The sequence below is a fragment of the Hippoglossus hippoglossus genome, chromosome 4 (genome assembly GCF_009819705.1).
Source record: "Hippoglossus hippoglossus isolate fHipHip1 chromosome 4, fHipHip1.pri, whole genome shotgun sequence".
Classification (NCBI taxonomy): domain Eukaryota; kingdom Metazoa; phylum Chordata; class Actinopteri; order Pleuronectiformes; family Pleuronectidae; genus Hippoglossus; species Hippoglossus hippoglossus.
The window spans coordinates 7,239,613-7,294,156 of NC_047154.1; the positions used below are offsets into that span (position 1 = coordinate 7,239,613).

Sequence of the window (54,544 nt, forward strand, 5' to 3'; positions counted from 1 at the left end):
CTTACTACATATTCAAATAAACAGAACTAAAAATATTTTTTACCCCACACAAAGCCTGAACACATAGACACACTTCCGCATTTATACAGCAATTAGCAGCATTCATGGGAAATGAGACAAAAACATTGCGAAGTGCCAAGTCTGGAGATAGGCATGAATCAAGGGGGCAAAACTACAATACTTTTATTGTGAAGAAGCTGCAGGCATGGGATTTACATGGAAATGTTGAGTTAGCCCGAGGTCTCACAGCTTGTCAAAAGTTGGTTTAAATCAAGATATTTTTATCTTGAGTATCACTTTGCAACATTGCAGGAGAAACATCAGCCTTTTCAGAAACATAGCAAACATGTGCATCTGCTTTCTCTTAACAGGAAATAGAGTTTGTTTTTACCATTGCGATGCAAAACAGCCAACTTCCAGTCACCGCCTGTTGAGAACTCCAATTCTTTGTTTAAATTTGAAGTATTGCAAAGTAAAAGTGCAGTCTCATCCTTTTGATTTGTAACTTTTCTATCGTTAGAAAACAGAAAAACACCAGAGAAATGGTTTTCACACTTTTAGAATGATGCAACTGTGTAAAAAAAGCAATAGAAAGAAATGTAAATTATACACTTGTGTCCACTCCCCTGTCAACACCTCAGTTGAGCTGTACACGGTACTAAAACACAGTAATTAAAGACCGCTAGGTGAGGAAAGAAAATCAGCTTGTTTCCAGCGCTGGCTGTGGGGGAAAGACACATAGCTGCTAGAATGTAATTCATCAGCCACGATTGTGAAGGAGTTTTATGGAAAATAGTTGTGAGACTGAAAATAAATTAAATCCTAATCCATTTTGGATTAGGATTTGGTCATCACACTAACAGTACCTTACTCCTCCTGATTATATATGGTGCCTCTATAATCCCACATACTTTATTTCTAAAACAAACCTGCATTCCAAAAAACATGTCTTCATACACAGCAAGTTGTGAAAACTGAGACCAAATATGGCCCACTGAAACAAGGATGTGTTTGGCCAAACGCATTTTAACAAAGTCGATGATTTGATATGTAATCTTGACATCGGTGGAGAATTTCTTTTCTTTTAAGGTGACACGAGCCCACGAACATGAAACAAAGAGCAGTTGTTCTAGTATCAGCCCCGCTGGTACCGAGTGGAAGGTTCCCAAGGGGCTGTTGATAAAATCACATGTACAAGTTTTAACAAGCCTAGGATCCCAAACAAAGGCCTTTCTCCCTGCATCATCCCTCCATCTACAGTATATATCGCCACAAGTCGCTTGGTTTTAGGCTATCTGCATCCTTCTTTCAGACTAGTGGAAGAAAGAACAACTAAAGTCCACATTTAGATGTTTATTTCATCATATATTGTTTATTTGCTCCTGCAGATTTCCTTTACAATACATATCATTAAAGTGCCCATATCTTGGTCATGTTTATATTTTTATTTTCGGGTTCTACTAGAAAAGTTGGACACACTGTAATAATCAAAACATTATGTGGCTCACACCGTACATTGCTGCAGCACTTTTCACCCTCTGAAATTCTATGTTTTATTAGGCCGCCTCCCCAAAAACCCAGCCTGCCCAGATTCGTCAGCCAACTTTTGTGATTGATCAGTCATTTAGGGAACATCACGCCCCCTATCCAGATCACCTGGAATAACCGCCGTGCACGGTAACAATGGCACTGGTTCTACTTTGAGCCAAACTCTGTTATAACAGGTGTGTTACATGTTACCTTGACCAGACCAGACTGCAAATGCAGCAACTTATGTTCTTCTGTGGGAGAGAAGGACTTTGGACTTTTTTACATAGCAGATCTTTATTTGCACAAAAAGGATATATGACTCACTGAGGAGAAGGGAAAATCCTAAAAAGTATATTGTGGCTTCAGTAACACGTGCATTCACTAAACCAGTCTTCCACCAATGGGTATTTTCATAGCAAACAATTTGCTCTTAAAATGTGTGATGAATAGAGATATCTAAAATCCCCCCTGTAAAAACCTTTGACTCCAATGTGTTGGCAAAATGAAACACGACACTGGTTTTATCCAATGTTGACATTTCTGTTCAGGACATTTCTACAAGTTGGCAAACATTTTCATTATGCAATGTCTCATTTTCATAATTAAACATAAGATTTCAGAGAACTTGCCAAACCAAAATTAACTGTCTGCATGGGAGTTATCAACTTTTATCGAGTTCATCAAGTTTGATATTGAGCTCCATTGGTTTTATGTTTTACCCTTTCTGTCCGAAGTATCTTGCCTGAAGCACGAATGTGGTTGGTTGGCAAACAGCTCTATCATAAAAAGACAGCGTCTGTGGACTTGGAGTCTGTTGCTCATGAATACACAGGGGCAGACACACCTTGCACACTCTCTCACACACACATACACACACTCATATACACACACTCATATACATAAACTCACATACACACACACACACACACACACACACACACACACACACACACACACACACACACACACACACAGTCAGTGTGTCAGTTACAGTAAAAACATTGTTTTGGTCGTTTGTAGAAGCAGAGTGATGCTTCCTCTTCCTCTGAGCATAGAACAAGCAAAACACTTTACAATCGTGTATTTGACAGTAGAAAAGATGATATGCTACTAATTATAGCAGTATATCGGGAGAATGTGCACCACTTAATAATTATGATATATCTTTTGTCTGTCTATTCAGAGACTAACATTGCATTGTCATCACTACTCTCAGTGCCAACGAAAACAACTGGTGAGTTATTAGATTGATGTTTTCCCATTGGAGCTTGCACAAACACTTTTCTCAACAAGTCCTGTTGAAAAAGACAACAATAATAAATACTGAAAGAACCTGCGACATAATGTGCTCAGTGGATGAGACAAAACGCTGTTGTGTTGATCAGACAAAAATCATTTTCTGCTATCCAGAAAGGCATTCGTGTAAATGGAAAAATCAATGTGTGATAATTGATGGGTCTTTTACAGGAGTTAATGCTTCGAGGAAGTTAAATTAGAGATTTGGTTTCAGTGCGTGAGCCACTTGAGCCTTTAAGAGTGGTCTGCCGTGCTCATGTTGTGAAAAATGATTCTGGAGGATTGTAAATGACAGAATGTAAGAATCTCTTCGGGCCTGAGTTTATGGTTCCTACCTGCTACTACACAGGTGTTACTACATATTTTTACAATGGCAGTTTTTCACAAATGTGCTGCTTGCAGAAGAAAAAGTGTGCGATTCTGGACACAGTGCTGCACACAGGATCCTCCATTGATTTCTCCCCATCAGTTGAGAGTATGTGCCACTGGACAGTGTTCACAGGTTGGGCCATTTTATTTGCTCATTATTTCAAACTCTCCTCAGAGAAACCATATCAGATGGTAGAAAAAAGTATATTAATACAGCAGTGATTGTGTGGTTTAGTCACTTTTATGAAACTCAAGACTAAACACACACTTGTACAAACAAAATAAGCAGGTTTACATTCATGGCCTCAGGTTCAAAAGTGCCGCGGCAAAGCTGTTTGTTGATATTTGTTCAAAAAGTTGGCCACATTAGTTTCACATTGGTGTTTGGATTAGGTGTTTTGTTTTGGCGGTTGGTTTAGGCCACAGCCACAGTCATTTTGCATGCAGTGGACATAAAGGAGACATGTGAAAGATGTATGTGTGTTAAGGGCACCACCGTTCAAAAGTTAACCTCAAATTAAATTGAAGACAGTGAGTGCAGAAATGAATGGAGATAATTGTAGCCCTTTTATGTGAATTATATGATAATAAAAAAGACACAAAAAAATGTAAAAAATAATATTATGTTAACCCTTCCAGGCTTCTTTTATATGTGTGTAACTGGTTTTAAGGTGAACGCAAACAATTTTACTCATAAAGGCCAGTTTACTTGTCATGGACACGTCAACTTAGCCTGTGAAAAAAGTTGTATATTTTCTTTTTCCTCTGGATTAGGCTTTTTGAAGTCTGAAAAAAATCAGGGGCTATGACACCATCATGGATAACTCCTCGAATATCTGACAGAAAATGTGGGGGAACAAACTAGTGATAAACTTGGGGCATACATGGCATCCACAGGTAGGCAGGGTTTGCATACATGCAGTCTGAAGACAAACTAGCCTCTGGGGTCAACGGCCAATATTTTAGGGTGTAAACCTTGGATATCCTGGACACTGTTTACAGTACGACTAGTTTCTTTTATCACAGGAGCCGAATGTTTCTCCACAAAACAAACAAACAGAGATACTTGTTAGTGTTTCAGGTCCACATGATATTTCAGATAATCTCTATTACCACCTATCTGCATATGAATGCAGATTATTCAAAGGCTGATAGTCGATGCCTTCAGCTTCTTTCTCTCTCCACATGGACTGTTTACCTGCAGGCAACCAACGCATGCTCGAATGTGATTGGTCAAGCTAAAAACAGAAACCCGAAGGCTTCAACTACCAAAATCTTTATTTCCTCGCCTAGAGATTCTGCATATTCACATGCAGAATTTGTTCATAGAGATTGGCACACATGTGATAGCCTACTTTTGAGGTGCATCATGGGAAATGTGATCTCCTGGCTTCAAGTTTTGGCCAGTTTTTTCTCTCTCATAAGCCACCCATCTTTACAGAGGTGCAAAACTACATTTCTGCAGTGGCCTTTTAAATGTGTTTAATGGCTCTTGGGCTTTTGAGGTATCAGAGGTATTTTTGTTACGTCATTGCTGAAAGATTAAGGCTAATGTTTGATGCAAGAATTAAACCACATAAATGCTATAACAGTCTGAATAGAAACAGGACAGTAAAAAGCAGATTGTATTTCTCCAGGTTTGCCCTGACGGTGTCTGTGCTGTGCTCTCCCTCGCTGCTGTGAATGGCAAAGTGAATTATAAAGAACAGATGTCGCCAATAAAAAAAGAAATGACATCAGAGTGGCAACATTGAACACCGTCAGAAAGCAGTCACTGCACCGTGCGTGTGCGATAGCAGGTGTAAAAAAAAAAAAAATACACTAGGCCGCCTCTGGGAATGTGTGAGTGCACGCCCATGTGCAAAAACTGTCACGCGCACGCTCAGGAGGGAGACACAGACAAGGGGTCGTTTTGTGGTCTTCTCCTCTTACTTTTTAAAATCAGATAGGCGAATAAATGTATTATACAATAGCATTTAAAAAGCCCTGATGAAACTTTGCGTTTCAGTTTTGGTTGAATTGGGGGATATTGTAGTGGACACATGTGATAAGACATCGACTCCTACAATATAGTGTTTGGGTTATGCGTAATTGTGTTTGCGTCATGCGTAATTTTAGATAAAAATATAATTTATTGTGGCATACATGTAAACATTTATTAGGGCTCTTTTGATGCCAACAGTTCTAAAGTTATCTGCAGCAGAAATTGTCTTTGTTGTTTGCTTTATATCGTGTTATTGTGATAATAATAAAGTAGTAGAAAAACTGGACTGGTCATATCTTTGTCTTGATCAGTCTGTGCTTCTTTTTTTTTTTTTGGGAGAAGCCGACAGCAGGTCCCAAACACCTCCCTCTCTGTGTGTAGCGTGTGAGTAATAGGCTCCACCACACCACTGGCTCCTATAAACATGTTGTTGACACCACAGTCGCGCACAATCAGATACCTGGTCGACCCACATCGTCCCCTCTGGCGTGCTCCGGGAGAACAACAGCATGTTTGCATACAGGCGACGGACACTGCTGCTGTTGCGAGCTGCATTCACTGAGCATCTGTGCCTTTAGAGACTTTGTAATTGCGCCTGTTCCACAGCCGCGGTCCAACTTGCCACAACTCCGACGTACGCGCTCGGCGAGCACCACCTTAACCCAGAGAGGCACTGGCTCGCCCTTCACAGCTAGACCCATGGAATAATAACTATGGAATACCACTGGATACTGCTGGCTGTCTTTTTACACTCAACTTTCCGTCCAGGTAAGACTCAGCGTTTGCACTTGATGCGCCACTTTGCGCACATTACTTGTTGCTGCTCACTTTAAAAACAAGGAAAGGCTTCATTTTATTTCACCACGACAGGTTTTCAACTCCCTTCGGCACAATCAGACAAAGATAATCCACATGATACACTGACGGGAACTGCTCCACTTGCTCCGCATCGCCTTCATGCATTTCTTCACACTTTTCTTTGTTCTGGGAAGTGGTGCGTGGCTGCTGATAAAAGAAGTCACTGAAACCTAATGAGGAAAGGGGATACTTTGGCTGATGATGTGGAAACCAAGTGCGCCACTTTAATAATGCATGTTATACTAAGAGAACAGTGCGCCATTAACAGAAAAAAGTAATCAAACAGAGGGAATTAAAGTGGGATGCTGAATAATACACCTAAAGACTTTCATATTGGGCTTGGAGGTGACAGGTTCCTGCGGGGTTTCCTCTTCTTTTGAACCAGTCGTAACCGTCATTATGGAAATCTAACTGCAGCTCCTCATTCCTAGGAAGCATGCATGCAAACGAGCAGCTGGCACACACAGAACTGTTTAGTGATTCTATGCAATTTATGTTAGGATTAATATTGTCACATCTGCGACTCTAACGCGCAACGCTTTAATATAATCACAGTCTGGGTGGGTTTGATCTGCTTTTTGTTCTGGGGATGAATTTTGAAAACACATCTCAAATACAAATGGTTTGGCTTCATCTTCCGAGTCTGGCTGCAAAGGTCAAGGTCCTTGAACACCTTGTTGTTTCTTTATTGTCTTTTTACGCGCGTCCTTCATCGTAATTATAGAGTTTATTATTTATTTTTGATAGTTTAGCCTGTTTCTGTTTTCATCTTGTCAGGAGACAAGCCAATCTCTGGAGAGACAAGCGGCGAACCGCAAAATGTTGCCGTTTCACTTTGCGCCCTTTGGCTCGTGCGCGGAGCCTTGCGCCACTCAGGTCGGCTCTATTTTCTGCCCGTATGCCGACAGCCTGATAACATGATGTGGTCGTGGGATGCCTTGATATCGTGCAGGGAATTTGAATGGCTGCCACAGATCCAGGCTTAGCCTATACTTGCCATGTGATGCAATAAGACGCACTATGAAGTTTGCCATAAGCCTTTACGCACGCTGCAGACGTAATTATTTACCATGTTTTCTTGTGCTCTGGTGATGAGTAAATAAATATACTAAAACATCCCCATCACAATGATCAATACATCACATAGAGACCGTTTTTCTCCATGACCATGTTGATAAACATTAACATTAAATTCTACAGATGTTAGTCACATATTTACGCATATAAGGGTCTGCAAACACAGAATCCATTTACATCAACAGCCTCCAAACAGACCCTTCTCTGTGTCATGATACACTGTTGTTTGCTGTTCAATGATTCTATAGAAAGGCATGACATTTCTTATCCTAAATGGCGAAGATTCATATATTTTGGTGTTGAAGATAAGGCTGTCATGCCTCCACATCCTTCTCCCTTCTATTTTAATTCCTGAGTGAAGTCAAGGCTCTGTGGTTTCGAACAATTGGCTCCACAGATGAAATGTATTTGTCGTATCAAAGGTGGGATAGACGGAGCATCTATGTCAGCAGCACACTGTTTCAACCTGCCACAGTCCTGTCATGTTTATAACAACTGGCTTCAATAGAGAACGTGGGAGTTGAGTGCAACCCCACCATGGTGATGTTTTCAAAAATTATTACTCACGTACGTTTCCACACCTGTTTTCAGTTGGGGCAGCAGATTAGATCTATGGGCTTTTTTCTGGACCTTCTGCATCCATAGTCCATATCTTGTCCGGCATATGCTGCACACGTTTGTTCCATGTTATACCATGACTGGTGTAAGGCACAAGATGACATGTTTACAAGAACGCAATATCGTTATGGTTCAGACATCTGCTCAGGTGTCAGGAGGTTGAGGGTTCAACCATCTTTAAAATCCTTTAAATTAAACAGAATGAAAATGAACTCTGACCCTGTAACTCCTGCTGATGTTTCACTCATGGACTTTGCTGTGTTTAAAGTGGTTGCAAGCCATGAATCTTCAAATCCAGTGTTTTGAGGTTTGGTGGCAGAGCGATCCTGCTGTTTCCATGTGGATCGGGGATTATACCTGTAAACTGTAATGCACTGTGAATGGGTGAGCCCGCAGGTGTTGACACATCCTGACTTTGCAGTTGTGGGTGAATCTTAGAAAAAACATTTTCTTAAATCCAGCATTGCTCAGTTTTAAGTGTTTTTAAATTCTTTAAATAAAAGTATAATTAAACGACCTTTGAAAGACCTCAATCCGCCGAGACTTTTATTCTCACTTCGGTGTTTGAAAGGACTCAGCCCCTGATTAATGTTTCATGATAATATAAGTATAAATGTATGATCTTTTCCACCAGATTGTGGTAAAATGGGACTTTTTAACATGTAAGTGACAATACTTGGCTTATCATAACTATCACATGTTTGCTGTGCAGTTGAACTTTCTCTATATCCCATTATAGGCAACACCAAGCCAATCATTACCCCCAATGACAAAGATCACCTTGTCATCGATCTCAACCAACCCTTCGAGCTGATTTGCCAGGGTGAGAAGGAGATCCAATGGCAGCGGGAGGACCGGCCGAATGTGAGGCTGCGGGCCGAGAAGAGGATCAATGGCAAGTCCACGCTGCAAATCACCAGGGCTCAGCCCAATCTCATGGGCCGCTACATCTGCCTGGAGAAGAGCTCTGGGGAGCAATCGTCCATCTACATCTATGTTCGAGGTAGCTGCATGTTACTGAATATTACACTGTATTTTGTGTGTGTGGTACTGTACAGGGAGACACAAGTAAGAGGATTGAAATCAAGAGCAGGTAGAAACAGACTGCCGCGTAGAGCAGAGGAAATCTTTTTGGCATTTTTCTCTGCGATGATAGGGAGCAGTGTGTGTGGGTGTGTTTGCAGAAGAAGGTGTTTGTAACTTTGCCCTGGACAGGTACAGTAGATAGTGTTGCTATTTATTGAGTGCAACACAGTTCTACTCTATTTCCTCTGTGTGATTCCACATTTCCTTGGCCCACAGCCATCACTGCAGGCTTTTATCATGATCATTCATTCCACAATTCACACATCTACCTTAGATATAACTGCTTTTCAGATTAGAGGCTCCAGATAATAGCCATAATAAAGAGAAAAATCATAGTCCACTGAGTAACTTGTGCAGGAGGTAAAAGTTTAGTTTGGTTGTATTTGTAGTTAATTCACAATTCAAACAGGGTATTGCTTCTGTAGAGTCATTATCCATTGTATCCAAACAATCTAAAATTATGTTATACCAGGAACGGCGAGTCTCTGATTATAATAATAATACAGTAGACCAAATAAAAAAGCAAAATAAAATAGTAAAACTGTAGACTATCATGTCCTTCAGGATGGTCCCTGCCAGGCTATATGCCTCTCAGGTCACGGTCAGGGTCAATGCAATAAACACGGCTACGTACTCGCAGTGATTAAGGCCGATCTTAAGCGGACTGACAGCTGGAAACATGGAACTAAACTGACTGAGTTGCAAGGAAAAATTTGCTCGGATAAAATTAAAGCTCAACAAGCAGCTTTCTCAAGACCACATTCTGACAGAGACAAGTTTTGTGGTGAGCGAGTTAATAGCTAAATTGCTGAAGCCAAACTCAGAAGCAGAATTTATAAAGGAGCCTTGTTGCTGCTGCAGAGATGCTAGAACTGGAAAAAGTCGAATTGTTCCAAATTGTGAGTCTGTCTTGAAGAAGTGCCACAGCGTGCATTACTGATATGGCACAAGAAACTGAAAAAACGCAAGGCAAATTTCCAGTGTTTATCTCAAGAGCAACGGACATAACAAGAACTCCCCCAACTCACTGTTTTTGTTTGTAGGATGATTGCTGAGTTTGATATGAGAGAGGAATTACTTACTTCTTTAAATGCCGTACATGCTGTGGCAAGTGCATCTGGAAAGGGGTAATACTGCATTTTGCTAATTTGCATGAATAAAAGCCTGCTATGACATCCAAACAGCCAACAAGCCTAAAGCTACAGTAGGAACCTGCCTCTGCGTTCTATAAACTGTTCAAAACTGACTCATACAAAAACTAAGTTTGCTCACTGACCCAAAACTGAAAAAGCAGCTGCAAGTAACACCATCATCATCACTACCATCGGACATCAGATGGTTAATCAGAGAGAAACCATTCTAGCCATTGCATTGCAGAGGTTAGTGTTGTGTTCAATGATTTAGTTTGGCCCTCGGAGGATCAAACTTGAAAAGGCCCCTCATAGGAAAAAGGTTCCCCACCCCTGTTTGTGATTCACTGTCAAAACGTACCAAACATGACCGTTGTCTGGTATCAGTGATGTTATTTTAATGGGTGATCGTGGTCAGTGTTAAACAAGGTGACAAATACTTTGTGTTTCCCGTGACTTTGTCAGTCCTAGTTGAAGGCTACAACTGTGTTCATACACACTGGATAAGGTAAAAAAGTGTATCAAGTGCAATGAGAACACACTGAGTGAGTGAATCGTGACGTACAGTACATAGAGGTTGTAACCTCCAGATAAGTGGAAGGATTTCCAGAAATCGTATCGAAAGTTTTAACTTTAAGAGGCAATAATCAGTAGCAGTTTCCATTTAAAGATAATCACATAATCCAAATCCAAATTATATGAAAGAAAAAGAAGGTCACAGTCTTCTCATAGGTTCACAAAAATCACATGTCTTCATCTGCCCCAGATTTTCATATCCCCTGGAGTGGAAGAGTCACATGCTTCGTATACATCGGGATATATCCTCTAACTTTGATTCCACTACACTTTGTTGCATTTTGCTTTTATACACCAACTTTTCTCAACACACTTAAAACGTTTTGTGACATTTAGACTTTTTTATGGTCAGAAGTTTTCTATGTATCGACAGCAGAATGGATCCAACATTCTTCATTATCCATTGCTCCATCCGCAAGTATGGAGCAGGCGAGGCATCCAGACACACTCCAATGCAATCATTTGGCAGCAAGTTAAAATAACACTTCCCTGAACAAATATGGTTAGAACATGTTCAGTGCAGAATTGTTATATAATAGGTGTCACAAACTTAACCTTTAACAACAGCCATCCTGCTTACACTTCTGGCATCACCTCTGATGTGCGATTGCATTTGTTTTGGCAGATCGTGAAAATCCCTTCAGAAAATCAATGGTGTTCAACATTCTCACTCGTGTGGGAGACATTGCAACCATCCCCTGCCTGGCAACTGATCCAAGTTTGGAAAACCTGCGCCTGGAAACATGCTCCAGCGGAGCACCGGCCTCTGGGCTCCAGTATTCTGCGAGCCTGGAACAAGGCATCATCATCCACAACACACAAAAGGCCTACGAAGGTTGCTATGTGTGCACGGGAAAACTCAGGGAAAGGTACATCAGATCACATGACTACTACCTGACAGTGAGACCAGGTAAAGTGATGAAAATGCATTAATGTATTGTTGCGTTTTTCTCAAACTGACACACTTGCCAAGTCAGTCTTTTTGTTTATTCATTTTCAGTCCCCGTCGCTCCTCCTGTGATTGAGATGCAGGCCCCCAAAAGACTGATTCTCAGACAGGGCGAGAGTCTCTCACTCACCTGCAACACCACCAACGTCAATGGAGAGATCAAGATGCAGTGGGTGACCCCACCTGGCTCGGTGAGACCCTTTTTTTTACTGTGTGCTGTGTTGTTAATGGAAGATTCAACTGGATTTTCGTTGGTGTAGTATTTAGGTGTATGAAAACACTGTGATTTGTGTGTGAAATGTTGTGTTGTCTTGATCAACTCCAGTGTTACTTTATAGAGATATTTGAGTGAAGAATCATTCATTATTAGCTGCTCTGGGAGGTTGCAGGGTTAGCCTGCACATTTTCTTTTTAAATGCAGACAGGAAATTAAATGTGACACCGAACATTAACTCCCTGCCAACTACACTAACAATTATTATTATAACTATTATTATACATACATGCCACTTAAGCTGTCACAAGTGATATAAGTCACCAACATTTCTTTTGAGGACATTTTTTAATCATTCACATTTCACAATATTTACATATTTTTTACTGAGTTTTTTCTCCTGTGTACTTGGTTTCAAGTTCCAATGTACGAGAGCAACAGGGGTCAACATTGAAGCTGTTTTAGCTTCAGTATCTTGATGTTTATGCAAATTGTAGTTTACCGTTTGCATAGGAATGTGTGAGCGTGTGTGTGTGTGTGTGTGTGTGTGTGTGTGTGTGTGTGTGTGTGTGTGTGTGTGTGTGTGTGTGTGTGTGTGTGTGTGTGTGTGTATGTGTGTGTGCTCGTCTACAGGCTGATGTGTGTCTGTGTCAGTATTTGTGTGCTTGGCAAGGATAGACATGCAGACGGGGTTAATCTCTAGAGATCTCTGGGCGTTGACAGGGTGCCGTCTGGTATCCACAGCAACCAGCAAAGGTTGACGGTGCGTCTCGTATCCTGACGGAGCCCTTCATTCATGTGCGTAGCTCCACATTGCACATCGCGGCGGTCAGACAACAAGATGCTGGGAGGTACCGATGTGAAGCTGAGAATGAAAAGGGGATCAGCACGCAGTCAGTGTGGCTCGATGTTTATGGTGAGTAAATGAAGCGCATTGCCTTTAGTTACAGCTGCAGACTGTAACTTAAATTGGTTTTGAAGATGTTAAAAAAATGCATGAAATGTGATCAAATTCAACCGTCCAATGTGGTCTGTCAATCATTCATGGTTGGCAATGAAAGCATATCATCGAATTAAATATCTTGATATTTCCACAGATTAAATTTCCCCAATTTCTACAAAATCTGAATGTCAAGAGATTAGTGTGACATTTTAAGAAATATACATCTTTGCTTTCCTTTTTAGATTTAGATGAGAAGATTGATACCACTCACATATCTGAACAGCAAATGCTAAGTGACTTCGTTATCTTAGCTTAGCATAAAGACTGTGTGTCTGAAGATTCTAGTTCATGGTATTTCTTAGTTGAGGTTCACCGAGATCCCTCCACAGGCAGAATAACAGCCACTCACTCCCTGACTCATGTGATCTTAAGGACTCACATGATGGCCGGGTGGGTCAAAGGCTCACATGTGACCTAAATAACTCTCTCGGTGTTAATGACCCCACAAGAGGTTAAATGTTTGGGACTCTCCACTGGTCCGTTAGAACTGAAGAGGCCTTTGAGATCAGACGTTAAAAGTCTTCAAGAACCTCAAGCAAGTCCCGCTGCTTATAGCACTTAGACATAAAGACTGGAGTCGGAGAGAGCTGCTTTCTGTAAAATATATTCAGTAAACCTTTTCATTTTAGTAATTATTTTGTTGTACAGCAGTATTTACAAAGTGGGAGTTGGGCCGCCCTAAGAAAAACCCATTTGCATTGATATCAAAGGAGATTTCATAGAATAGCCTAAGTGTGTGTGACTTTGTTTGAAGGTTTTCATGAGAAAATAACAACTCTTGTTAAGTGTCAGAATTTTGATATAATAATCTTGTTAAAGAAAAAAAGAGCAGATTATGTTTTTACAATATGCTTCCATTATATTTAGCTATCTCTGCTTATATTAATACCAGATGTTAATACTAGTGACGTACGGGTGGGACCACCTACCCATCCAATGTCCTCTGACCCGCTTTAGTTTTATAATCGAACCAAGTGTTCTCACACTTATCAGTTACCATACATTGCTTTATTTGTGGCCGCCACATTCTAAGGCCAGGTGGGAACAGACAAACTTAGAGATGTCCAATAGTGATCATATCTCTCAAGATGGATTTCTATACCAGGCCTGAACAGGTTCTAAGGGTGAGTGAGGAGGTGCCTTTCTCCAAGTTTTGTCTAAGGGGCGGCCCATAGTGTAAGACTAAGAACACCCTTGTTGTACTTATTATTTGTTATATCTATACAACCTCAACAGTTTGCTGTTTTGTTGGATTTCATGTGCCTGACTATTTTCTGGCCGACCACAAAATTGCTACTGGTTTATGACCCTTAACCATGTAAAACAAAAGAAATATTTGTTTTAAACTTCAGGCTTTCTATGTGATATAACTGGTCCGAACAAGGCTAGCTGTTTCACCCCGTTCACAGTCTTTATGCTAAGCTAACAGACTGCTGGCGGCACAGAATGAGTCTTTAAAGAGCCAGATATATGAGCAGTGTTGATCTTTTTATGTTAGACTTTGCCAGAATCTGATGAGATTTCCTTTTTTCCAAAAAGTTTTGCTTTCAAGGTTCAGTGTGTAGAATTTAGGAACATCTAGTGGTGAAGTTGCATGTTGCAGCTTTATACCCCTCACCTCAATATAAAGTACTTACCCTAGAAAGGGCAAAATAAACAACAATTGGTACAATTTAGAAGAAACACACTAATGAAAACCTCACTAGGATTATTTTAACTTCTCTTATTTTACACACTGGACCTTTAAATCTACATACATGTGTGTGGGGTGAGTTTCTTTTTTCTTTTTCTTTCTCTCATGTGCGGTTACTCTGTGATTTGAAGTCTGTAAACCAATAAATGTGAGTTTAATTTTAATTTGCAACATCTGATTCCTCTCTTCTTCAGACAGAGGATTCATTAACTTAACACCCACGAGCAACAGAACCATCCGTGTCCGCTCAGGTGAGAGTTTGTCCCTAAACGTTGACATGGAGGCGTATCCGAAACCACACACCTTCTCATGGAGCTTCATGGGCTACGAGCTGAAGAACACCACCGACCATGTCATCACCACACTCAGCCATGAATATAGGTGAGACAACACACCCGCACACGCACACACACACACACACACACACACACACACACACACACACACACTTGCTTTCAGTGCCTATACTTGACCCCAGTTTTACCACATATGTGAAAATGTTCAATAACCTCATTCAGTGGAATTTAACACCTTTGGTTTGGAGCGAGGTGACATTGATGTAACAGCTGCTTTTTTCTCAGCTCTTCTCAAACACGGCTGAAATTAGTCTGCACGTGAAAAGAAACCATGAAAAGTCTGTGTTGCAGATATGAGAATTTTATTTATTCATTCAAAAGCGGCATGTTCAGCAAAATGCATTTTAGCTCACGCATCACCAAGAAAAACATGACTTTTAATTAACCTTAAGCAAATTGGGGAAAAACGATAACTGAAACCTTTTTTTTACAATACGAAAAATCAATAAATCAATATAAATAACAGTAAAAAAAATATAATTCTATAACAGTTATTTATTTTATGGTTTTTTTTCCTATGAATGCTTTGTTTGAACAGATGTCCATGTTCTTTCTCTGGCAGCTCTGACATGAAAAGCCTGAAATCGGCTGTTTTCTCTTTATGTGCAATAAAATTAATAGAATGTGTTTGTGCAAATCAATAAACACAGCCATGCTTGAAGATGTAACGTCTTCGCTGTGCGCTCAGGTACGGCAGTGAGCTGAGGCTGGTGCGACTGAAAATGTCAGAAGGGGGAGTTTACACATTCCGAGCCTCCAACAGTGACGCAACAGTAAATCAGACCTTCACCATCTTTGTAATCAGTAAGTTGTGACATAGATTTTGTGAAATGTCGTTTGTTCCCTGAAGCTAAACAGGGAATTGCATTACACCACATTACATTAATCTTCAGTAGCTGACATGTGGGAATAGGCTCTGATTACCCTTTCTTTGTTGGGAATGAGGTGTTGCTCTCTGCATTACCCTGCAGCATCCATACATGGCAAAGGTTCAACACAGTGGGATACATTTAAAAATAAATCTCTCCTGCTTGTCATTTATACTTCTTTGACGTTAACTTTGTTTGTTAGGTAAACCCGAGATTGTATCTCATGATGGCCCAGTGGATGGACAAGTGCGCTGTGTGGCGGAGGGGTTTCCTGCCCCCCAGATCACCTGGTACTACTGTGAGCAGCCGTACATCAGGTGAGGTCATTGAACTTCTGACTTTCCGCACATGAAATTACCTTTTCTGGCAAAGTTACAAACATTTGACCTCTACTGAGACACTTTTGCATTTTAGATATCATACCTCACAGTCTATTGGTGACAGTTATGAAGTTATTTACTTAACCTTCAGAGGAGGGGGTGACAGTGATTCACACTCTGTCTCCGTGGGCTTTTTTACTTTTGTCAAAATGGGTGACGTTCTACCCCATGGTCTTCTTCAAGATTAGTAAGACACAGGGGCCGTTTTAGAGGCCACTCCCTATGAACATCTGATGACAATCATGTTATTCCAACTAGAGCCAATCAAATCAATTAAATAAAAGAAGTACTATTATGTTGCATGGAAACATTTTACAGTAAAATAAGTTCAAAATATTAAGTAGAAGGTCACTCAGTAGAGCACATACCTCCACCAAGGCCCAACAGTCCCCTTATGAGACCACATTCAATTTTGCTGTCAAGATTTTTATTGGGATCTGCACACACTCATAATTATGAGTCCCATAAACCTGCTTTTTTCATCAACTTCCAAAAATGTCATGAGAAAAAACAAACAGCTTTTGCTTTTCTTTATAAACAAGATTATGTAAGAATTTGGAGAAAAGTTCTCATGAGAAAAACAATCAGCTCTTTATTTGACATGATAATCTTGTTAAAGAAAAACAGATCTGATTGTTTTTTTCTCAAGTGAATCCAATACGCTTCCATAATATGTTGTTATTTTGCTAATGTTAATGCCAGATGTTTCATGCGTTCAAAATATCAGCTTCGAAGGTCACTCTGTAGAGCACATACCTCCACCAAGGCCCAACAGTCCCATTATAAAACCAGAGTTAAATTCACTAGATCTAATATTTTTATTGGGATTTAATAATAATAATATATCAATAAACAAAGGTGTCGACCTGCACCAAAACTTAATGGGTTCTGACCCACATCCTTCTACCAAGTTTCTTGATAATCTGTGAAGTAGTTTTTGTGTAATCCTAGCTAACTAACAGACACAAAAACAAAAGCAGAACACAACCTAGCCTCCTTAGCAGCAGTAAAAATAAATTTGAAATAGGTTTCTAATTGATGTAGAGAAAGTTTAATCTCAGGTTTAAATGAATATCATTGTCAATTTAATCATAAAATCCAATAAATAGAGGTAAACTAGGGAAAAACACTTGAAGTCATAATCTATATTCAGTTCATGAGGTGACTCCTGTAAAGTATAAACATCCATGTTGCCTCCTCTTCAGGGGAATGACACCCCACCAATTTATGTCAGAGAGAAAAAAAGATGATCCAATTTAATGTTAAAATCTGATGTGCTATTCATATCTTCTTATGTTCAGCAATACAAAGTATTCATTATTCAACTGCCAACATTTAAGTTATCACAAATGAAAATGATAATTATTATTATATTCATGGATATTATATTAATGGCTCTTTAGAAATGTAATTACTTCTAAATAGATCTGTTAAAGAAACTACCACAAGAAATATTTTACTCTGGGCGGATTCATATAATCTTTTTTTGTCAGTCTCCTTTATAGTCAGTTTTGAATTAAACATCTTATAGAAATTAATGATTTTTATAGACTATGACTTGAACAGTCTTCCTTAACATTTTTTTATTTAAAATGTTTTTTGTATCTTTGAAGTGATTTGACTGGATCTATTTCCTGTTTTGATTTGTTGAAAGCCTCTTGAATGGTTTTCTTACACGCATGACCTGATCTCCAACAGATATATTAATAGGGAGTGGCCTATTTAACAGTACCTGTCTGTTAATCTCGTTTAACCTGAAGATGGCCTGAGGGCTGAAACAACATCAATATAAAAGTAAAATGCACATGGGGCCAGAGCGAGACACTTTTTTACTGCTCTACATTCAGACCCAGGTCTTGGCACCTCACTACCACTCTTAGTTGTACTTTCCATCATATAATTATTTGCTTATCCTTCTAGGGCAGGTTCAGTCAAATGTGATCAAACAAAACCCTAACAAGTTTTGAATGTTACAGTTTTAATTTAAAAACTTGATTGTTCTGAATTTAATAAGGTGTTGGTTTTTAGAAGTGACCATTTAGGCTGTGGAAACTATAGTAATATAAGGAGCTTTTTTCCAATTCTGCAAACTTCTAGATGCTATTTGCTCATAGCCACACCCCTTTAGTTGATGCCCCGCCCCCAGAGTTCACATTTTACAATCAGACCTTCATAAAACTCACATGAGTGCATCTCAAAGGTCCTATAGGTCACAGCCGAGACACACTGGACAGAGGAATGATGATTACGGTGGAACGTGGGATTATTGGATTTGACGCGGCTGACTTGTGATTGGTTGACAAGTCATGTGACAGGGGGTTGGAAGGAATTGATTTGTGATTGGTAGGGGCTTGACATATCTGCCCAGATACACCTGGTGTGTGGGAGGCAGAGCATCTGGTTACTGTAGCAACACCAATCCCAAGCAGCACAGGCAATGAATCATAAGTGATAATCCAAACTTTATCCAGTCGTTTTTTTAATCATAATCAAATCCACTTAATAGCATTACATAAAGGCATGCTATCGCAAGTAGATAAACAGGGAGCAATGTGACCTGTGTTAGCTGATAACAGCTACTCTTCATGGTGTGGTGCCATGAAAACATTATTATATACAATATAATTTTACATATTTCAAATTTTTCCCCTGAGTACATGAGGCATACCTCACTATTATAATGACTAAAGGTGAAGTAACTCCTGCAAAAAAACAAAACAAAACAAACATGAGGAGGCCCTTCTGCGGTTTTACTTGTTGCATGCAGTGTTGGTATGACTTAGGGGAAGAATGTGTGTCTTTCAGGAACTTTCAAGCGAGACATTCCTGAGTGTCCTGCAAAGAGGCAATTGATTGAAACCTTGGTGGTCCCGTCAGCTCTTTGTCAATAATTGTAATCTTCTGATTTCAGATGCTCCCAACAGGGCAATGCCACCCAGGAGGAGCAAAATGTCCTCACCGTCACACTGTCCAGCCCAATATTTGGGAAGACAGAGGTGGAGAGCCGGGTCAATGTCAGCAGGGGACGATTCAATACTCTGGAATGTGTGGCAACGGTGGACGGGGAGCAGGCCTACACACTCTTCTCTATCAGTGGTGAGTGAGAAATCACACTCACGGAGAGTAGGATGCAGTATTTTATAAAATTCTGTCACCTGCCTGTGACTCCTCGCTCTGTTGACAAAAAAAACGAAGTTATCTCAGCTCTGCCCCTCAGTAAACCCGGTGAGATTTACTCAAAATATTTACTAAAAGCATGACTTTGAGGATAAACCCATGTGTTCAACCAATGTGGTCTTACAACTAGAGGTTGGGCCACCTTAATCTGTTGGTAAACAGAGATACCTCAGACATGATTTGCCGTGATAAGAGGTTGTCACTTACACAAAGGAATTAGTCCATTGTTTACTTTATGACTCCAAATCCGCTCTGTTATAACGGCTTCCCCCATCTGCCGCACAATGTCGCAGAGCTGGCGTGATAGCAGTAACTGTAAAGTTTGTATGCAGGACGCTGGGGGCAAACTGTGGTTGTGGTGTATACGTGGGCGAGCATTATGAGGGAGGAGAGTGTCTGCAGCCAGGCAGGACAGGCCGTTGGGAGCGTGTGCCCAGGATTTTTGTGCTTCACAGAGTAGCAGCAGACCAGGCGGAGGCGCTCAGAGTGTGGAGCGCAGTAGGAGTCCTGGCGTGGCTGGGTGTTCCGAGGCTGTAGGAGGCTTGGAGGTGTCAGGGAGCTGCAGCAGAGAATACACAGGGCTTTAGATACCACTGACAGGTTTACAGGGGATTAGTTCCTGCAGACTCTGCATTCTCAGATTTGAAGTGAAGAGAAAGCTGCTTATCTCTAAAGAGCTTATTACACCCCACTGTACAGAGGAGCAAAACAATAAGGCATCACAAACAGCCACGATGGAACGCACGGTGATTATATATAATGACTCACAGCACAGCTGTTAAAGCAACAGCAATACAGTTAAATACGCTATAATCAAAGGGATTTAACGTAGATAAACTGAAGAAATGCAGAAAACAAAGATAATGCAGAGAACCCCACATTATGTATACATATATCATTGGATTAGTTTGGTGTGATGTTAGCAAAGTGCGCTTCACTGTGACTTAGCCCGCTCTGGCTTACTTTAAAGCCCCTTGCAATGTAATTTACATCGTAAACAGGGCAAACCAATGACATAGTTGCTGGTTGATTGTCTCCGCTCTTGAATGTAACATGATCATTTCTATCTCCTTTCAGAGAGAACTGTTCCCCATGATCTCTTCACCCCGCTGCTAATTGGCTCCGTATCAGCGGCAGGCATCCTCTGTCTGGTCCTCATCATGCTGTTCTACAAGTACATGCAGGTAGACAAGTACATGCAAGGTTGAGCCCGTTGGCAGGTCATGAGTTCACTTGTAACATTTATTTATGTTCCATTATCTTCTATTGGCTAGAAACCCAAATACCAGATTCAGTGGAAAGTTATCGAGGGCATCCATGGAAACAACTATGTGTACATTGACCCCACCCAACTACCATACGATCATCAGTGGGAGTTCCCTCGGAACAACTTGCGTTTTGGTGAGTATCTTCTTCATCTTTCCTTATCAAAATCATCTGCAGCACAATCGAGGCCTCTTTGACTCCATTAATCCACCGTGTCTGACACAATAGACATCCTGGTTGTCATGTCGAAGGTGTAAATCACAGCTGCAGCAGAGTGATGTGAAGATAAGTGAGGGTTTGTCTCAGTAACAGCCTCGGTAATAAAGCCTAACAGTGCAGTTGGTATGACGTTATCACTGCCAGTGTCTGGTGACTCCTTGCTGATTGACAGGCCCTGTTTTCTGACTATATGGGCACAGCATTGAGGCTTTAGTCATGTCGGTGGTCAATTACCAACAAACCAGCTCCATGGCTCATTAATGATGTAACCCCACTCCCTCACCGCAAACATAATACTGTTGACACACTCTGGGTGTTGTTTTTAACAAACCTCCTCAAACAGGATCCTGCGTGTCCTGGTGCCTATGTACACAGCCTGGGGGCTAAAACTGGTGTTGTCCTAGGAACGCTGGCAGGGGGCCAGTTTGTGGGAGTGAAGCAGGATGGGGAATAGCAGTTTTGTGTTTGTCTTCATGTCTTCAGGGAAAACGCTGGGATCTGGTGCATTCGGGAAAGTGGTGGAAGCCACCGCATATGGACTCTCCAAAGCAGATTCGGTCATGACAGTCGCAGTGAAAATGCTCAAATGTAAGTGCCGTCAACACGCATGACAACACGTGACAAACACAGCGGAGCTATGTCGACCATGTGACAGATTAACTCTGTAGCTGTGATCTTTCACGAAGCCGTAAAAGATCATTTTCCTGCAGGTGTTCAGAAACCGGCGGCATCAGCAATTTGTGGATATTTTTATTCAGCGGCTTTTCACACGGCACCTTTTATTTCAATTTGCTTCCAGCGACTAGTTATTTTTTATCCTGCATGTAACAGCTCATGACATGAAAGTTCAAATTTTCCTGAGCGATGATTGTGTTTCCTTCTTTTCTCCACAGCAAGCGCTCATGCCACAGAGAAGGAGGCACTGATGTCGGAGCTGAAAGTCCTCAGTTACTTGGGAAACCACATGAATATTGTCAACCTGCTGGGAGCCTGCACTGTCGGAGGTGCGACAGCCATGTTGTACCGCGTTAATTGTTCAAACTTCAGAGACCGGCTGCAGACTTTGACTTTTCGGGGGGAAAGATCGGCCTCATGATGCAACTTTCTTTGTCCACAGGCCCTACACTTGTGATAACAGAGTACTGCTGCTTTGGAGACCTTCTCAACTTTCTACGACGAAAGAGAGAATCCTTCATCTGCTACAAGATGGAGGAAGACTGCCACTATCGCAACATCGCGCCGCAGAGAGACACTGCAGGGTCAGGTTCTTTTTTGTGTGTTAAGAGTGGTTTATTGAATGTATGAACGAGAAAAGAGACAATAGTGTTTACTATCCAGAACGTGCGTAGGAGGAGTAGGGTATTTGGACAGCAGCGTGCCTATGTGTGGCTGTGCTCAGCTGAGACCAGACTGCTCCTTTCCTCTTCACAGAGACAGCTTGAACAGCTACATGACCATGAAGCCTTCTGTTGCTGGCAGCCATCCTTTCAGCTCGTCCCCTGAGAAGAGACGCTCGCTACGCAAAGGCAAGCAAGCCGGCCATTCACCAAATTCTTCAGTCTTAGTTGCAATATACAGAAGTGAGGCTCATACAATTTCAGAAATAGTCATCTTGATCATGCTTGTCCTCTCAGGTGACTCCTACGTTGAAGCAGACGCAGAGAATGAGATGTTTGACGAGGATGGTATGTCTCTGGACACCGAAGACCTTCTCAGCTTCTCTTATCAAGTGGCCAAAGGCATGGAGTTCTTAGCCTCCAAAAATGTGAGCATCACCTTGATTGTGCAGATTTTAGAAGAATACATATCATACTTGATTTCTACATAAAACTCTAATGTGAATTTCCACAAATCATATTTGTCTTTTCTGTCAATACAGAAATGTATTGAGTTTCCACAGCTAGTAAACGCATGTCTAAAACGCATGTTAGAGCATGCTGCTGAAACATTTATTAGAGACTCAGATACTGTGGCTAGTGAGCTCATATATCTGTGTCAGTGGTTGTCTGTTACGGATTCAAGTGTGGAAATTCAGTATCAAATCTCATTAGAAAAGTTCCTTATTCACGACTAATGTTAAATTATTGATTGGTCATTTATATAACATGCGTCATCAGTTATTAAAGGCCAAGGTGCCTTTGTTTTGCAGTGTATCCACAGAGACCTGGCAGCCAGAAATATCCTCCTGACTCAAGGAAGGGTGGCAAAGATCTGTGATTTTGGCCTGGCCCGGGACATCACCACAGACGCCAACTATGTGGTCAAAGGAAATGTAAGTTAATAGAAACTGTGTGACACTGGGAAATGTACGATTAGATGCAGGATACATGCAGCGCTGGCCACCATAAAATTCTCTCTTCAAACATGCCATTCTTGTATTAAAGTCAACCCCCGATCTGTGGCTTCCTGCCTTGTCACGCTAACACCTGGTCTTTATCTGGTCTGGATGTTTTACAACACATATTCAAGATCAAGACCAGTAATCCTTGACTTACTAGTAAATATTGAGCTTATGTTACTTCTGCTAGCACTTGAGTTCAAAAGCCAAGTTATAATCTTTTAAGTACATATCACTATAATTAAAACCTGACAGGCTCTTGGTGAGTACATACCTCTGGCTAAAGAAATTAAAACTAAATCCTGGATCTGCCCCCTGATCTGGATCTGCCTTGAAACATTTGATGGATTCTCCCTTGGATCATGCTTTACCGATTTTTTTGTTTTGTTCCTGCAAACAAACTAACAAACAAACGCTGATTATATCATGAACTCCGTGGCTCAGGAAACACATGACCACACAAACTCTTATGTAGAGATATGTTGTTGGTGCAGATGGTTCACTGTTAACTGACAAAGCTAATGTTAACATATCATTGCTAAGAGTACGACCCTGATCAGACTGTTTGGCACATGAGAAAAAAGGAATCACACTGCTCTGCCTTTTGCATTAAAGCTCACACTTTAAAAAAGAACAGTGTGGTGCACCTTTTTTTAACTGTTGCTAGGCAACTACCAAATCACCTATCCTTATCATATCGGTGATTTTGTTTTGCAGTAATCTCACACATTTGTACTTGCTTTTTAAATACAGGCAGAGGGCATTTGCTCTGCCTGTGATTGAGTGTGAGAGGCTGTTCCCAAATAAAATGCTGGACTCAGGGAAATAAAGATGTTTGTGCACATGAGACCCTCAGAAAGAGGGAGACTCACAGGGGAGGACCACCAGCTGGTCCAGGAGCTCTGCCTGGATAATGATCGCTTCAAGGCTTAGGCGAGTTGGAGAAAATTTGCCAATCTGCTGTGAATCGCTCCAATTTGTTCCGAATTTCTTGTAGCTTGTCAAGAGGGCCGTTAAATGTTGAGGTTTAGGGTGAGCTAACATTAGCCCTTAACTATTAGTGCAGTTTAAATTAATGAATGCAATATAGGTGAAATCTCAAGTCCAGCACTAATTAGCCTCAAAACCTGCAGTTTTCTGTTCATTAAACGTGGTTAAAGTCATCAGCTCTGGGCATCCAGCTACACTGCACAGACACAACTAGTGTCTCCTCCAGATTGTTGTTTTATGCATTTTTCTGCCCTAAGTTCTGTTCAACATGAGGACTCCGAGTGCCTCAAATACAAAGGGCAGATGGCGCATTAGCAGTGGACACTTACTACCCATTGAAAACAAACAAAACAATCAGACAGGATGCAAACACTGCGTCCTGTTTGGTCTATGGAATACAGTAGAAACAAGTCACATGACATTTGACTTATGGGTTGTATGTTAACGAGAACTATTCCATTTAAACATTGCATCAGAAAAAATAACAATACATTCGATATATATCGGCTATAGATAAATAAATAACCAATAATCCTAGAATGACGCTCAGTAGAGATAATACCTCTGCCAAGGCCCAACAGTCCCCTTATGAAACCAAATTTGCATTCACTAAATTATTCAATTTTTATTTGGATACGCACCAAACTGCACACTCCCTATTGCACAAATATCAGAACCATAACCGTGCTTACTTTTTCATCAAGATCCATTAATTATTCCCTGAGAAATCCATCAAAATGTTAAAAAAAAAATCCTATCTCACAATGTGAAAGAAAGTGAAAAGAAAATCCTGGATTTGCCCCCTGATCTGGATCCGTACCAAAGATTAATGGGTTGTTCCTTGGGGCGCCTCACCCCTGCATAAAAATTTATGGAAATCTGTTGTTTTGGCATAATCCTAAAAAATGAACGCATGCAGACAAAAACACAACCTGTTTGCTGGAGGTTACAAAGATATGCCTACGAATAAGGATTGGCACTAAAGTTTATTATACTGTTTACACAATTTTTGTTGTTTATTATATTTTGTGATGGTTCGGTGACTTCCAGTTTGTTTACATTGCTAGATACATTCGCGTAGATGGTCACACATTGCTTGCTACACATTTCCTCACAAATGATCTGCACATTACTAAGCTAAGACATTTCTCCACTGAGTAAATCACTCGTTTGAAACTTAAATAAAGACTTGTAAACAAACTTTTTAAAGGGCTTTTAAAAAGCTGGTGCAATCGATGCCAGAGCTATGAGTGTTTTCATGCATGCAGCTACCACATTGTGAAACCAAAGATCACCTAGTGGGCATTTAATGCTTGTTTCATTTAATGTTCATCAGTGAGCTAGAACCAAATTGAGGCAGTAGTTCCATTTTAATGTATTTTATTTAATTGTACTTTTTTGTTTGCATTTTGGCTGTGGCCTCACTTGAATCTGCTTGATTGCTGAATATTGTATTTTTTAAATCATAAGCCTCAGGATATAGTGGAGGATACAGTTATTGTGTCTTGTGGCAGCCAGGTGTTTTTACTGAAATACTACTTGAAAACCTGTGCACGTGTGAGTGAGTGTGTCATAGCTGATGAAGTGACTGTGATGTAAACCTGCGAAATGTGTCGTAGCTCGGTGTGTGTCTAGATTCTCAGGGGAAGGCCGTGTTCATACCTTACATATGGTACAGTCTGTACATTTAGCAGTCATTCATCCTGTTTGACTCCAGTCACAGAAAAATATTTATCCATTTCATTAATCGCTTTTTCGTTCTTTCAGGCACGTCTGCCGGTGAAATGGATGTCTCCAGAAAGCATCTTTGAGTGCGTGTACACGTTTGAAAGTGACGTGTGGTCCTACGGCATCTTGCTTTGGGAAATCTTCTCACTAGGTATCTATATCATTGTTTGTCAGTGGCTGTCTGTGTGTTTTCTAAAGTGCTTAATGTAACTGAATCTCTGTTGAACGTAGGAAACAGTCCTTATCCTGGTATGCCTGTGGATGCCAAGTTCTACAAACTGATAAAAGAAGGATACAGAATGGATGCTCCAGAGTTTGCACCCAGTGAAATGTGAGTTGTTGTTGAAAATTAATATGAGTGTATGTAAAAGGCTTTGACGCAAACTGCAAGTAAAGTGATCATGGAAAACATGGTGTTTGGATAGATGGAGACGCAATAATTGAAAGTCTGGGATTTGAAAAGCAGCCTTTTCTCATCCTGTTGCATTTGGCTTGTCACCAGCATACCTAAAACTGGGAACATTCTGAAACTCTTCAATGGAACTGAGCACAGAAAACAACAAGCACAGGGCTGTAAAAACCGGTAGAAAAATAAAAGTGTTTGTGTGTCTGCATGCTGCTGTGCAGGTATGAGATTATGCAGTCCTGCTGGGATGCTGACCCCCTCAACAGATCCCCCTTCAGGAAGGTCGTGGAAAGGATTGAACAGCAGCTGTCAGATGCCACTAAGCATGTAGGTGGATATTGTTTACTTTCACTATAAAAGGTTCAAAAAAAGCATTTCTTTAACATCAATGACCCGAGAAGACTTCGCAGGCCAATCAGCAAGAGTATGAGGTTGAGGGTCCTAAAATGATAAAAACCAGATGTGAAACGGTTCATGTGATACCTTCTTTACTTTGTCAGCTGCCACAAATAAGAAAGTACATATTAGGCAACATTAGAAATGTCTCGTTTGCTAAATGCAAAACCTTGGCAAAAGGATTCCCAGCTTCTTTCACTTTCAAAAAAATCGAAAACCATTATGTGATAATTGAAGAGATGGTGTTTTTTCCCATTTCTCAAAACAGTCTTTTCAGTTTTTTCCAAATTAAAATTTGTAAAAGTAGATAGAAAACATACTAGATCACTGGATAGGTGTAGACATCTGCATCACCTCCCATGGGAAAACAGTCACCACCTGACTGTGAACACATAATTCAGCTAAAGGTCTGGAGCCTCTCACAGCTTGAGCAGATGTGAAGTCTTGGCTTGTCTGATGCACTAAGCTACAGGGTGTTCATTTTTTTCATGACTGTCCAACCACACAACAACTCTGTCAGTTCTTTGGGATTTAAAAGACAAATATGTTAATTTACCCACTAGACTGAACAAACATCACATATTAACTATGTTTACATTGTTTTTTAGTTGCTAATACAGTATTCCATTCACTTTCCTGTGCAGAGCATTGTCTGATTATCACATCAACATTATGTCCTACTACTTGTTTACACTCAAACCCAGGACATGTGTCATCAAGCAGTTGCTAACTATGTAGTAACTGTAACTACTCAGCATGCGGCCAACTTAAACTAAACTAGGGAACACAGTGAACATTACACTTGTTAAACTCTGTGACCACTTTAGCTTGCTTATGGAAGCGTTTAACTCAAAGCACTGCTGTGCCTAAATGCAGCCTCACACAGCTGCTAGCATGGCTGTAGACTTTTCATCCAACTCTGTAATTTAAGGGTCATGACGGGAAAAAAAAGAAAAGATAAATATCTATTTAATGATAAAAACAAAATCTCGTGAAAAAAGAAATTTCTGTGGTGTTTGAAATATCAGAACTGAAATAGTAAAACGTATCAACACTGACGGACACTGTTCTCTCTGTCTGCTCTCTTTCTGCCTTCTTATCTCAAGATTTATCTGAACTTCAGCTTCAGGCTTCCTGTGACGCCCAGAGACAGGGAGGAGCCCAGTTCACAGAGCGCAGCGTTTCACGGTCTCAACGCAGCAGGCACTCATAGCGCTGTGACTCAGCCCTTACTGGTCCAGCACGAGGTCTTCCTGGAGGGGACAACCCTCACAGCCCAACGGGTGTGAGCACCCACCCGACTGACTTCCTCATAAAGTGCCTGAAACGTTCCGCCACACACCACCCAACCACTACACCATTCCACTGCCCCGATCCCAGCCGCACATGTCACGTGTGCAGACTGATGGCAATCACTGTGTATGACAAAGAAAGAACAACCAAGGACAAATGGCTTTTATCATTGTTATCACTATCATTGCCTAGTACAGTTGGACTAATTCTCCCCTACTGACAAAGAATTGTCGAGGTACCCGGGACGGACACAAGTCGTTACCATAAAACTGTCATCAAGTCCAATTTTACACTGTTATCCATTTTTGTTATTTTCAGTTTTACATTTTTCCTACACATTTCGTAAAGGTTGTTTTAATGCACTCCATATAACACTTTCTTTCTATCTATTTGAGTTAATTTTTTTCTTTTTATGTTTTGCTATTCTTTGTTGTTTTTCTGTCTTGGAAATGTACGTAGCGTTTTCATTTTGGGTTGGCTGCTGCAATTGTTGGAGGAAAAAAAAAGAAGCACTCAAGGCACTTGAGCTTCACATCATTCCATACACTATGTAAAACTTCGTTTGTTTCTCTTTTTGTTTCTTTTTACTCCTTTGTCAGTATTACTTCCAGCTGTTCAGATCTGTGTTTATAAGAAGGAGTTACTTTTCTGGGGCCAATTTAAATTGCGATATAGAGACACTGGTATATAAGCTATTAGACAGCATGGTCGGCCATGCTTAGAGTCCATAAGTGCTTCAAGTCTTTTAGGAGATTCATGTGTGCTCTTTTTATGTCGGATGTTACTATAGATTAGAGAGCAAAAAACTGCATTTACCAGATCTGATTAACCATGGATCAGCCCATGATTACTCTACCCACAGTTGTCTTCACAGATAAGGTATAAACATGGTACGCTACTTTTCCATTTATGTGCTTGTTGACTGTATATGTGTAAATATCTGAAAGTAATGATCATAGTTATTGCTATAAGATGATGAAATGGAAAGAGCTGGACAAAGGAGACACTGTGTGAAACCCGTGACTCTAAGCATTTGTCTCAGCTTTGTTACATTAGCAGGTAAAGCAGGCGTATACCTGTAGTTTCACTGTTTGAAAGCCAGACTGCTGTAGAGTTCTCTTGTAAAGGTGTAAATAACTGCTAAGGTGTATATGGTTGCTCTCCTGCCACATCCAGTGTACGATCTTTGTTTACAAGCACGACACAGGTACTGCCATTCCTGAGATGTGGGTTCTTTGCTTTTCACCTTCTTCCACTTCACGAAGGACCAGGAAGTGGGAACTCTCTGTTTTGGCTGACAGACAGTTGTATGGTCTACATTGTGGTGAAAGTCAGCATGAAGCTCATGTGAAATGCCGTGAAGAGGGCTGCAGAACTCCCTGAGGTGACAAGTCAGAGGAAAGCGGACGCTCTTCAAGGCTCTCTGTTGAGTGGTCGACACTGGGTATGGGGCTCGGTGTTGGTCATCTCATTGTTCTCCAGCCAGTAGCTGGTTTCCCAGCAGTCCTTCTCTTCTTTGTGTCCAGCTGTTTCCTCCATCAGGAGTGGGACTTTCAGTACCTCTCAGCCAGTAGTCTGTTTCAGTCCAGACCATAATGATTCCCCTCCTCCCACTGGTGGATATTGTTGTGAAGAGTATCAGGAAAGTGTCCTGTTTGTGTGTATGGACTTGTGTGTTTGTGTGTGTATGTATGTGAGGATGTACGTCTATTTGTCCCTGTGTGCACGTCTGTGTGATTGTTGAATTAAAATATTTACTGTAAAGAGGTGCCACTACAAATTATTCATCAAGTCATTTAGGCTATTAAAACCCTACAGTCTTACCGATCTCTCTTTTTGTAAATATAAATGTGCGTATGTTGTAAAGAAAAGTTGATGCTTTTGAAGATGTTTATCTTAATGAAGATGTGGTACACTGATGCAGAAATGAATTGTGATATTTTTTCATAAGTGTGAAGAGATTTACAACTGTGGATTCAACTGGAAAAGCTGCTTGTTTCTCTGTCACCATGGAAACTTCAAAAAGACGAGGTTCACTTTGGCTAATGTTTTAATTTTGGCTATTTCATCATTTCAAGCAGTCCACTTGGAAACTGCCCCATGGTCCTATCTGATCAGCAATATTCCTGGCAATATCAGCTAAAATGAAAATACTAGCGAGGAAGGAGCTGCCTCGGACTCACAGATTATTTTACATCTTGTTGCTCTTCTCACACCCAAAGGTTTTCCTGCATTTTGCTACATATTTATTAAAGGCTTTAGTGTTACAGCATAAATTTGATGTGTTGCTATTACATGTGTCAATGTAAATAAAACTGTGTATATTGAATTCCCAGCTACGTTTTCATGGCCTGTTCTTACTTGCTTGCTCCTGGACATACCTCGCTCAACACAGTGTTCTTCTGTGCAGCTTTGCTCATTTGAAAGCATATGACAATCACATTTTTCCGAGCGCAGGGCCAGCCAATCTCTCTGTGCGCAACTGCTTGTGGTAGTTTGTCCCCTGAGGTGGTTGTCACAAGCGATTCATCAACTCTACTTCGCTGGAAAATAGAGGTTAACCGGATCTTAGGTTTGCCACACGCTACTGTAAAGAACAGTAATGGATGACACGCTGTCTGATTTGCTTTGTTTTGGTTGTTTTTTTTGTTTCCATTCTCCCTACTGTACTCTAAATCCTCCTAAATCCTGGCCGCAGCCCAGAAAGGGACATCTGGTCGTAAGGGGAAAGACACGAGGAGAGCAGCACGTGAAACCGTCAGGCCCAGTGCACAATATCTGCGTGGGCAGAGTCCATTGTTTCAGGATCTAGCTGATAAGAGACAAGCAGGATATCCCACCACTGAAGGAGGGTGGCTGAATGCAAATATTTGTTTGCAAAAAATAGAGGAACGGCTGAGATTAATATTTTTAGTCTAACAGTAATTATACAATGCTTTTGAAAAATCTAAAATGTTGCTTTTAATAACATTTAATGTCAAATCATTTATATATATATATATATACGCATTTTAACTGAGCCTTCAGGTTTGGCAAGCAGGACTGCTGTAGTAAAGATCATAATTAAATTCCCCAGGAACAATTGCTTTGGTTTGGCTTCCATGCTCATGCAGCAGTTGTAGGTGAATAAGACATAAGACCATACAGAGGCCAAGTTTCCTTGAGGGCAAAGAGGCATGCACTGTTTTGGAATTCATATTGTCATGAGGATGAAAATGTTCTTGTCTCAGCAAGCATACCACACCTATTAAACTTGTACATTTGAGCTTTTTTAATCAGACTATTAATAGAGCCATCATTCATCTCCTGACATCACCTCTTGGAGAATTAGAGAATATAAAGTAAGGGACGTGTGTTTTGTGCAGCAGGTCCCATGTCAGAGCGTGGTGGCTGGGATTGCTCAACTTGCTGTGGTTCCTGGCAGTGGCAGTAAATTTGTTGAGCATGTCACTCTTCTTCCGATACTGTTTGTGGTAAATCTGGCCGTTTAATATAAAACACCTCCTGTATATTGTTAAGCTTGAGGTGGGAAGGAAACAGAAAGAATGGTGGACTGTGCCCGTAGAACCAAAGGCTGTTTCTGTCGACAGGACTGACTCCTTCTGCTTTCTTTTCTAGATTTCCGGAAATTGAAATATTGCAGCAAATACCCAGAAAGAAAGTTGTCTTCAACTTCTGTGAAGTTGATGAATCATAAATGTATTAATAAAAAATAAAAAATATAAAAGTATAACTCCGGGGCCTCCTCTTAAATGACCTTCCTTGACCACATCACAATGTCTTTCAACAGCACCATGTGATGGTTCATGCATAACCATGTGATGCTTCAGCTCCATCCCTTTTCACTGAGCCACTATGTAACAGAGATAACATCAAGTCTTCAGTTAGAAAAATGATGTACACCAGAACACATTCCAATAAACACTTCCCACAACTTTGTTAAGTGAATACAAGCATTGTCTCAGACTGTGGCCGGAATAAACCAACGTAGTGTACCTGAGGCCAATTCTTGAAGAATTGTCTAAACAAGTAAAAAATGAGCCAGTTATTTTTCTTTTCAGTGTACATTTTTAGCAGTTGAACAACATGCTGGGGTGACCAAAAAAAAGGCAACATGGGTGCAACATATGGGTTACGTTTCAGGTCTCCACCACTTCCCATATTTGCTCAAGCTGCTCAGGAAGCATACAACCCTGAGTGCACCCTGGCACAGCCAAGGATGGGTGCTGCTGTGGACTCTGCCAACAAGAAGCTCTGAGATACACAAACCGCAGGGGGAGCGGGACGTGTTGGTTTGGTGAGGATGAGTTGTGTGTGTGTGTGTGTGTGTGTAGGCTGTGTGTTGTTCATGTATTTGTGGGTTTGGGGCGTTGAGGGGCAACATTTTATCTAAGGTACACTGCACTTCCTCATGTGTTGAGAGTGCACCTTCTGTTCCCAGCCCTGTGTGTCAGGTCAGTGACAGGCTACATTCCCAGGCCAGCAGGGCTCAGGACTCCAGCAGATGGCTGCCACGTCTCTGTTGTTAATATAAAACACTGAGCAAACTCAGAAGATAAACAACTTTTAAAACTTTGTTTGATTTGTAATATTGTATTCATTCCTCCCACTGCCGAGAGAGTATCTTGTTTGATTAGACTGTTTGAATATGTGCCAATTTAAGGATATTGTTTTGACATTTTGGGAACTGAACTGACTCTCTTTCTGGTCGAGATCAAGATCGCTATCACTCTCATATCTGTATGGAACCTCTGTGGTTGCCATCTTGGCTACCCAGTGTAAGTAGCAGAGGAAGCAGCCCCAATGTTGGTGGCAACATTTTTACATTGGGTGAAATAGCGGGCAAGAATGAGCAAAAAACTATTTATTTTGCTGCGCCAAAAAACAAACAACAGTCATTGTTTGTCGTATAGACTAAAAATCCCATTCCTTTTCTGAATTGTTTTTTTTTATCAGTCATAATATTTTAACCATCCTAGGTAGAAGTACCACAAGCAAAGAAATTGTGAAACATTGTCATATATTCGCGTAGAAGCCCAAAGTAGGTATGATGTCAACTGCATTTTAATAAAAACATGTTTTATTCACAAAGTCAAAGAGAAATACGACACTAACTACAGTCCTCAGGTGTAATAGTGACGTCTCTGATGGGTCGAGCCTGCTGTCAGCAATCGAAATGTTTACTACAACTGTAAAAACAAAATGTCAGTTATGATCCGATGGTTCAGCATTTCATTACATTTACCACAGAGCAACCATCCCTCTCTAATATGCTCATTGTTGATGACAACACTAGAATCACACTACTACACTAGGTTACTATATGAAACACTACATGAAACATTAACTAACAACGTAACATTGGCCTACAGTTAGCTGGTAGCTACTTCAAACTCCAGCCGACACTTCAGCAACATGCCGAAAGCTAAACAATCAGAAGTGTGGCTGTGTTTTACGTGAAAGGATTTCGACACCCGGACGTGCAGCGAAGGGAGGAACTCAACAACCTCAATGAATCACCTGGTTTATATTTGAAAGCAGAGGGCGGCACCCTGTTTGAAGGCTTTTTTAAAACACGTTCTTAAATTTGATGTAGCCTTTTTATCACTCTTTAAGACAATTTTGAAATGTTTAACTAGTTTTGTAAAGAAAGTGAAAGTCTATGTAAAGCGCCCGGGAGCCAAGTGTCAGTGTGTCAACATCCTTGTGCAGTTCAGGTAGTCATTAATCTCACATGTGACTGCGCACCTCACCCCTGATGCCACATTGTTTGTGTCAGCACACACACACCTCTCATTCCTCTCTGACACTTATCCTGAGGTTTATGTCTCACGTCCAACGTCAGTTACAGAAAATGATGAATCATTCAGTCTTTATCATGTCAACAAAGGTCCCAGTGTCATCCAACTTGAAAGAATTATGTGTTCTACTGTTTAGCCTTATCAATATTATTTAAATGTAAAATACATGAAACGTTTAGAATGTAATGTGCATCATCAACTCCACCATCTTCACTAAAGCTTTGGCCGTTCAGAAGGGTCCTTTTCTTTTGTGAAATATTCTTCTGGACCTTTGTGTGAGCTGGAAAATTCCACTGGGCCGGAGGATATCACTTGTCTGCTCATCAAATATTTAGCTGGTCCTGCGAGGCTGACAAAAGCAAGGTATTGTGTTCATTTAATCTCCAGTTTCTTTGGATCTGGCACATGGATCATGACGTTTACCCAGAGTTACCTTTTCCAAACATGCCATTCATTCCAGTTCGAACTGTTATACTCTCCCCTGTTATCTTTGCTCTGGACATTGTGTATTCTCCAAATGCAATTAAACCAAGTGGATCACACAATTATACTTTTTAAACACTTAATTGCTTTGTAATGGAGAGTGGAATCGTACCTTTCAAAACAGTTCACATCTCCTGCTTTTCCAGTGTTGATACATAATCCAATGATTACTTTACCTTGAATATCCCTGGATTAGCTCTGTAAGTAGAATCTGTTATTCACTTCAGAGATTCCTACAAAACTTTTTTAACATCCTGCATTCGTTTTCACTTGTTGCATGAAAGTTGCCTTCGTGGCATTTTAAAATGTTTGCACAGTATCTGGAAGGTATTTGAGGATGGTCTGTTAAAGATTAGGGTTCTAAGATCTTTCTTGGAGGACAAATTAAGATGAGTAAAACTATGTGATCATTAACTGGATCCTTTAATGTACAGGTTTAAAACGGTTCTGCATTTGATAGAAGCATCTCTAATACGTAAATAGTTGGACACAGTTAGGAAATAAATGCACTGTGGAATTCCTCGCCTGCTGTTTTCTGATATCCCTTGACCCCTTGACATATGGTGTTGATGTGAGGAAAACTAGGGCGTGCATGCATAGAGTCAGTCATCTACTTGTGGTTGCTCCACTCTTTTTCTATTTAAGAGTTGTAGAGGCCACTGTGCTCATATGCACCTACAATGCAGCAGTATTTTTTGTGTCACCCTCCATGTATCTGTGTTTCGACCCATTCCTGTCGCTGAGCTCTGCAGGCCAGGCCTTTCGACCTCAGGGCTTGGTTCCTGCTCTGATATGAAATATGTTTGACTTCACAAATCATATCCAATCAGATGATCTTATCACCTCAGCAACATTTTAAGTGTCTTAGCAAAGGGTCTAAATACGTATACACGTAATACATGTCAATGTGATATAATGGATTTTTCTTTTAAGTAAATCAACAAAAGAAAATACTTTTTTTTCTATCTCATTATGGGGTATTGAGTGTAAATTGACAACATGACAATTTTTTTATTTTAACATAAAGCTGCAACATAAAAAAATGTGACAAACCTTGTGACAAACTCGACAGGGATACGTAGTCCATGCACTGTATATACAGTATACCATGTGAGAGAGATACCTTTCTAGATTGTTTTGAGTGATTCAAAGTCATGACTCTTATTGGGTGAGGTTCGAAACAGGGAGACGCTCAGGAGTGACATCTGACCGAAGGTCTCAACACCCGGGTTTCCTGGTGCATGCTTTCCCAGATTCCCTCTCTCATTAACACCATATGTGAAGGGGTTGAGGGATTATGAGAAACAGCCTGCTTGAAATCCCACAGTCCAGTGCACTCATTACCTGATTTACTGCAGCATATGGAATTATACAAGGTGTACATATTTATACATGTTTTACAACTCCTTCAATCCAATGAAGAACAAGTTTTGTATATAGCTGGATGCCTTACATAATCAGGTTGTCTCACTGAGATTAACAGGTCTTCCAAGAGAGATCTGAGAACCAAAATCGTTTACAGACCCTCCTTAAATGCCTTCCAGACACTGTGGAGAAATGAAAATAGGACAACAGTTAAAATATTAACAAGTCACGCAGCCAAGCTCGGATTCCAACATTGTCTTGCTCAAGGAACCACAACCTTCTGCTCTGCCTCCTGAGCACCAGCCGCCCCTACAGCACCAACTCCGCCCGAGGCCCGTGAACGCACAAAAATCCTCCAGCTTTCCAGTCAGCTCCCCCCTCAGCAATCCACCATCCCACCAGCAGCATATCCAAATCAGCCCTGTGGACCTTTGACCGTAACACATATTCTAGTTACCTTGACCGGGCTTTCGAGCCATTGACTTCCCATACATCATGTTGTCAGTGACCCTGCTGCATGTACCACAAATTGGCCATACATTCTGCCTGGTGCGAATATATCTTCCAGGCAGAGATGAAAGAAAACAATCAAAACATCACATCATCTCATGCGATCATTCAAATCTGACGATCCAAGATTATCCAAAGATCAGGGAATTTCTGGTGGCATTCAGAGACGATCACAAAGTCATCTGTTGGACTCATCCTGAATGCCCCCAAACTTTCACGCTTTTATTATTTGGCGATCTGGATTATAAATATGGGAAAAGCATATTCTACTAGAACCAAAAAAAACTTTTTACACCACTCACTAATCCACCTGCAGCTCAACTGCTCAGTTCTAGACACAGAAATCTCTATTTTATTTACTGCAGGATGCCCAATTATTACCTGATCAGACTCTGACCCCTTATGTATGCTTAACCTGGACCTCTGCCCAAACTTTCACCTTCATCTGCTCAACCATCATGGCCACCAGGTAGCTTTAATGAAAATGTCTGCAAGGCTGAATGTAAAGCATGTCTTGGCCCCTTAGTTACAAAAATGCAACTGTGGGCTTATGTGGAATATCCTGTTGGAAAACTCTTTCAAGGGCATCGAATACCTTTCTCCAGAGCAAGCAATGTGTATTTCACAGTTCCTCCAACATGAGCTGGAACAAGTTGGGCCCATCATATCATTTCTACCCCCTGAGGCACAGAGTTGTTGTAAAAAAAAACAGTTAAAGCCTGACCTATCATTTATGGTGTTCTGAAGAATCTAGATTTTATTTTTCATTTTAATTCCCACCATGTGTTTAAGTCAGTCCCTGCAACTCGTCCATATTTTATCTGTCCATGACATTTTCAAGTTTTCATGCTCCACATCAGATAAATGTGTTTCCTGTAGAAATTGCTATCTGACAGTTGGCTTCTTTTAGCTGGAGCAGCATTTCCTTTGTCTTAGGGACACAGTTAACCCTCAATATTTTAGCAGTCAAATTTCATTTCCATTGCATTCATCTCTACGTGTGCGTACTGACCCTTGGTATGTGATGTCACATAGCCCACATAAATATTGAGGTTATAGCCTGTGGTTTTTCTTGTGTTGCTCTAGAGGTGATGAATGTATCTACTTTTTTACTGTTGAAGCCATTGGCTGATGTTTGAAACCACAACTTAGGCCGTTTCTCTTGTTCCAGTTGTGTGTGATAAGTGGATGTTGACAGACACTGACAGACTCTTGGTATCACACGTTCTCTGTCTCCTCCTCTGTACATTACCAGACACAATGCAAACAGTGAACAATGAGGTTGTCTCTCAACTTGTCCTGAGAATCAACATCATCAGCTTGATGGTGCTTCGGATCCATTGTTGTGATTTAGCTTGAATCACTGTGAGGTGAGCGCTGTTGAAATACCAAACAAAATTGCTGGGATTTTAAAAAACACGTGCAAACATGTCTGCTCAGAAATATTGTGTATTCAGCTCTTAATATGATTTCTTCACTTAAAACACCAGTGCAGTGTCTGTGCACATTTTTGGAAGGGGCTTTTTTCGGAGCATTATCCAAACAACTTTACAGTTGACACTGCACATGGGTCCCAAGCAATAAACCTGTCATTACATATTACTGTCCCCTGGCAGTACTGGAGTAAATGTATCAATTGTGGGTAAAAGCTCACATGAACATTTTATGGCATCAGTGATGTCAATGCCTGAAATCCATCTTGCAGCTGAAAAGCACCACAAGAACACTTAATAGTGTTACACAATAAAAGCATGGATCTGTTTTGTTCTCAGCTGACCCCAGGGTGGTCTGCACAATGTCACACAAATAGCACCTCTCACAAACATTCTGTGTAGGCGACTTACAATACCAAAGACACTTTCCAGACAACAGTGAGTGTGTTTGTTAGAACAGGAGTGAGAACATGGTATCCTGGCCTCGAGCACGATGTAAATTGTCCAGGTGCCACACTGCAATATCAAGTAACAAGAGGAAATGCAATGTTTCATGCTTTCTCAATGACCACTCATCCAAACAACCTCACAGTCGACACTGTTCTTTGTTGGGTTCTCAGCAGTTCAGTTGCCAAGTTTGAAAAGATCGAGGAGTTGCTGAGGAAATTGAACAGACATTGAACAGGCTGACAGAGAATCCACCATGTATAGTTAGATATTAATGGATTTTAGAACATAATACAAGATGATGAATATCCCTTGTATGTTTGAATGTCTTCCGCATTTGATGATGATAAGTTGCCAACCACCAGCAGATGTCGGCTATCGTGTGATGTTATATCATCAGTTGTGTACCCTAGCATCATTGGCCTTGTTTCAGCTTTTTAAACACAATACACCCTCCTCTAACTCAGGCTGATCAGATCTGGGTGTGTGTCCCTAACATCTTGGGGCCCAGTTGGGATCTTTCCTCCTGATCCAGAGCCATTGGCTGCAGCGCTCTGCAGCCTGTGATGTTTCTTGTATGGTCTGGCACAGGGCTTGTCTGTTGATTACTAGATCTTTGAGCAGCCTGATGGTGGACTTTGCAACAAAACCCCTGCAGCCAACCTCCACTGGGCAGACTATTGCTTTCCAGCCACATTGTTCTGCCTCATCTCTGCATATAACAGCCTCTTCCTCTCACTCACTTCATCAGCAGCATCCTCCCAGGCTACCGTCAATTCTACCAAGTTGACGACACGCAGCGTGCCGAGTCAGAGTGGTCTGGTCTTAGGGTGGTGGTAACAATGTGTGATGGGACTATAAGCTGCTGGCCTACATCCACAACTATTTATCAGTCTGTGGCTTGCTCCAACTGAACCCTCCTGGTCAGAGGAAGAGGCCCTCTCTGTCCCTGTTTCCCCCTTTCGGACAAATGGTGTCCTTGGAACTGTGCTCAATGTTAGAGGGCAGGGGGTGAAAGTGATCTGGGAAAATAAAGAGTAAAAAGTATTCAAGCTTTAACTTTTTTCATTAAAGACTGTTTTAACTCTTTTCCTTAGGAAAGGTAGAGCACGTTGTCCATTAACCAGAAGGTGGCGGTTCGATCCCAGGCTCTTCCAGTCTGCATGCCAAAATATTGTCCCTGATGGCTGTGCCAAAACTGTGAATTGTGAGTGATAGAAAAAGCACTGTGTGTAGTAGTGCTGTATGAATCTGTGTAAATGGATGAATGTGGCTAGTGTAAAGCCCTTCGAGTGGAAAAGCTCTATATAAATACAGTCCATTACCATTATTATGTCTTTTGAACAAGAAAGGAACCTTTTATAGGTATTTGGTCTTTAGTGTAATTACTTTCTTCTTCAAATTCCTTAAGAAGCCTAAATCCAATACTAATCCAGCACTTATTGTCTTCACCTCAGGACATTATAGTTTAAAAAATGTTCTTGGGGTTGGGTGCTTCAATCATAAAATTGGAATTCGGGTCTGCTTCAACGAAAGGTCAGCACCCAGTTTAGGAAACCTCAGTGTAAGGGAAGACTCCTGCAGTTCTAGATTATTTTATCTGCTGGTTTATATTGTATTTTAAGGATCTAGAGTTTCATTCCTTTGTGTTTACTGGAGATTCTGTCACCTGCACATGACTTGCGGATAAAAGCAAATGTTTTGTTTTGTCTGTGGAGTTATTATAACTGGATTGTTGGTATATTAGGTTTAATATCCCTGAAGAAAGTCTGCCCTGGGGATATTCTTTGTTATTTTAGGAATCTGAGTAGGGTTAAAACTGTCTGCAACTCCACAGGATGTTCAAAGATCATTGACCTGAAAAGGCATCCCCCTTTTTAATATTTTTAAAACAGGCTCTGTTTACTTGACTTAACTTGACTTTGGTAGAATCAAATTTGATTTTTGAAACACAAAACAACAAATTCTGTTATTCAAAGAGTCAGTAGGGAGTTATTTCCCCATATACACTGCTTTGTTGCATAATATTGGACAGAATTAATAATTTTGTGATTCTTTGGAGGGGAAGGTTGTGAATTTAACTTCTAAGCTCTCCTACCCGACCATTCTCTGCACAATATCTCTTCACAGTGCACAACAAACATCCTGTTTCTGCATTCATTATTTTGAGTAAGGATATCACTCTTCCTTCCCCTCCAGTGCTAAATAAACATGTCTACGCACATGTTCACTCTCCCATCTCTGTCTTACATCCCTGATCATTCAGATAACAGTGTGTATCTGAAAATTATATATGTGTGCCACATCCATTACGCATCTTTCTACAGCGGCTTTTGTGGCAGACATTTGGACTTAGCAGGAAAACACTAGTGTAACTAATGAGCTGTGCCAGTTAGCCAGCAGGCACAATATAGGGTTTAGATATATACGTAGGGGGATTTGAATGGAATGCAGCCATAATTAATATAATCCTTTATGCTAGTGCCTTTCCTGATATGACACGTCAAACTGAGTAATGGGAAATCCACAGTGACGTTTTTAGTCTTCATGTACGTGCAAAAAGAGAATTCCAGACCAATCTCAAATTTTGTTTAGTCACTGGCAGCAGGTAAAGTTTATTTTATAATATATCAAAAGTTAATTGTTATTCATGACTGTGGTAGTGAGACTCGTTTATGAAGAACTTAATGTTGAGTCGCTTTGTACACGAAGAAATTAAGAAATGTGTCATCATTCAGGCGCTGGTTGTTTACGTGGGGTCCAGAGAACAACGTTGGTTTTGTAGATAATCGGTGAACTTTCTGGGTAAAACCTGGTCTGATTGGAGAGACAGCATACTGGCAGTGACTGGGTTTATTAGATATCGAAAGGTGTGACAACTCAGGATGAGACCAGGGGGCATATTTACAGTCTTAAAGTCACTTCTCTGTGCTTCTATTAGAGCAGTCACTATCTCAAAACCCTGTATAAACCATGTGGCCCTGACCACCTGAACAGAAGATGAGTTCCTGCCCCTTATTCAGAGAGTTTATCTTATTTATTAGACCTATTATCTCAGGTAGTGTTTAGTACAGATAAAGTCATTGTAGTGGGTGATTTGAACAACCTTAGCCTTAGTTCTGCATATAATTCACTACTAGCCTCAATGCGTATATGAATTAAAATAGACTGAATTAAAAATAGATATACTGCAACCACTGCGCTGTACTATTTGATGAAGATGAGACAGAGGAGCAGAGGGGTTATAATTTGTAAGAGGCACAGGTTTAAGTCTGCAGTGAAGGGTCTTACATAGGTTAGTCCTCTCAAAGAAAATTGGCACCATGAAGTGTGGGTATTTGTGATACTTGCATATGTTTAGGTTTATTTCAACGAAGCCAATGGGTGCAGCAAAATGATGCAACTTAACATGGTAAAGGAAGATGCCAGTAAGCGAGGAGGGAATGTGCCATGACTAGCCTTCCTTATTTCAGCATCTCTTGTCAAACACTGGAGGGAAACGTCAGTCAAGCTTAGTCGGGACACCTACACAGTATTGCAAATACTTGATGATTTATTGCACACACCAGCATTAGTGCTTGGATTAATCAGACTTGTTCAAAGTAGCAGCAGTTTCTTTTGGGATGACTAACCTGGGTCCCACAAGACCCCTATGAACAGATTCTTTCCCACTGATCTGCCCACTTGAGATCGTATCAGATTCCAATTGTTTCCGTCCTGGTATTGTTTCGGCTCGCTGTCACACTGGGACACCTGAGTACAACACAGCTATTTTAAATATTACTAGTAACGCCTTTGCTTTTCTTACTATTACAGTGTGTCCAGTGAAAATGTCCATAAATCCCTCTTCTGTTAAACCTTCAGTGCTTCACTCTCTCTTCTGACATTCTGCTCTCCACTGCTACAGCTCTTAAGTGTTTACTTTATCCTGGTGTACTGGCTAATTTGAATCTTTAATTTCCATCTCAACACCTGGGAAATGTAATAGCTGAAAAATTAAGAGAATATTACTGAAGTAATGGGCCATTAAAGCCATTTAAATCTGCCTTCAGGTACCTCGTGGCGGAGAAGTGCTTTCTAAAGGGGAGCAAATAATGTTTCACATTAAGATTCTTCTTCTTAAGACAATTTAAGTTTCTCTTGATTCACTTCCTCTCAGCACTATTGATCCAAACATTACATTACATTACATTTCAATTAGCTGACACTTTTATCCAAAGCGACTTACAATAAGTTCATTCAACCATGAGGGTACAAACCCACAACAACAACAATCAAGAAAGTACAATTTTCTTCAAGAAAGCCAAACTACAAAGTGCTATAAGTAGGTGCCAAATAAGTGTTACTAAAGTGCTACTTTTTTTTATATATATATATATATATATATATATGGTATATATATATATTTTTTTATTTTTTATTATCCAAGGTGTAGTCGGAAGAGATGTGTTTTTAGTCTGCGGCGGAAGATATGTAGACTTTCTGCTGTCCTGATGTCATTGGGGAGCTTGTTCCACCATTTAGGAGCCAGGACAGCAAACAGTTGTGATTTTGTTGAGTGTTTAGCTCGCAGTGAGGGAGCAACAAGCCGATTGGCTGATGCAGAGCGGAGTGGACACGCTGGGGTGTAAGGTTTGACGATGTCCTAGATGTAGACTGGACCCAATCCGTTCGCAGCACGGTACACAAGTACTAGTGTTATGAAATGGATGCGGGCAGCCACTGGGAACCAGTGAAGGGGGCGGAGGAGCGGAGTAGTGTGAGAGAATTTAGGTTGGTTAAAAACCAGTCAAGCTGCTTCATTCTGGATGAGCTGCAGAGGTTGGTTGGCACTAGCAGGCAGACCTGCCAGGAGGGAGTTGCAATAGTCTAGATGTGAGATGATAAGGGCCTGGACCAGAACCTTCTGAGTGAGAAGGTGACGTATTCTCCTGATGTTGTGCAGCATGTATCTACAGCAACGGGTTGTTGCAATAATGTTGGCAGTAAATAAAAGTTGACTTTCGAGTGTCACACCCAGATTCCTAGAAGTCTGTGGAGGGGCTAACAGGGAGTTGTCAAAGGTAATAGTCAGGTCATGGATGGGAGAGCCTTTACCTGGAAGGAAAAGTAGCTTGGTCTTGTCAAGGTTAATTTTCAGGTGGGTGAGCAGACATCCACGGAGAGATGTCAGTCAGACACGCAGAGATTCGTGCTGCTACCTGTGTTTCAGATTGGGGAAAAGAGAGGATTAGTCATCAGCATATAGCTGTGGTAGGAAAAACCATGTGAGTGAATGACAGAGCCGAGAGAGTTTGTGTACAGAGAGAAGAGAAGGGGACCCAGGACAGAACCTTGATGGACCCCAGTATTGACAGGACAAGGTTCGGACACAGATCCTCTCCAAGTTACCCGGTAAGTGCGGTCATTGAGGTAGGATGAGAGCAGGGAGAGAGCAGAGCCTGAGACACCCAGATCCTGAAGGGAGGAAATAAGGATCTGGTGGTTCACTGTGTCAAATGCAGTAGAAAGATCTAGAAGGATGACCACAGAGGAGAGAGAGGCTGCTCTAGCAGTGTGAAGTTGCTCAGAGATTGCAAAGAGGGCAGTATCAGTTGAGTGGCCTGCCTTGAAACCAGACTGGTGAGGAAGGTTGTTATGTTGAAGACAGGAGTAGAGTTGATCAAAGATAACACGCTCGAGAGTTTCTGTAAGAAAGGGAAGAAAAGACACAGGTCTGTAGTTGTTTAGTTCAGACGGGTTGAGGGTGGCTTTCTTCAGGAGAGGGTTTACTCTTGCCTCCTTCAGAGAGTTAGGGAAACAGCCAGATGACAGGGAAGTGTTGATAAGATGGGTGAGAAAAGGAAGAAGGTCAAGAGAATGTGAGATGGGATGGGGTCAAGGGGGCAGGTGGTTGGGCAGGCGGAGGTTAGAACTTGATTGGGAGACAGGGGGGTGAGAGTGGAAACAGTACTTGTAAATTGCCAACTACATTAACACAGACCTCATTCAATGACTGAACTTCACACCTGACTGTTCGGTTATATCTTTTTGTACAGTACAATACAGTTAACATACTAATTAGGCCAAAAGACAGATACCACTTTGTACCATTACAGACATGCCTATGTACAGTCCATAATGGTTGTCATGACATTGAATGGCACTAAATGCTCTTAAAAGTAGGTATGTATTGACCCAAAGAATAACTTTTGTTCAGTTTTTTACCTGAAGGCTTCACCAAACTGATACAATAAGACTCAGTGTATTAATTCAATTCAATTCAATTCAAATAACTTTAACAGTAAATAACGTTAAACTGAATAGATAAACCAATAATGAGCTTGACATGGCTCTCTTAGTCCTAAACAGCAATGTAACAATGTAATTTCAATATATGATTTTCTTTAGTAATCTCCTCTTGGATTATTAGTATTAGTTTGTTTTGAGGAAACAGTGTGTCGGTGTTGTGTCGCTGTCACTGCTCTATGGAAGTTTTCCTTCCATGTTTTGCACATCTGCACTAGAGCTGGGGAATGACGTGAGTGTCCGCTGAGAGCCGCGATAACCTGAGAGGGTCTGGTCCCTTCCTGTACAGCTGTGCTTGACCGGCACAACAACATTTGTGAATGAATTATTCACCGAAGACACACGCACACAGACACACGCACACAAACAATGAGGCACTGGTGACATTCGCTGGATGCCTCTCTTTTCCTTGATATGAAGTGTAGTCACTGTAGCTGGACATTCCCTTTTCAAAGGAAGGAGCCAGAAGTGTTATCATGACAGAGGGAAAAACATCCTGAGGGTTCATACGCTCTTGCCTGCCACCCCGCTGGCTTTTAATATCCAGCAGCTGGTTGACCTCATGAGAAATTTGTGAATGGACAGTCCAGCCAGTACCCTTATCTGGCTCTGCAGATTTCAGCCCCGTGTAGAACCATGACACACAACAGCGAGGCGGCACATCCGGCCTCATTCAATACATAATAGATGATTGTGCAATCAATTGTTGTGCATAAACAGTGCAGTTGCATAGGATTCATTTAGGTCATGGCCTGATACCAGCTGCAGATAGTTGTATTATACGCACACTGTCTGGCTGGAGCTGGGCCATTTCATTCACATCCAATCCACCACACTCACTTTGTAAACTCTGGTAACAAAGTGGTGTGGATAAAAAGTACAAAGGGTAATTATGTGTGGTTAAATAAACCTGGATTAAATCATCACCTTCATGGTGGTTCTAAATGCAAAGTTTTCTTCAGTGGATCTTTCTTATTTTCTCTTAAATTGTTCAAATTTAGAATAATGTTATTTCACTTTATGAAAAACATCTCCTCTCATATCCCTCTCCAAAAGGTTGTGTCATGTAATTGATCAGTTTAAATGTTGCAGTCTGTGCTGTTCATCACATACAAAATTCCACAATGTTAATAGTTTGATGATTTATGATTTGTAGGCCTCATATGATACCAGTTTCTGTTTACAACCTCAATTCACTTCAATAACTCCACAACCCTTTCATCTTTTCCTTTTCAAAAAGACATCTTGATGTATTCCACCTCCTATTGTGACATTGTGTGCGTGACTGTGTCTGGCAAATATCAAAGTACGACTGAACTGCATGGATATGGCTCTGTTTTTGTAAACCCACTCTGATATTAATCACTATGGGCATTTTCCATTATAGTGGACATGCAGGGTCAAAAAACAACATGTCCCATTGACACAGGCAAAGATGAAGGCTAAATCTCATCGGGGCAGAGCAGATGACCAATGGCAAAGGCTAGATGTCTTCCAATGCAGAGCAGGAGGCTGATGGCAGAAGGCTGGGCCTCTCCAGAGGCAAAACAGGAGGCCCACGGTGAGGACTGGGTCTCTTTGGAGGCAAACAGGGGGGCAATGAGGTAGAGCAGAAGGCTGCCAGTGAAGTTGTCTAAGTGCATAGACAATCCAACTCCACTCACACTTGGAGGTCTTTTTAAATACAACTTTATTTATTAGAGAAGATACACACAAAATGTATGGCTCTCTGTTCTGTAGGCTGTGCGCTGACAGTTTCCTGTTTAAAACAGAATGACACTTCCTGAGAAAAGATGTTTTCAGTTTATACAGAGGAAACATTTAATCATCTGTCACTCACAGGAAGTTAACAACAAAACAGATTAAATTGAAAATAACAACAAAACAAACAGGACTGAAATGTTAAAAGAAAATAATAATACGAGGAATATACGATATATATAGAAAACCTCATTGTGTCCATTCCATAGTCATGGGGTCGCAATAACTTTTATATTTGTATTTAGTTGTGATGATGATGTTGTGAACTGTAAGTTCATTATTTTTGTTGTTTATTGTGTCTCCTGACTGGACAGATGTGACAGAGAAGAAATCAGACCAACCATTGAGGATTAAGTTATTGGTCGAGTCATGAGAATAAAACAACTGCTCTGTTTCTTATATTTACTTGGGTGTGTCACAGTGCAACTATGAGGTTCTTTAAATTTTGCTGCCGCAAAGAATTGTCATAAAGGATGGTCTGATGTTTCCTGTGCTAAAGAAGATAAGTCAGGAATCATTGCTTATCATTTAGAAAATTCTAACATTTCCTTATTAAGGTGGCTGCTGAAATACTTCTGGGTCATTTCACTCAGTTCGGAAGGTTCCTAAACAAAATGGACTATTCTAATGCAGCCCATGATATTTTTGCTTCTTGTCTTTTGGCTTCCACAGATCCACAGCCAAGCAAATGGTCCAGCCAAGTTCCTCAGAGTGAAGATCCCTTTGCGTCTTCTTGGTCTGAATCAGAGAGGCCATTGGCCAACTGCTAACTGGTGGTTAACTGAAGGTAAGCAGGCTAAAGGCTAGCCAACTGTGGGTCAGACTGGAGGTTAACATGCTCGGATGCAGGCTGGAAGCCTCCAGACCTGATGCTGGCTGTGAATCCAGTGTGTCCACAGAATCCAGCCAGGCAACAAACATTTGGACTTTTTTGTAATGTGCTCTGATAAGAATGGTCAGTCAGTATGCCCGTCAAATGTCTCTGGAAATTAAGGTATTTAAGGTAAATTACAGTTAATGAAAGTCTTCTTTTTATTTGTAAGTGTCTGCTAAGACCGTTTCTTTAGTCAGTTCGTACTGTTGAGGGGATTGCACACCAGATGCAAGTAGGTTTTGATAATTAAGATAGTTTGATATAAATAAAATGGTTTATCAAAGCTCCACTTGACAAGCAACCAAACTCAAAGTTACTATAAGAAATTCAAAGAAACAGTACAAGACTGTTAAGATGGACAGATAAAGTCCAAAGGTCCCTTTCAAGTAACTTAGAGGGATCATGACATCATGTAGCCAACTGTTCCTATACTTTTGAGTCAAAGTCGGAGTTTGTACTTACTGTATGTAACTGAACAACAATACATAGCAATAAGAAGGGTGCTCGGAGAGGGCATACCTCTGCCAATGGTAACGCTCCTGCTTATTTGGAACAGTTCATAAATTTAATGGGTTCGTCCCTCCAACAAGATTTCATGTAAATAGCTAAATAGTTTTTGTATAATCCAGCTATCAGACAGACAAACAAACAAACAGCAATAAAAACATAACCTCTTTAGCAAAGGTATTGATGTCTAACACAAGCTAACTACATGTTTTGCAGGGTGCACCACCACCTATAGGCTGCAGCCCTACAGTTCTTTAAACAATGTTGCATCTGTTTTATGTTTGTAATGTGATGGATGATTTTATTTAAAATAACTTCACATGACTGTACCACACATGCAGAAGAGGGTGCAGATTGTCTTATCATTCTGAGCAGTGTCTCTATTTGTTTAAGATCTTGTTGGGATTCTGCGGGCCCAGATTCAGCAGGTCTGGTTATCAGGAGGACAAGAAGTTGAATTCCAGACAAGATCAACAAAGAACGCTCAGAGGGAGGAGAGGCCATGCTGCATCTCCCTGAGTCAGCTGAGAACCCAGAGGACATGGCTGAGATGTACATGATAAACAATGTAGATGAAATGTATTAATAAATGTGGCCAGTGGCAGATGTAAGAAAATATGTTCTCAACAGGGGTGGAAGAAGATTCTTTTACTCAAGTTAATGTATCAATACAGCTATGTAAAACCTTTAATCCAGTATTTAAAATTATACTTAAGTAGTGCTAATTAAAGGGATAGTTCACCCAAAAAGGAAAATTCACTCATTATCTACTCACCACTATGCTGATGGAGGGGTGGGTGAAGTGTTTGAGTCCACCCCTTCAAACGTAAATTCTAACAAAAGAATAAGACAAAAAATGCCTCCATACAGGTCCTGTAGTGTCAACGAAGTGTCTGCAAGCCTGGACATTCAAATTCGACTCAAAAAGGTGAATTTATACCATGTTTTTAGCCTAAATGTCCACTGTGATCCACTCACAAACGCGTCTCCAGAGGAGGATATAACATTTAGAGTGTAAACTTCGCAGAGGAGATGAGATGAGGAAGCGACACAACTCATCTAAATACAGAGACAGACCAGCTAAATGTTTGGCGCACCGGTAGAAGGAAACATTTTTGTCTCACTTCACATATTTAAATGGTCGCACTCTGGAGCCCTGCAGTGGTATAGTTGTATTGCAATAATAATATTGTACATTTCACTCAAAAACCCAGGGCACACATGGACTTGCCTCACCATTTGAGAACCACTGCTCTAACTCGTAAATGGACTGAAGAGGTTGACAGTGTCTATCACCCAACTTAAAGGAGGAGCGATGACAATGATTGATGGATGGTCCTGCACACTGTGACACACTGTCACAACTCAACTACTTTGAAAATAAAGAAATTGAAAATGTATGCCTAAACATTCAGTCGGCTTCAATAAGCGCTGCAAGATAAAAAGTTCTCAAGCAAGCAGAGAAGTTGACATTTTTAAAAGTAATGGATACAGTGACTTTTAAGTAGAGTGAAGTCTTCTACTTGTGCCACCTCTCTCTCATGAAGACTGAAGCTTCTGTCTCTGCCTTGATTACAATCTGAAGCTGCAAACTATCTCTAATCACCTGTGCTTGGAACACTGGGCTTCAACTCCACAACATTGTCAGATCACTTTCAGGTCATAGCTCCTGCCGCACAATCATTGACACTCCAGCCTTTTTTAATCATGTTACTTGTTGAAGGTAAGCTATCTCTTGTTTCCCTCTTTCTGAAGCTTTCATTGCCTGACTCCTGCCTGCATGTCACTCCTGATTTGCTCTGAACCTGCTCTGGATCATCCTAGTTCCCTCTATCTGGACTCACTCTGGCCCAGAGTCTGGCATCTGCCCACATCTGCAAAGCTCCACACCGAATACCCATAACCTGCAGTTATCTCTGAGTCATATCTGGACATGCCGGGACCCACTAACATACTGTATGTCCCGTGACCTGACTCGTCCCTTGTGATTAAACACACATACTCTCACTCCCATCATATGGGTTATGGTGTCCCTGTCCTCCTGTATTGGTGATTGAGTTTTGTTCTTGGAAAAGTATCTGTCAATTGTTGTAGCACTTGTAGCTGCTACAGCTGTCAATGTGTTTCCTCAGTGACGACGTGCCTTGTTGCCATAAAAAGTTAATCCTTTTCGGCACTTTTTGCAAGCACCACCACTGGCTATTTTTATCTTTCTATAAATGCATGGCCATTTGCACCCGAGGCTTACTACTGGTACAATTTGAACACGTGCTAAAGATCCTTTCTGATAATAGCAAGGCCACTCTTGAGCAGATCTATGTAGGGTAAGGCACAAATTTAAGACTATTGAGTCGTCAACTGAGGCTATGTCCTTGCATTAGTCAGCTACTGATCTGGACATTGATAAGACTGAGCCCCTGAGGCTAAAACTCTAAATGAACTGCTAGCTCAAGATCATATAGTCACATTGTCTGCGTTCTGCCCCAGTCAGCTCTTAGTCCCTGTCTGAGCCTCCTGACCTCTCCACAGTGTTGAACAAACATCTTGTCTCCCCCTGCCTCCTCACCATCCCTATGATTGCACCACAGACCTCCAGAGCACTGGTCCACTTGCCAACATTTGGCTTTATAGCTTCTCTTGACATGCTGCCATAGAAGAAACATGTCCAGGACTCTCACAGCAGAAATCATTTGTGGTTTCTCCTCTCTGGGGGACACTGTTTTCATTATTGTTGGGCAAAGGGATGGTAGATTAAGACCCTCGATAGACTTTTGTGGGCTGAATAATAAAACAAACAAATACACTCTCTCATTAGTTCTGCAAGTTAAAGCAGTGCAATACCTGTTGGTTGGTCTATATCCTCAAAGGGAATAAATGGACGACAGCGTTAATGTGTCACTTCGAATATTTTGTCAAGACATTTGGCCTCACTCTTACCCCCATGGTGTTTAGGGACCTTGTGAATGATGTCCCTTGTGACATTTAAAAATTTTTGTTCATGTGGATGACATCCTTATCTTTCCGAAACCCCAGATTTTCTGAGGAGATACACCTGGTCGTTTCAGGAGCTCCTGGAGGATATGTATTCTTTCACTGCGGAGGAATGGAAAATTTCATGTTCCTAATGTCTTTTTTCTTGGTTACATTAGTGCACATGGAGAATAACCAGGGGGAAAAATGCAGAAACCTCAGAGAGAGTCGCAAGTAGGGGTGTGCGTGCAGTTGGTAATGACGACAGGGTCCTTTGGGGTTGCTGTCAGGTGGCTAGAGAATATGTGTTTTGTCAGTATCTTCTCATCTCGCCCTTTGGTGGCACTGCCAACAGATATGGACCAGATATTGGACCATTGGGCCATATGAGGCATTTTGCAGGAGCCTTTCTTTGTTGTGTCATCATAAATCTGGTGTTGCTGTGTCCCCTCTATCTGCCTCCAAGTACTTCCTCTCTAGCTCGGAGGTCTCCTATTATCTGTTTGTTGAATCTCAGTCCAAGGTTTCCAGTCTTGGCCCAGTTTAGACTGTTCTCTGAGACTTAAGTGTATGTATTTATTTTTCTAAGAGTTCCATGTGTGCTCTTCAGCCTGTGTGCGCGTGTTTCTTAGGACACGTGTGAATGAGACTTTCTGACCTGTTGCTCAACATTCTGATGTTTTACATTTGCTTGGAGATTGGCTCATTTGGCGTCAATAAATTTTAGAGCACGCCAAAGTGTTTCTTTTTTGTTGGAAGTTAAAATGTTGTGAGTGTGAAGTGTCAGCTGAAGTGCAAACAAACAGATAGGGAGATAGAGTAATAGAGGGTTCAAGTGAATGATTTTTGATATAAGAAACTAGACACAAGAAAGAAAGAAAGAAAGAAAGAAAGAAAGAATGAAAGAATGAAAGATAAAAAGCATGATGAAAAGGGGATGGAAAGAAAAACAAGGGGAAGAGGGAAGGAGGAAGGAATCAAAGACTTATCATCTAACCCTCTATAAACTGAAGTAATCAAAAAAATCAAAAATACAGTTGGATTTAGGAGATGCCTGCCAATTAGTGCTGGTTAAACTAACACCTCACGGTTCAGAGAATGTTATTGGCCTTTTACATTTCCTACAGTCTCGAAGGGGAAAATGTACAGAGACTGAGTTTTTCACATCAGTAGTTCAGAGATTGCAGGAAAGGCCCCATGAGCGAGTTTTCCACACAGGAGGAGCTGAAAGGTTCTCTGCACTCACCTCACTTACCACTGGCTCCTCGCAGACCTCAGTGCAGTCGTGTACGACAAGTAAAACAATAATAAATAAAAGGAATGAAGCAAAAGGAGATTGAGAGGCTACAGCATGACAAGTTGCAGAATTAGTAATTGCCATAAATTAACATTAACTGTTCTATTAGTGCTATTCCTTCTTTGTAAAATAAGACCTCCTTTGAGCTGAGTGACGACATACCTAACACAGATGTCAGATATATTTTTTGTGACAATAACTCCCATTAAAACAATTCACACAAACACAAATCTCCACGAGCACACTGACGTAATAGTGAAAGGGTGAAGTCACCCCATATTTGTATTTTAACCAAGCTGTAGCTCGAGGCCACACTTAGAAAAAACACACACAGGCACACAGAGCAAGCACTCACACATTTCAAGAAAAGGGACGTTGATGTGGGTGTGACCCAGTTGCAGCGGAGGATGACAGAATATCCAAAACATGCTGGAGATTTAAAAGCGTGGTCCGACAAATGGCACAAAGCTACAGAGCACCATACGACTCAGTGGCCACAGGCTTATAGAGTATTGAAGCAATTAAAAGTGTTTGGAAAGCCAAAGAGGCCACGGCTGGGAAAAGTGGAAAGAGAAGAAGAGTGCTCGGGAAATCTGGAAGGAGGGGCGAAAAAGGAAGGAGAACCTGCACACAACAACCTGGAAACCAATGTGAAGCTATTGATTGACACAACACAACACAACACCTACTAAACACAACACCGCATAACACAAACAGTACTGAGAGCCACCTCTCTCTGCTGAAGCTACACCTGAACCACACAGAGATATTTATGCCAAGCAAGGAATCATAGACTGTAAAAAAAAAGATGGACGACGCGTCTCCATTTCATCCCACTGTCCAGAAATGAATCTGATAATGTCCCAGATATGAACGCTGTCCTTTTGAGTTAGTGTTTGCAGAAGTGCAATTAGGGGATGGAGCCGTGCTAGACATGCTCAACCAATCAGTCTCAGCTGTCAGTCATGACGTGACTCCATGAGGAGCCAGAGAACTTGTGGACAGTGAGATCAACAGTTGTGCAAATGGTAATCGGACCACTCAGGGCTGTTACCCCCAAACTGGGAGTGTAGCAGATTCCTGGAACAACATCGGAAATCTCTAGAGGAGCTCAGTCCCAGGAACAGCTAAGTTACTACAGCTTGAAGGAGCAAACACAAAACCTCCCACATAGGGAAGCGGGGAAATCGGAAATACTTTTGTCTGTTCAGACTACGTAGCACACAACATGGATATGTATGCATTGTACCGGGATTGATTCATTACTGCTACTGTGTATCTCCTTTGATTTATTCTGTTGAAATAGCCCACAAACCTTGTCTATATAGCCTAGCAACTTGGTTACAGGTTGATTAATTGGAGCTCAAGATGCTCTTCCTGTCACCCTCGACAAGAATTGTATTCTAAGACATTTTATTTCTATCCCTCTGAACCCCTAGGCTTTGACTTCAGTCACCAGTGCGCCTGAGAGAGAGGGAGAGAGAGACAAATGTCAGGTCAAATTTGGTCTTAGCTGGATTTTACAGTAGGAAAGTAATGGATAGATGTGAAAATCAATGGCGCCTTCTCTACTTGAGTTTAACAGAAAGAACAACAGCAGGGACGCTGATCCTAGTGGTTTGGATCAGTGAGTTATGTGGTCATAATCCATCTTCTACACTCTGTGGTGTGTTAGCAACGCAAAATACATGACACAGATCATAATGCTCTGTATGTTTAACTTACTCTACAATAGATAGATAGATAGATAGATAGATAGATAGATAGATAGATAGATAGATAGATAGGTAGGTAGGTAGGTAGGTAGGTAGGTAGGTAGGTAGGTAGGTAGGTTGATCGATCAATTAATCGATAGGTAGGTATGGGTAGGTAGGCAGGTAGTTTCAGAGCCTGAACAGTGTTACTGCCTGGTTGCACACAGATCATATTGTTTTGTGTGTTGGAGGGACAACTTCCACGCAGCCCAGCAGCGTATCCTGCAGGTGAGTGGCAGGTGAGACTGACAGGCTGATAGGAACACTGCTCAGAGTCTCTGCCCAGAGGCTGCAACAAAACTCCACGTCACCTTCTGCTGCTGCCAAACCTCCACTCCCCTTCCACACACTACCTACTGCGAAAGCAACCGAAAGACACAGTTAGCCTTTAGCTTTGGTTGTCCACAATAAATCATTCAATTTACTTAATTTTCGTCATTTGTTTTAGTGAATTATTTTGTTTTAATGGCATGAAATCATTCAGGTTCTTTTTTCTATTTTACTGCTTTTTGTCTGTGAAAATTCAGAGGCACATTTGCTCTGAGGCTGCTTCATCCGTCCCTGGCACCAAATGCCACGGGAGTCGATTTACCTCTAGATTGTTGTTGTGTATCATAGAAGTCCATCTTCACTGCCAGCAAGTGAGTGACAGGCTTGTATAAGCAGCCTTTAAAAGCTTAGGGCATATGACAAGAATGTGAGATTAAGCTGTAACGGGCTGTCAGTGAAATAACCGTATCTATTAAATCAATGTGTGTGTTTGTGTGTTGTGTGCAAGCGTGGTGGTAGTCAGCTAAGCCCTGCGTTGATTCATAGCAGTTAGTTTTTCCTCTCTTTTTATTTTTTTTAACCCCAGGTTTTGCGTTTATTTGTCAACTGACAGTATGATGACTGAAGCAGGTTATAGGAAATCACTGTGTGTTATCTCTGAGTGACACACTGATTTATGTCTGACATGTTCACAAGCACATCTGTCAACGCGTGTGTGTGTGAATGTGTCTTGTATTTCAGTAAATCTGCTCTGATGTGATTCGACAGATGATAATTACAGATGATTGAAAAGATCATGTATCCTGCAAGGCACCTGTCCTTTGTCTCATTTCCAGTCACATACCAAATGTCACATACCATCAGCATCTTTACCTCCACATTTCAGGAGTGACATCAGAGATCCTGCTGCACTTTCTGTCTTTTTGTGACTGCAGAGTTCAGCAGAGTTTGGGGCTCGGATGTTAGAGCGTTACTACCACTTA

At 41.1% G+C, this 54,544-nt stretch overlaps 1 protein-coding gene across 2 annotated transcripts; it reads left to right on the forward strand.

Annotated features, from left to right (window-relative positions):
* The first annotated feature begins 5,268 nt into the window (after positions 1–5,268).
* Positions 5,269–28,295, forward strand: kita (KIT proto-oncogene, receptor tyrosine kinase a). Of its 2 annotated transcripts, none has more exons than XM_034583280.1 (21): positions 5,269–5,947; positions 8,472–8,735; positions 11,150–11,434; positions 11,525–11,664; positions 12,411–12,603; positions 14,578–14,764; positions 15,428–15,543; positions 15,811–15,925; positions 18,900–19,084; positions 20,243–20,349; positions 20,440–20,566; positions 21,134–21,238; positions 21,544–21,654; positions 21,768–21,909; positions 22,082–22,176; positions 22,285–22,415; positions 22,800–22,922; positions 25,746–25,857; positions 25,938–26,037; positions 26,334–26,439; positions 27,615–28,295. In XM_034583280.1, exons 1-21 carry the CDS (start codon positions 5,893–5,895, stop codon positions 27,795–27,797), a joined length of 2,982 nt encoding a protein of 993 aa, XP_034439171.1. In that variant the 5' UTR covers positions 5,269–5,892; the 3' UTR covers positions 27,798–28,295. The 2 variants fall into 2 exon arrangements, with proteins under 2 accessions (XP_034439171.1, XP_034439172.1); XM_034583281.1 differs by having other exon boundaries at positions 12,432–12,603.
* The last annotated feature ends 26,249 nt before the right edge of the window (positions 28,296–54,544 follow it).

Excerpts from the sequence above, each read along its gene's own strand:
- kita (XM_034583280.1), top strand. The coding sequence starts at position 5,893 with ATGGAATACCACTGGATACTGCTGGCTGTCTTTTTACACTCAACTTTC. Across the intron at positions 8,736-11,149 it reads CATCTACATCTATGTTCGAG|ATCGTGAAAATCCCTTCAGA; the intron begins GTAGCTGCATGT and ends TTGTTTTGGCAG. Across the intron at positions 22,177-22,284 it reads GAGACGCTCGCTACGCAAAG|GTGACTCCTACGTTGAAGCA; the intron begins GCAAGCAAGCCG and ends TTGTCCTCTCAG.